Source organism: Phaethon aethereus (assembly GCF_964289735.1).
Source record: "Phaethon aethereus genome assembly, chromosome: 16".
Lineage (NCBI taxonomy): Eukaryota > Metazoa > Chordata > Aves > Phaethontiformes > Phaethontidae > Phaethon > Phaethon aethereus.
In genome coordinates this window covers 1,881,975-1,940,796 of record NC_138592.1, presented here as the reverse complement: position 1 = coordinate 1,940,796, position 58,822 = coordinate 1,881,975, and the positions used below count along the sequence as shown (strand labels likewise).

Below are 58,822 nucleotides of genomic sequence, written 5' to 3'. Positions count from 1 at the left end.
GAATAGAAAGCGGGTCTGGGCTGGGAGTGCCCGACCTAAAGGCGAAGGTTTTTGCAGCGCTTCCTAAAAGCAGGCAGCTGCCTGCTGCAGGCAGGAGAGAGGGGCCGGGATGGTGGCATCATCCCGGGGGAGCCGGGGTTGCGGCCAGCGCCCAGGGATCCACAGCTGGTCTTTGCTGGGGTCAGCCCCTCATTTGTTAATTGGTTGTGAAAATTAGGCAGGAGCCCCGCAGCGGGCAGCAGAGGCAGCCGGGGCACCCTGGGGTCAGCGCCGGGAGCGGCTCGAGATTCGGCATCGCCTTCGCGGAGTGCCCCCGCACCCGGCGGGGACCCGTCAGCCCAGGGCACCCAGCGTGGCGGCAGCAAGGAAGCACCTTTGGAGCCGGAGAGTGCTGGCGGTGCGGGCGATGCCCGCGGCCAGGACCCTCCGGGGAGGGCTGCCACGCCAGCGGAGCCGAATTTGGTGGCTGGGGGGGGGCAAGGGTGTGACGGGTCACCCTGGCAGAGGCTGAGACTCCTCCTCTGCGGGGAGGAGGACAAAGGATGGAAGCGGCTGCCCCGTTGCAACACATCCCCAGCGAGCACAATGGAAATGCCAACCTCCGTCTTGTGAAACAGGAACCTCATATGATCTCGCCGAAGGCTGGGGACACTCTTGTAGGTCTGAGCGTGACGCTCCCCGGGCTCCTTTCTCCACCCGTGGGGAACGGGGACAGCGGGGACTCCCCCGGCGCATCCCTGCCCCGGAGAGGACTGAGCTGCCACCGCCATCCCCGGCAGCACCAGGAGGAGGGGACCAGGGGTGACCCGGTGGTGGGAGGAAGGTGATGCCCTGCAACCCACCCTGGGGCCAAAATACGCCCTGGTCCGTCCCCCCCCACCGAAACACCGTCTCATGGAGTCACATGCACCCGCAGCCCCGGTGAGCATCCCCCTCCTGCCCCTCCGGCCCCTCTCGAGGGCTCCTAAATAAACTTTGTTCTCCCTTTATGCTCTTGACCCCAGATTTAATTAGACCCCCCGTTTCCTGCCTATATGAAAAATCACTTCCCCGAGCAGGTGGCTGCGATACCGCCGGGGCTGTTGTTGTTTTCTTCGGGGAGGGGGAAGGTGGTAAATGTGGGGAAGAGTTTGTTGTTTATTTTTATATTTACAAAGCACAGCTTTTTCCTGGTGCCGGGCATCGGAAGAGTGGCAGGATGTGACCTTCATCCATCTCCTCCTCGCTCACACAATACGGCCACGAGCACCACGGGCTGTCGCCGGCATTGTCCCCCCGCGGCCCACGGGCACCTCCCGTGCCGCCCCGCCGGCACCTGGCGCCCGCCGGCACCCGGCACCACGGCCGCTGCCCCCAGCTGGGCCCCGCCGCTCCACACATGCACAGGGAAAAAAGAAAAAAAAGAGGAAAAAAAAAAAATAGCAAGGTTGCCGGTTTCCTCTCTGGAAAACAAGCGGGAGCGCCGAGCGGGGCGGCAGCGTGGGAAGGAGGGAGCGGGGTCCTGTCGAGTCCCCCGGGAGCCTCCGCTTCTGCGGGGGGTGGCCCGGGCACGCTGCCCCCTCCTTCGCCCTGTGCGCGGGGCAAATGCCTCCGGCCCCGGGCGGCTGCAGCCCCGGCCGCAGCGGGCCGGCGGGCGAGGAGGGGCGCAGACCTCACCTGGCCCCTCCCGCCCGAGGTCCTGGGGAGCACCCGGCAGGCAAGAGCCCACCCAAACCCCGGCAGGGACCCGTCCCCGTCCCGCGCCGCTCCTCCGCAGCACCCCGGTCCCCGCGGGGGCTGCAGGGGCGCTTGGCCGGCACCGGTAGCCGGCCGGAGCAGCCGTTTGCCGGCCCCGGCTGCCGGGGTTGCCGTGCGGGGCGGCTCGGCAGAGCTGGCCTCGGCGCGGGGCTGGCACTGCCCGGCCGCCCCGCGCCCAGCGTGGGACGGATGGAGACGTGGTGAAGTGAAATACGCTTTCTTTCATTCTTCTCAAGAAGCACCACGCTACAGAGGGCTGTGCTGCTGCTTGATGCTCCGACCCCGACTCCATCTGTTTTTCCAAATTAGCGTCGAGGCGACGAAGTCGCGGGGACAAATATTTGATGTGACCCCCAAACCTAACACTGGCACTCGCATGCTACTCACTGCCCCGAGTAAATAAGAATTTGCTGCAGTGTTTTACACAACCAAAGGGTCTGTCACCCAACAGCATCTTCCCAGCCGGCCGAGCTCTGCTGCGGAGCGGCCCGAGACCCCGGGGCTAGCCCTGCCCGGGGACTCAAGCAGGGCTCGGCACAGCTGGCACGAGCCCCCGGTACTCTCCGGCACCGCAGCCCAGAGCCCAGCGGATCAAGCTGGCACAGGGCTGGCGTGTCCCAGCGCCCTGCTCAAAGCCCGGCCCCGCGGCAGCAAACTGCAGCTGCTTCTGGAGCAGAGGGTGGTGCCAGCGCAGGCACAGCACGCGGCACGGCACAGCACGGCACGGCATGACACAGCACAGCATGCACAGCATGGCTCAGCATGGCATGGCACAGCACGGCTCAGCATGGCACAGCATGGCATGGCAGGGCACGGCATGGCACAGCACGGCATGCACAGCGTGACACAGCACGGCATGGCACAGAACAGCACAGCATAGCATGGCACAGCACAGCGCAGCACAGCATGCACAGAATGGCTCAGCACGGCACAGCACAGCACAGCACAGCATGGCACAGCACGGCATAGCACAGCATGGCATGGCACAGCACGGCTCAGCATGGCACAGCACAGCACGGCACAGCATGCACAGCATGGCTCAGCATGGCTCAGCATGGCATGGCATGGCACAGCATGGCACAGCATGGCACAGCACGGCACAGCATGCCATGCACAGCATGGCTCAGCATCGCATGGCATGGCACAGCACAGCACAGCATGGCACAGCACGGCACGGCATGGCACGGCTTAGAGTGGCATGGCATGGTATGGCACAACACGGCAGGGCATGGTGTGGCACAGCAGGGCAGAGCATGGCATGGCATGGCATGGCAGAGCACAGCATGCACAGCGTGGCTCAACACGGCACGGTGTGGCACGGCACGGCACCAAGACAAGCCTCATGCTTGCAGAAATGCCACCCAGAGGCACCGGCACCCCGGGACTGCTTCGGCCTCGACCCAGCCGAGCGCTGGCGAGCAGCGCGGGGCGGCTCATTCCTTACTTACCCTTTAACTCCCCGCACCCCCATCCCGGGAGCCCGTCGGGCCCCATCCTGCCCGGGAGCGCACGTGGGAGCAGGTGCAGCCGCGCCGGGGTACGGCACCCGTCGCCCCAGCGCAGAGCCCCCCCGGCGCCCGCAGGACCCCCACCCCACGGGACCCCCACCCGCGTGTCCGGCGGGCCATGGGTGTCCACCTGGGCGCGGGGCGGGCGGCGCGCTCGCGCCCGCGCCGCTCGGCACAGTTGGTTATCGTTACATTTGGCATCAGTCGCTTCCATTGGGCTCCATAGGGGAGGGAGAGAGAAAAAGGAAAACTCAGCTCAGGGCGATTTAATAAGTTCAGCGTTACGAGCTGGGGAAAAGCTGTGGAACACACAAGTGGTAACGCAGGATTAATCTTTCCTTTAGTCTTGGGAATTATGTTTTCATTAATCCTAATTTTTCCAGATGTTTCACTCCTTATACCATGCTCTTCAAAGCCTCTGTGGCTGCAAATTCTAACGAAGCCATGAGAACATTTTAAAGCGAAAGATTCAAAGCTTACATTGCTTCCTTTTTTTTTTTTCTCTCTCTTCCCCCCCCCCCCCCCCCCTTTTCCCCCCGGTTGGGCTGTCGGGGAGTGCATGCGTGTGCGGTCCCAGCGCCTCCACATGTTGTGTTACACAATGTGCTAACAAGATGGAGAAGGCCACTCGGACCGCGTGATGCCGGTGTGACGTCTGTTCGCCTTTGTCCCCCCCTCCCGTAGGACCCGGCTGCGAGGGGCTGGGGGGGGGGGGGGGGGGGGGGCTGACCCCCCACTTGCCGCCTGACAGCCGGCACCGGGGCTCCTGGGGTCAGAGCTGGACGGGGGGCTTTTAAAATGCTCGTGGTGCTCGCTCCCGGCTCGCTTAGACACCAGGCGGGTGTTTATGTAGGACCTACAGAGGGGCCGGAGCAGGAGCCAGACGTAGCTCCGCGGCTTGCCGGCAGGATCTTTAGGGAACGGGGATTTTTGGGGCGCTCCGGGCTCGGGAGAGCAGCCCGAGGGGCCGGTGGGGAGAGGAACGGTGCTGGGGCCGGTGGTGCCGTCGCAGTCCCTTCCCACCGCGCGGTGCCTCGGCCGGGCATCTGCTCGCTGCCCCATGGGGATGAAGCCGGAGCTCCGTCTCCCTCCTGCCCGGCAGTGGGTCCCCAGCGCCCACCCCTGGGTGCCAGCGCATTGCCACGGGGTGGGGGCACCCAGCCGCCCCCGTGCCACCACGGCGTTCCCAAACCTCGCACCCCTTCGGGCTTCTCCAGCCAACCCCAGCCCGGCACGGCTGCAGGATCCGGCCGCCGCCGCCCGGCTGGGCTGAGCATCCCCTCCTCGCCGGGAGCCCTCGGCTGACGCAGGAGGTCAGACAAGCCGATCGGAACAATCCTCCCGGTCTCCAGCGCCCGGGATTCAGATCCATGTACTTATATGGCCTGCAAAACGCGGTGGGAGCATGACCAACGTCTGGAAATCCAGATATGACTAGATCCCTTCATTAGTAATTTCTTGTACATGACTTTCTAGACCATAGGGATTTGTTAAATTTGCAGGAGTGTTTTCTCACAGTGCCATGGACTGGCTGTTGCCAGCATATATTGGCTCGGATCTGTCAGATCCTGTTGCCTTATATGACCCTCGATTAATTCAGCTTTTCTTTGTATCCAGCCCTCAGCGGGGAACTCCTCTAGCAGTCTCAGCGTGGATCATGCTAAAATGGTTCCCCAGCCCTCCTGCCATAAAACAACTGCCCACACAGTGAAAGGGGGACGTGGGGGGTGGAATTCAATGGTCCCCTCCCCGCCGCCCCGGCCCTCGCCAGATGCTTCCTCCATCCCTGCTCCTTCGATGCCGAAAGAAAACTCTCCGTGCCTGGAAAATGTTACTGGAGGGACCGGACCTTCCCCCCACCGCCACGTCCCCGCCGCGAGGACCGTGGCATCCCGCCGGCGCACCCTGCACCGTGGGGTTAATCATTCGCTGCCCTCAGGGGTACTCCGGGGCCGGGGGGGGGGGGGGGACACGGGGACTTTCACCTTCCCTGCGACCTCTTGAAACTTCAACCTTCTTTTATGGGTACCATAAAGGTTATTTGTTAATCTGCGCCCCGGCGGGGTCTCCCCCCTCTCTGCAGCGGGGTCCTTGGCCCCGGGAGCGCTTGGGCATCACTGCTCTTTGCCCCTCACCTGGTTTGGGAAGCGGGGAGGCTAAACGGGATGGCCTTTTTCCCAAGGGAAGGGGATGGAGGTACCCGACGGCTCGGCAAAGGAGCGTGGTGGTGCTCAGCCCCGGTCCCCGCGTGTGCCGGTGTGGCTCAGCCCCGCGGTGGGCGCAGCGGTGCTGGTGGGAGGGATGCGAGGGGCTGCGGGTCGCAGGGGAGCCCATCCGTGGGCTTCTGCCTCCGGATAAGCACCCCCAGCCCCCAAGTGCTACCGGAGCAAGACTTCCAGGTGGAAAAAGAGTACGTGTCCAAGGACGTCCTGCTGAGCCTGCAACTGCCTGTCACCCGCCGGCCGAGATAAGGAGCGTGTCACCTCCTGAAGCCGCGCGTCGCCGAGCCCGCAGCCCGGCCCCGCGCTGCCGCTTCCCCGCGTGCCCCCCCACAGCAAGCCGAGTCCGGCGAGCGCTCCCCACCCTCCCGGTGTCCCTGCGCCTCCGCCCCTTGCCGAGGTGACGGCCGGATCCAGGAGGGCTTTTACATCCCAAACCTCCCAACATGAGGCTTGTCCTCTCCAGCAGATCTGGCAGCGCTGGGATGCTCCGGGAGGACGCGTCTCCTCCAGCATCTTCCTCCTCCTCCTCGCAGGAGGCACCGTGCCATAACCTTGAAATCTTTGAAGCACTCTGCTTTTTAAAAGACCTATTCAAAAGCTTTTTCTTCCAGCATTTTATTTAACCCTACCTTAAAAAAGCCCCGAACCGAAGCGGGAAGGGGAGGGCTGAGCCGCTGCGGGGCAGCAGGAGGGGAGCGAGCGTGCAGCTCCAAGCACGCAGCAGCGAGCACCCCGGTGTCCGGCACACCGAGGGGAGCCCTACCCCGGCTCGCATGCGGCTCCCTTGCTCAGCCAGGGCCAAAACACCTCCCCCGGCTCTTCAAGAGCAGCCCAGCTCCTCCACTTCAGGAGCACGACCTGCCCTGAGCAGCACCCTGGGGGTTTATCTCGCCCGCCGTCGGCCGAAGAGGTTTTACTGCGCCAGGCTGTCCCCTTGAAAATCCCTCTGGCATGCCGGCACGGCGTGTGGAGGGTCACGGGTGAGGGGTTGGGGGGCTGAAATGGCCTTTCTTTGCCTTTTTTGTACCAGCAGGGGCGGGGGGGAGGCTTCGCCTGCGTCCCCTCGTCCCTCGTCCCCGCTGCCGCGGTGGAGGTGGGAGCCGGCAGCAGCCGCGGGAGGTGGGTCGGGCTGCGCTGCCGGCGCGGGCACAGGACGAGCATCCTGCCCGCCCGTCCCATCCCTTCCCTGGCCACCCTGGGGACACCGGAGAGAGCCGTACGGCACCGTGGGGACCCCGGCCCCACGTTCCCTTGGGCGAGGGATCCCCGTGGGAGCATCCACTGCCGTTAGCATCACCAGCCCTGCAGCAGGGACAAGTTACGGATGGACAAAGCATCCCAGGTCCCATCCCGCAACCCCCCGTGGCTCTCACCACTCCTCCGCTGCCGTTGGCCGCGGCTTGGGCGCAACACAACCCCTCCTCGACCCCCAAAGGCGCTGCCTTCAAAGCACCTCCTCCTCCTATACGTTGCCCCCGTTTCCAGCATCTTTGGGTTGAAAAATGGCCGGGAAGGGTTTGGCAGAGGAGCCTCGCGCAGATTATTCAACAATTGTTTCCCATTTTGCGCCCTTGCCTGCCTCATCCTCCAGTAACAATGACGAAGAGCGGCGCGGAGCCAGCGCCCGCGGCAGGGGTGTTGAGATCAGGGACAGCACAAAAATATCTTCTCTCTGGAACAAATATTTACCAACCCTTCTGCCTTTTGTTCTTGTGGTTCTCATATATTTTTTTTTCTTATTTTTTTTTTCCAGACATTCACTGGCAAAATGTCACACTAAGCAGCAACCCAGAAACTTCGGGGTAGCTGCTTGGCTGCTCTGGGCTTTGTTTTTCTCGCGCGCTAATTGTTAATGAATTTCCAGCCATTCAAGCCAATGCAAACCTGTGAGAAAATGATCTTTTCAGCTCCGATTTCGGAGCTCTAAGGCGCTTCGCAAAATCCGGGCAGTTGCCGAGCAAACCGTGCATCATCCCGCAGCGTGCGGCCGCGGCAGTGCCGGAGCCGTCCCCGGCTGGGGTGCGGCAGAGCCAGACCGGGAGCTGGGGGTGGCCGAGCTCCCAGCATCGCGCCGGGGGCTTCAGCGGCGCGGTCGCCGCTCGCGGGGCGGGTTGAATGGGGGTGCGTGCCGTGGTACCCTCATCTCCGGCCGGCTCCTCGCAGGTCATCCTTCTCCCCGCTCTGCCCCACGGCAGGTTTTTCTTGTTTCCCTTCAAAATCATAACCCCCCTCACGTCCACTTTTTATGGCGGCCAAACAAGAGCACGTGGGTAATTTATGGGTGTTGAGTTTAAAGAAGGGAGGGGGAAAAACCTCCTCATCTGGCACGTAAACTTACACCTTTGGTTAAAAATTAACCGTGGCCATAAAACACTGATGCAGGAGCGAGCGGAGCTCACCCTGCGGGTGCTCCCAGGCTGCCGCCCCGCACCCAGCCGCCCCACCGGTCACTGTCCCTTCCTGTCCACCCCGCGATGGCCGCGCCACCCCCCGCCCACCCCCGCCGCCTCCTGCCCTTCTCCCTGGGGCTCTTCCAGGGCGCCCTGCTCCTCTTCTTTGCCCTCTTCGTCACCTACGACAAGCCCTCGGCGCAGGCGGAGGATGCCAGTTTGGTGGCCAACCAGCTCTATGGCATCTTCCCCCTTTTCCAGGACATCCAGGTGATGCTGGTGGTGGTGGGGCTGGGGCTCTTGCTGTCGTTCCTGCCCCTCTACGGGCTCAGCGCCATTGCCCACAACTTCCTCCTGCTCAACTTCTCCATGCAATGGGCGCTGGTGCTGCAGGGCTTGCTCCATCACTTCCACCACGGCCAGGTCCACCTGGACCTCCGCAGCCTCCTCATCGCCGAGTTTGCCGCCGTGACGGTGCTCATCTCCGTGGGGGCCGTCCTGGGGAGGACCAGCCCCTGCCAGCTCCTCGTGGCGGCCACCTGCGAAGTCTCCATCTACCTCACCAGCGAGTGGGCCATCGTCACTCCTCTGGGTGTCCTCGATGTGGGAGGCACCATCACGATCCACGTCTTCTCCTGCTATTTTGGCCTCGGCATGTCCAAGGCTCTGTTTGGGGCAGCGCGGTGGCCAGTGCACCCCAAGGAGACCCCAACACCCCGTTCCGACTTTCTGTCCCCTGTGGGGATGCTCATCCTCTGGGTTTTCTGGCCCAGCTTCGTGGCTGTCCTCTGACAACCGGGAGATGCCCAGCACCACGCCATCCTGAACACCCTCCTGGCCATGAGTGCCAGTGCCGTGACCACCGTGGTGGTCTCCAGCCTGCTGGAGGGAGATGGCAAGCTCAGCCCCAGCCACCTGCAGAACGGCAGCCTGGCCGGCGGGGTGGTCATCGGCGCGGTGGCCGACATGGCTGTGCCACCAGTGGCCGCCCTCAAACTGGGCAGCCTCTCGGCCGTGGCGTGCATCCTCGGCTTCAGGTTCCTCACCCCGCTCCTGGCGAGGAAGCTCGTGCTCCAGGACCAGTGCGGCATCCACAACCTCCACGGCTTGCCCGGCATCCTCGGTGCCGTGGCCAGCGCCGTGGCCATCCTGGTGGCATCTGAGGACTCCTCCGTGTCCCACTTCGCCCAGGTGTCCCCCGCCGGGGGCAATGCCAACGAGGCGGCCCGGGGACAGTGGGAGGACCGTGGGGCGGGCGGGCAGGCATTGTGCCAGGCGGCGGGGCTGGCGGTGGCCATCGGCAGCTCACTGCTTGCCGGGCTGCTCACCGGTGCCGCGCTCCGGCTGCCCTGCCTGGCCCGGCCGCCCGAGCGGCTCTGCTTCGACGACTTGCTGTATTTTAAGATCCAGGATCAGGCCGAGAGCCCGGGGCCGGGCGGCACTGCCGAGGAAGGAGCCTTGGCGCTGAAGGAGCGGGTTTAGGCATTGGCGTGTGTGCAGCCGCGGCGAGGTCAGGGCTCAGCCCTTCCTGCCTCCATCAGCCGCGGGGAGCCGCGGGCAGGAGACGCTGCCTGTGCCCGCTCCCTGCCCCACACGTGGCTCCGGCCACGAGGATGCTGGCAGGGCTGGGGCAGCACCGCAGTGCCAGTGCCTCCTCTGTCCTTCCACCATGTGGCTGCAAACCCTCTCCTCTTCCCCGGCCGCTCCCAGGATCCCTCCATCCCCGGCAGCGATGCGAGAAACAACCTGCTCAGGGCGTCTCCCCCGGGATGGCTAAAAACCCCCGGCTAAGCCGGACAGCCCCGCCACAGGGCTCCGGCACCGGCTGCTTCGCTCCTGGCGGGTGCCACCACCGTGCACGGTGCCCACCCCGACCCTTGGCTCCGGCACCCACTCGGGACTCCCCTGCCCACGACGGGCAGCACCCAGCGAGGGCTGCCGGCTGGCCGCCGGCTCCAGCCACGGCTCTGGCCCTGGCACCGGCCCGGGGACTCAGCATCTGCTGCCTGGAGGGTGGAAACGCAGCAGCGGGGTGAGGTGAGCGGAGCTGAGCTGGCGCCACGCGAGCGATTTTACGGGGATTCGGTCACCTGCACTGGGCAAGCCACTCTCCAGGACCGTTCGCAAAGGGAGGCGACAGCTTTTTTTGCCAGCGGTGCAGCAAGCGGCGATGAGGATGCAGCCCAAGCCCGGCGAGGAGCCTCGGAGAGAGCTGGGATGCGGGAGGCACCCACACCCCACAGCACCCTCAACCCACCCCGAAGCTGGGGCTGGGAAAGCTGTGCCGGCATCCCGGGATGCTGGGGGCCCCCGAGGAAGAGCAGCAGCCCCGTCTCCTCCCGCCCCGGGCAGCGAGCCGCTTCCACCCCGCGGAGGACAAAGCCTGCGGTCCATCGCTGGCATGCGGCAAGCTGCGAGTGCGGGGCCGCATCCTGCCCGGGGAGCGGGGGCTGTGATTCACAGCCCCCCCATCCATGAGTCACCCCTGCGCCGCCACGGATCCCGCTGCTGAGGAGACAATGTCGGCGACGCTCACAGGCTCCCGAGGGGGTCGAGGCAACCCAACCTCCCCCAGCGCCGGCCGCAGGAGCGGGGGGCTCTCGGCGCAGTTTGGGGTCCCCAACCCCAAGCCGGTGGGAGCGGGGCTGGATCCCCGCCGCCCGGCGCGGCCCCAGGCGGAGCCGACACCGGGAGGGAGCGAGGCTGGGGAATTTGCCCTCCAATAATCACAAACAGGCCGGGGAGCCCGGGCGTGTTTGGTTAATTGTTAGAATAAAATATCGCCGAGCTCTGACAAAGGAATCCTGCCCCGCAGCCCGACGCGGCCGAACAATGGGCCCCGGCGCAGGATGCCGCGGGCCGAGCAGCGGGGCCGGGGGCCACGGCGGCGGGGGGAAGCGCGGTCCCCCCCGGCCCCCAGCCGAGCCCCGGCAGCCCCCCGGCTTCTCGGTGGCTTGGCGTGGACGTGCCCCGTGCCGCTGTGGGAGCCACGGTGCATCCGCTCCCCACGCGGAGGGGGAGCGGGCTCCGGCCAGGCCCCTCGCCTCTGCCTGGCCCCCGCCGGGCGTCGAGAGCCGCCGGAGCCAGCGCCCGCCCGCAGAGCCACGACACCACTGGGGCCCGGATCGGCAGCATCCAGCCTCAGCACGGGCCGGCGCTCCCGCTGAGCCCGGCATGCCGGTCCCGCTGGCTTCCCGCCGTGCCGAGGCCGGCCGGCTCCAATGCCCGGCTCCGGCTCCGGCGGCGGGGAGGAAGGGTGCAGGGGGCCAGCGGCAGCGGGGGCCACAGCCACCCCCTCGGGAAGCAGCCGTGGAGAGGCATCACGTGCGCACACCCGCGCACGTGCAGGCACACGCACGTGCACGCGCGCGCACGCACACGCACGCAGCCCGGAGGCTGCAAACCTCCCGCTGGCGGAGGCGGCGGCGGAGCGGGACGGAGCCGCTTTCCAGCATCACCCAGCCCTTCCCAGCGAGGACGCAGCCCCCCGCCGAGCAGCCCGCGGCACCCGGCCGGGGAGCGGGCGATGGGCGTGCGGGGAGGGAGAGCACCCGCAGCTGGGCCTGGGCACACCCCGCCTCTCGGCTGGCATGTTCTGGCACGGGCATCCCGGCACACCGTGGCACAATCTGGTCGGCAGATGCCTCCAAAACCAGCAACGGGCCCAGGAAATAGGGGAGGTCAGCACTTTCCCGCTGCCCGGAGGGGCTCAGGCACCCGGCATCCCGCGGCCAGGGGTGCCAGAGCCCACCTGGGCCGCGGCACGGCTGCGTGCAGCCCCGCTCCCAGCCGGCTCCGGCCCCTGGGACCCGCCGTCCTGCAGCCGGAGCCGGGCAGCGATGCCGCCGGGTGTGCCGCCCTGCGCCCGGCTCTCCCCGCTCCTCCAAACCAGCCGCTCTCCAAAGGACGGAGCAGTAAAATATTCGGCAGAGCCCCCAGCGTTTATCACACCGTAAATCTGGGCTTTCAACAGCTTTACGATGCTGCAGGGAGATGCGAGAGAACAAAACGCTGCTCTGCTTCGTCAGACACAGCCTGCGTGCGCCAGTGCCCCCAGCCTGGCTTCTCAGGGGGACGAGGACCGAAGCAGGGGGCTCGTGGGGGTGAGGGCCCCCCCAGACACGGGCCAGGGGGGCTGCTGGCCCCCGGGGTGGTGACGGCTGTGCCGCAGCCCAGGGGCAGCCGCGTTTCGGTGGGTCGGTGACCGCGCAAAGGGGCGAAACGTGTCTCTGGCGTCGGCTCTGCAGAAATACGGCGGCCGCCGTCCCCCGGCACAGCGTCCCGGCACGCTGCCGCCTCCGAGCTCAGCCCGCAGCCGGGTTGGGGCGCAGGACTCTGGCCCTGGTAAGGAGCACCGGTCCCCATCCCCGCAGCCCCAGCAGCACTCGCCGCCGACCCCCAACTCCCGGCGGGCCCCCGCCACGATTGCAAAACGAGCGGCGAGGGGAGGAAGCCGTGACTGCGCTGTTTGCGCAGCGTTCGGACACATCTGGCAAGGCGATCAGCCCGCGGCACGTGGCACGGCGCGGAGGCGAGGGCACGGCCGGCGAGCCCCTCCGTTCCGCGCATCCCCTCGCGCTCTAAGGCGCGCGCGCCGGCGTCCTGCCCCGTAGAGTGCCCAAGTGCATGCGCCACAGCCCCGCAACCGCCTCGCCCACGGTCCGGGCGGGCTTGCGCAAGGCGCACATGCCTTGCGCAAGCCCGCCCGGACCGTGGGCGAGGTGGGGGCTGGCGAAACGCCGAACGGCTGCCAAGCGGCTGGCACGGCACGGGGAGGGGGCCCCGGCGGCAGCCGGCTGCTGGAGCCACATCAGAGTGGCCCCCCCGGAGCAGCCGGGAGCGTGCGGTGCTGCCCTCGAAGGAAATGCGCTCACTCCCATGTGCTGCACACTTGGGTTCGCCTCGCTGCTATTTTTATTTGACTTTTCAGGGCCCGTTTCCTTTTTCCGGCTGTTTTTGCTGTGATTCCACCGTCGCTTCGACCTCGCTTTTCCCCTCCCTCCCTTTTGCCTCTTCCTTCGCTCTTTCCTTCCTTTCCATGCACTCATTCCTGCCGCTGCACCGGGCTCCCTCTCCCCCCTCCCTGCAACCGGTGCTCACGGCGAGTTTGCGGCGAGCGTGCCAATGCCTGTAAACCCCCCCAAACACCAGCGCACGCCTCCCACCACCACTCAGATGCCGAACCGGCAGCACTGGGGAGCAACCTCCCCCGTTCCCTGCCTGCAGAGGCAGCCGGGACGGGATGCCGTGGGGTTGCGTAGGCAGCACGCGGTGATTTCCCGGCTCGGCGGCAGCAGCTGCCCTCCCCTGTTGCTGCCTGCGATGGAAGGGGAATGAACGAATGGTTATTGCTGTTTTATCTGGGAAGGTGCTGACGGGTTGGCGAAGGGCGGGGGGATGACTTTGCTCCAGCCTTGACGCAGAAAAAGGCAGTGAGTCACCCTGTCCCCAGCCACCGACCCGCTCTCGCCGGTGCACAAGCTGTTGGGTCCCACCGGGGCGTCACGATCATCCCGGCCGTGCCGTGGTTCCCGGTGGGACCCCCGGCCCCGTCCACAGAACACCAAACATCAACAGGGCTATTTTGGGATGCTGACAGGATGCAGGGGGAGGTGGTTGGGATGAGGAGGGGGGAATAAGAAAAAAAACCGCCAAATCCAAACCAGTGCAAAACCCCCCGTGGAGGCAGCAGAAAAGGGCAGGAGGAAAAGGCGGCAACGTGTGAGCCCGAGGAGGAGGATGGAGCTGGGAGGAAGGAGCCCAGGCATGGTGGAGCCAGCCGGGGAGGAACGCCGGCATTGGCCTGTGCCAAACTGGGGGTCCCAGGATGGGCCCCACCGCTGGCCCCGCCGGCCCCATGCCACGCAGATGGCGTATCCCAGGGCCCATGGGCCTGATCCTGCTAAACACCTGCGGGCCCTGGTGGGACCCCACAAAAGCAGCATCCCCAGCCTGCACCCCCCTGCTCTCATCCCCAAACCAGGGTCCCTGTCCTGCCCCATCAAAGCAAGGGGCCCATCCCACATCCTGCTAAACCCTGGGGGTACCAGTGTGTCCGGGGACGCCCCTCTCCTACCCACCCGTGGCAATGCAGCCCCCCCCCTCCCCGGCTCCTTCCAGCCCAGGTCCCAGAGGCAGGGGGTGGGCAAGGACCCCTGAGCATCCCCAGCCCCCCCCCCCCAGCTGGCTGCTTGAACCCCCAGAGAACCCCCCTAGGGAAAGGTGCCCCCCTCCCCACTCATCGGCAGCACCCATTAGCTCGCACCCGGCTGCAGCCCTGCCCGGACCGAGGATGGTGGCCTGGCTGCGGGGCCACACGCGTGGGCAGCCGTCCGGCGCCACAGCGTGCGCAGCCCACTGCTGCCATCTCGTGTCCTCGACAGACGTCCCCACAGCCGTACAGCCCGGGCTGGCCCCACTCACGTCCGAGACAGCATCCGCCCGGGTGGAGAGAAGGGCTGGGGAAACTGAGGCTCCCAGAAAAGCAGCTCTTGCAGCAGAGCCCCGTCCTCTACCACCCACGCACCAGCACGAAGAGGCAGGATGGGGCCCCGTGGGCCAGGGACGCAGGCACGGCGGGCAGAGACAAGATGCCACAGTGCCCACCGCCGCTGCCTGCTTGCTCCCGGGCTTGCGCAGCACCCGCGCCATGCCCGGACCCTGCGCCATGCCTGGACCCATCCACAGCACAGGAGCCCCTGGGTCACCAAAGGGCGTCCAGGGAAGGCAGGGGTTTATTTCTGGCTTCCCAGAGACTGTCTGCCACCCGACAGGGGAGCGGGGACCCCAGCCAGGATGCTGGCAGAGCGTGGTGACAAGGGAAGATGCTTCTCAGCTCACCGAGCCCCACGTCCCTTGGGGCTCGGCTCACCGGGGGGTGCCGGGGCACCCGCAGTGCCGAGCAGTCAGGTCCCCCCGCAGTGCTGCCCGTCCCGGAGGCCAAGCCTTGGCCTCGAGCACTCACAGCTGCCTGGGGGTTTGCTGTTTATCCGCAGGCACCGGCGCTCACCAGGCTTCCCCGGGCGCCCAGGGTTCCCGGCTGCTCTGCCTGTCCCAGAAGTGCAACAGGGACGCGTGTCCCTCTCCGCAGCCCGGCCACCCTCAGAGCCTTGCGGATGCACAACGGTCCCACTTCCAGCAGAGCCCTCTGAGCCACGGCCCCACACGTCCTCTTTCTGCCCCAAAAAGCAACCGTTGTCCCCAGGAAAGCAGCAGGTGATGCAGGGCCAGGAGCATGGCAGAAATCCAACGCCTCGCCTCCTTTTTTCAGCACTTCCCCTTCTTCTCCCCCACGTTTTTGATGTTCCAGCCTCCTGCCGCAGCCATCCCACGGCAAACCGACCTGCCAGCCCCCAGCACGAGCGAGCGGTCAGTCCCCGGGTACCGCTTGAAACAGGAGGACGAATTCAACTCGGGCACCCGCTGGTAGCAACTCCGCTGCCTTCAGGGTTGAATTTGCCCCAGCTTTCCAAATAAGACGCCAGCAGCCACGGTGCCGGAGCAGCGCATCGCGCCAGCACGTGGCGAGGGCGTCCCTACGAGTCCCAGGGAGCGCGGCGGGGCACGTGCAGGGCATAGAGCTTCTCCCAGCAGGTCGCCAGCCTCTCCGCCTTCCTCCCGATCTCCCGCAGCTGCTTCCTCCTGCGGCCGGGTCCCCCACGCTGGGGCTGTGCCGGGATGCGCGGCAGGCTCTGCGGCCGGCGTGCCGAGGGAGCAGAAACAGCCCCCCCACCACGCAGGCATTAGTCAAGGGGACAAAAGCCACCGCCCCAGCACCGAGGATGCGCCTGGGACATCACACCCCACGCGCATGGGGTTTGTGTGGGCAAAGCTGCAGGTTGAGGCGGCCAAACCACCCGTGGCCGCAGCAAGGACGTGCCCTCAGGTCCCCAGGGGTTCCCAGAGCTGGCCGCCCCCCCAGACCTGCAGCACGCACCCCACGGCCCATCCACGTGGCAGGGCAGCAGGTCAGGCTGGGTCTGCGGGACCTTTCCAGCCCAGAGGCACCTCCACCCCACGCAGGGTTAGCCCAGACCAGCCCTTTGAGGAGAAAGCCCAGTTCCTGCCTATGAGTACCCGGGTGCAAGGGCAGGACGGGGTGCACCCAACCCACCAGGCAAGCATCCCACTGGGTCGAGGCTCTGTATTCCCACCACCCATAGCATCGCAGCACGGGCAGACAAACCCGCTTGGGAGCTGGTGGTAAAACCCCAAGAGCTTGTCCCACATTGCCACAGCTGTTCTTCCCTCTGCCACCAGTTTAAAGCTCACTGGGATGTGCCGTCAGCATCCCCCAGCCACAAACCCAGACCTTCACGCCCCGGGGTGCTGCGGGCAGAGCCTGGAGACCCGCCATGGGCAGCCGGGAGAGCGCATAACAGGGCAGGCTCTGCCCACAGCCCGCGTGCTGGGAACTGGGAGCCACTGGGGGCACGGGAAAGGGGCAGGGCTCCCACCTTGCTGATTTTCCTGCAGTTCTCCCTGAGCACGAAGTCGGTGTTTCTGGCCACCTTCCACACCGCCAGCTCCTCGGGGCCACGCAGGGTGCCGGCCGCCACCTCCCGCAGGGACATGCTGATGTTGTAGATGGACAGCAGGATCTTCTGGTCCTGGAGAGGAGAGAAGCGCGTGGCCCCGGGCGGGGAGGGGGGCTCGGCGGCTCTGCCAGGGGCTTGGCCCGCACGACGCCCCAGCCCCGGCTCCCTTGGTGCTCACCTTGTCCGAACGACAAGCCGGCCCAGCCCTTCCGCTCCTGTCCACTGACCCACTCAGGTTTTTCTGGAGAAATAACACAAGGAGAAGGTCAGGCACACTGAAGTATCCGAGCCTCCCATGTGGGGCAGGAATCCCCCGTTTAAACACAGAAATGCCGGCAAAGCGGCCAACCCCATACGAAGCTTCCCAGGCTCATCCCTCCCCACCCACATCCCGCAGCGGAGCCGCGTCCAGCTCGGCAGCATCCCCCGGCTTGGGCAGCAGGGCCCCAGGCAGAGCCCCCCACTCACCAGGTTCTGGATCTCGTGGAAGATGACGGCACGGTACTGCCGGATGATTTTGGCGATGCTGCACCTCTTGCCTCTGCTCAGCACGGCGACGAGCAGGAGGAGCAGAACAGCACAGGAGAGCGCCCGGGGGAGAATCTGCGCAGGGAAGGGCTTGGTGTCAGCCAGGAACGAAGGCTCTGCCTTCAGCCCCTCGCCACAAGCCTCTATCAGACCTGTTCCCCGCTCTGCAGATGCGGCGTGTGCAGGAGCTGCCTCTCCCAGAGGACATCCCCCGGCCCGACTGCCTCTCCTCTTGGAGCAAAGCCCTTGAGAAACTGCTCCAGCTTCATCCCAATCCAGGCAGCGCTGCCTGCGGCACCCACTGAGCTCTCTCCGGTGCCGGCAGCCAGGGACCTTTGTAGGTCTACAGGATCTGTCCCCAACCTTTCTGCCCCAACAGAGTCCCCAGTAGCTTCCCAGCTTGTGGCATTTCAAGGCCAGATCCTCAACCACCAAAAATCACAGGGAGCAGAAAGGGACTTGCCCTGCTCTTTGGAGAGGAGCTGGAGGCAGGGAGCCGGCTGGTTCCCAGCCAGCAAACCTCCACACCTCGACACAAACGGCTTCGGGCACCCTCTGCCCCTCCCCGCAAAGCCCACGGCACGGACGCAGTTATGCGGCATTCTGCCAGCTCCCACGCAGCCCCTGCTCGTCCCCGGCTTGGATGCCCTCCCGCAAGAGCCAGATTGAAGCAGCACAAGCGCCTGCTCTCGCCAGCGCGTCCCGACTGCCTCTGAGCCTCCCCGCTCCAAGCCTTCCCGGCAGCCCCGAGCCGGCCCCGGCAGAGCGGGGAAACCCGAGCGCTGACATCTGAGCTGGCCGGGGAGCACGGGGAGGAGGCGGACGGACCCTCCAGGGGATGAGTCCCGGAGCTTTGAATAAAAGCCAGCGCAACCTCAGGTGACCGGGACTGGGGATATTTGAGCAGTCCCACAGCAGCGGGGTGAGGATGGGAAGCCCAGTACTCGCACAGCGTCTGCCAGGAAAGGAGCCCGACAGCTCTCCATGCATCGCTGCAGCCCCGTCCTGGCATCGGGTCATTTCTATCATCTCCCATTTGCAGGAAAAGCCCCCCAAGAATTCCCCCGTCCCCTCCTTTCTGGGTGTCAGGTCTGAGCAGGCAGAAAGCAGCTCAGCTCCAACCCCTGCGTGCAGCCAAAGCGCATGAGGAGGACGGGGCAGCCAGCTCGCGTCTCGGCAGGGTCATGGCAGTCCCAGCCGCAGCCACCTCTGCCTCTCGGGCTTGGCTTTTTGCTCGGAGAAGCCAGAAAGAAGCAGCTTCCTTTGCTGAAGTCCGAGCCTAGGCAGACGCCATCCATCCTGCCCTTTGGTGAGAACCTGGAGGGTTTGTCTGTAAAACCTGCATCCGCTCCGTGCTCCTTGCTCCACACAGAGCTGATCCTGGCTCCAAAAGGGCAAGGAAAACTTTCCCCACGCTCCCGCTCCTGCAGCTCAGCAACAGTGATGGGGGCTTAACACGAGAGCAAGACCCAACATGACGCAAGCCTGGGCACCCACGGACACAGGCATCACCTTGGAGCAAGAAACGCGTGCGAAGAGATGAGCAAATCCACGTGCAACCCGTACAGATCCCACCGGACTCTTCAGCTTCCTTAATCGCCGCGCGCCTTCCAGCAGAGCCGTGCTGGGCCCCATCCAGGGGCCGGGAAGAGCCTCCCCGTGCTGCTGGCTTTGCTCTCTGCAAACCCACAGGGAGATCTCGCCCCAGAGGTGGTTCAGCAGAGCGCCGAGGGTATAATCCTCAGGGACGCCGAAGGAGAGCGCTGCTTCCATGAGGACACCCTGTGCAAAGTCTAAGGGTTGCTCTCAGGAAGCCTCCTCCGCCGGGAAGACAAGGCCATGCGATTTTACCATTAAAAGTGGGAATGACTTCCCTGAAGTGGCTTATTAAACAACTGGGACCAAATTCCAGGAGAAAGCACACCATTTACAGCATTTCCAGGCAGCCGAGGCTGGCACTGGACTCTCAGCCCTTAGCGCGGGAGGAGGCGCAGCCTGCGGTCACAAGCGCTCAGCACGGAGCCAGGACAGGGGCTCGAGGGTGCTTCCCACTCCCCCCCCGCCCCGAGAGCAGGGAAGCAGCAGTGACAAGAGAGGGATGCGGGGGAAGAGGAGAAGCTGGCAAATCCTCGTCCTGGCCATTAGCTTCCCACCCTTTGCGATGGAGGAAGAGCGAGTTCGGCAGCTGGTTTGGGGTTGTTCCTTGTCCCCTGGCTCCCATCCCCACAGCTCTGGGGTTAGGGACGCCCCTTCCCACGGGAGGGCTGGCAGGGAAGGAGCAGCCAGGGTGCAGGACGGTCGCCGCCTGCCCCGCTGGCCGGGGAAGCTGTCTCCTCCTCGGCTCTAATCCTCCAGCAAATACGAGGAGATAAGGGAAATCACCATTATTGATAGAGCAGCTCCGGGAGGCACTCCTGCTGACCCCGGCGGCGAGCAGCACTGCCAGCCGGAGCCCCGCTGGGGTCCCCAGGCCCTGCCAGCCAGCCAGATCCGATCCCTGATACCCTCCTGCCCAAAGGGACCCTGCCAGCACCCAGAGCCCCAGCCCCGGGCAGGGACGGGCCCTCCGCTCTCCCCCTTGGGACCCGCCAGGTCCACGGCCCCTTCCCCACCGAGCCCCCAGTTCTATCCTGCCGCAACCCTCCCAGCCGGATCCAAGCCTCATCCTGGCGGGTCCAAGCCCCTTCCCGACCCCTCAGAGTGCCCGCCCCGGCGGCTCAAGCCCCCTCCCGGGAGAACCCCGCCGCCCCCCACCGTGGCCCCGGCCCACTCACCATGGAGCCCCGCGGGTGCGGACCCCGGCCCGGCCCCTCTGCCGCCTCCCGCTCCGCTGGGGCTCGCGGTTTGAACTTGGCTCCACGGTGGGAGGGGACGGGACACGGGCGGCCACGCCGCCGCCGGCCCACGCGGGGGAGCCCGCCCGGGGGCTTGGGGCGCCGCGTCTGCCGCTGCAAGGGCCGGATCCTGCTCCGGTGCGCAGCCGTGGCTGAAGGGTCAGGGCGGGAGAGGCTCCCTCCAGCCCCCGGGGGCCAGCAGACAGTCCCCCCGAGATCTGGGGAGGGTCCCTCTCGCCCACCTGGAGGTCCAAAGTGATGCACAGCCCCACGCTGCAGCGGGACTGGGGCAGCACCGGGTCTGGCCGGAGCCCAGGACCGCAGACCAGGCCGCGTCCCGGCTCCTGTTGGACCCTTACCACGCCAGCTTCGCAGCGGGCAGTGCGTATAGCTGCACGCCCCCCACAGCAGAAGTGACCCCCAAGGTCCCCACCTGCACGGTGGCCCCACGCGCTCAGCCGCAGCCCCCTGCCCCTCTCCCCTCCGAGTTTTCAACAGGCACGTTCAACACCAGTGTACCGGCCCAGAAAACTGCCCGGACTCCGGTTCCATGGCTTTTGTACAAGATGCAAGGCGGGGGGGGGAAAATGAAATGAGTGAAGGGCTTGTGTTGTAGTAAGAGATAGAAGAAAGGGTTGAACAATCCAGCTCATCTCAGCTTGGCAAGAGTGCTCCTCCCTGCGAAGTGGGAACCACAGCATACACGACAACATACTGCTGCTGACAGCATCCATGTAACTTGTTTATTGAGCTCTATATATACTGAAAATTTGTAGGTGCCATAATCTATTTAAAAAACACAAACATTAAAAGGTTCTAAGATGGACAACCCCTTTTATCTAAAAAAAAAAACAACCCCAAAAACAAGGAATGTACACCCTCCGGCCAGGGGAAAGGGAAGCTGGATACAAGGAGCAGGTAGCACAAGAAGCTTGGTGCTTGAGGACGTGGTGCAGCACCCACACAGGTCCCCCTGCCCAGGGCATCCACCACATTTCGGTGCGCAGCACTGGGCCACAATCTCTCTTCCCTCACCACCCACAAAGAGCAACTCCCCAGCAAGTCCTTCCCATGTGTTTTCTCAATCCCAGCGCTCTTGGGTAGCCTTTCCCAAAAAATCCTTAAGGATGAGGTGCTGCCACCCCAGCAAGGGGCAGGGGAAGCACACAGATCCTGACCAGCAGGCGCACACATAGTATCTGGCTCAAGGGAAATGCTCTGAACACTTGTTCCTCTCTCCTGAGAGAAAAGCCACACCACCGCGGTCCCAACCATCCTTCCCTTCCCCTTCGCAACTCTGCAGCCACCGAACAAGAGCACCACAGGGCAGAGGAATTGCACCACTGGCACCCAGCTTTCCCCAGCACACTCCTATGCTAGGAAACGCCGTACTCCCTTCCCAGAGAAGTGGTATACAGTCCCCATGGCCAAGCACTTACACAGATCACATTATGGAGGAAGAGTAAAAGCCATGTGAGAAGCAGGAGGGGCTGAAGGACAGCACACATTGAGAACTATTTTTTCAAACCTTTTTTTTTCTCCTGCAGTTTCTGGCTGTTTTGAAATCCTTGCCCAGCCATGTTCCCTTCCCACATGTCTACCCTCTCCTTTTCACAAGAGTGACACCTCCATTCTCCTCCCCAAACTCCTCTCCCTTCCCCTTTGCATAAGCCCACATACAGGAAGGATGCCTGTGATGGCATGAAACCCCTGAGCAAGAGTCTTCCCAACGCCTCTCACTCACCTTTGGGACACTACACTTTCGTGGGACATCCGTGATCTACACCCTCCTTAATGAAAATGCAGCTTCACACACTTTCACCAGCTATTCAAGAGAAAGCACAAGAGTTTCTGTTATAAATCCAGTGAAAAACAGGCTTTTGCTTCGAGACCAACCATTTTGATTTCAGTGTTAAAGGACGGGCTTCTCATCCTTTTTGGCCAAACGCTGTGGCACAACTTGGTGTAACCACCGCAGGCAGATACATTCCCAGAGCGGTGGGAGCCTGATAAGTTCAAAGGTTTCTGCTATCAGCCCCACTCTTCCCAGAGTCAAAGGGCAAGACCACATTCAAAGAGAACGTAAGGAAACAAAACAAACAAGCTGTATTTTATACATATTGTCCAAAGAAGTGGTAAGGGGTTTTCTCCTCCAAGTAAATACATTATATAATGCACATACACAGACCTGGATACTTTTTCTATATCCAAACACGTAACATTACAGCTTTTCATTCAATGATCACAATAAAGTCAGGTTTTTGGGGGTCAAAATAATACAGATCATGAGTGTAGAAAACTGAAGAGAGCTTATAAAGGGCCCCAAACACAAAGCTTTTCCTCTCATGAATTTGCTTTTTTCCATCTGCACTTGAAGAATCATCCCAAATATCCCAACTGAAAGCAGCTGCCACTGTAAAAGTGCCCAGTCTCTCAACAACTCAAGTAAAGGTTGCTCCTTCAAAAGGGCCTTCAAGGATTGCTGGGTTTTGCCTTGTTACTTTAAAATACCACTGTGCTTAATGAAATCAGACACCTAAAAGAATAACTATATACAATTTAAAAAGTGAGGAAAAGGTCTGTAAAAATACGCTCTTGGATTTCACAAAATGCTCCATCTGCTCTAGTTTGAGGAATACCTCTGAGTTGTGCTGCAGCTTGCCAGCAGAGGAGACCACACTAAACCAGGCTCGTGGCAAAAAACTAAAAGACAGGGGCCAGCCCAGCCATTCCCCTTGGCTGCTGGTCTTCTCCCAGCAGAATTCCCCTTGTCGCCTTCAAGGACATTCAGTGTATTCAAACAGCAACAAACCAGACCTGCTGACAAGGAACCAGCATCAGGTGGGCCAAACACAAAGAAAACTGAACAAAGAGGGACCACACAGGACAGGAATGCATGCTAGGGAAGAAACCAGAAGAACTGCTAAATGTCAGAACCCATACAAGCACCAACTAAAGCTTCTATTTACAGGGGGGATTCAGGCATCAAAATGAAAATGCCAACAGTGCTTGACAAGCCTGCTTGTCTCTCCTACGTGACACCAGCAACGGCGTTCAGATGCGCTGCAGAACCTGACGAGCATGTTGTGTGAGCCAAGAGCACTGTCACTGGGAAGGGAAGGAAGTAGCTTTTCTTTTGGGAAGAAAGATCTTTCATATCACCACCGATCTCCTGTTCTCCAAAATCCGTGTCATGCACTGAAAGCAGGTAAGCAGATAAGTCCTACAGAGATGACTAACGCAGCTGAAGCCAGCATACTCTAGAAAGTATTTTTAAGCTTGGCTGCCACAAGCACAAGAATCTCTCCGATCTTTTTCTGCCAATTTTCTATGTCCTTGGAAACATCACACCAGAGCTCTCCGTGGCGAGGTTCAGCATTCTCGCAGCGCTTCCTCACCTCTTCTTGTTGTTCCTACAGGGAAGAGAAATGACAGTTTGCAAGTCTCTTAATGCCCTGGTTTGTTCCAGCACAGAGCCAAAAATTTAACAACCCCACTCTTTCAAAGCTTATGGTGGGGTTTTGTTTTGTTTTGTTTTGTTTTTTTAAGGCAGTATCAAAACTCGAGTCAAAATTCAGTGGCAGCAACTCTCCTGCCTTGTTGAACAAACTGGCCCAAATACAGCCAAGCGAGTTTTGGCTACACCAGGGAAATTGCAGCAGAAACTTCCTTTGAATTACCACCTGCATGAGATCTGTCAAGTGAGAGGTCTCTCTGAAGTCAGAAGATAAACACTCCCATAATTTCAGTAATATCAGGCAGTAAAAACTGCCATAAGAGATTAAAACAGACCGTTCCTCTGGCTATGTTCACATGCAACCTGTACTTGACACTTGTGAAGAAATGGGACTAGTTACACAAACCCAGCATCGCAATTACAGGAAAATCTCCTAAGAGAAAGCTTGCATTTTACAGAAGAAAGATTGATTTCGTAGATTTTTGCACAAACTAGCATGACTGAGGACAACAGCAGCCTGACAGACAGCTCAGCTAATGACAGAGCCTTTTAAAAACCACCACACAGGTCTGTTCATGCTCATTCATGACCAGGCGTGACAGCCGCAGCCTCATCTGTGAGCCACACAGGCAGCAGCGTGCTCAGCCCCACGCTGCAGCAATCCCCGGGACTGGGTAACCAACATCGGCAAGGGATTCCCGCTGCCTTCCCCTGCTCCCTGTTCTCAGGCACACACTCACCTCCGTGCCATGCTGGAGCTCAAATTTGTAAAAGAAAGCCCAGGCATCTCCCAGGTCAGAGTCTATCTTCACTGTTCGGTGGAACCATTCTCGGGCCTTGGTTATTTTACGCTCACTCCAGAATAGCCTGTTGAGAAAACCAAAAGTGAGTCAACAAAGACCCTCTCTTTAGAGGAACGTGCCAACCCGCAAGCAGTCCAACTAAAGGCTCTACAGATATTTCAATTCTTTGCTCTTCCCAGAAGGAAAGAGCAGATTTTGTAGGCACCTGTTGACTGTCTTTCCCCTGGGAAGAGACAAGAGAAGACTGAAAAGAACAGTCACCGCTTCCTCTTCACTCTCCACCCAGGGAAGCTGGTTAAGTTAGCCCCACGAAGAGATCGACACTCTGAGAAGGGAAGTATTGCTCTCTGAGCTCAATCTTTGACTCTCTGAGCTCAATTTTTGCTAACACAATCACTTAATTTTGCTGTTCCGGATTTGGTATAGACAAGAGACAGGATTGCATGCCTACATCTATTTCCCCTCCTCCAATTTCTTAATATTTCACATTGATTTTAGCATCTAACAATTAAATAACTTCTAAGCAGCTGAAAATGGCATGCATGTTCCTGGAGCCATGGCTGCGTGCAGTCACACGTTCACATCCAAGAAAGCATGCTCTAGTGGAGCAGACCTATCTTGTCAGCTCCACTTTAGGAGGAAAGGCGAGCACATAAGCTTCTGCGTTCAAATCCCAGCCTGGCGCCCAGCCTGACTGCTGCCATTTCATAAAGGTACTTGTGAATTCTGAAATTTCTCCCCCCGTAGTTAACCAGCTGAGTCAATAGTCTCTTGGTTTCAGTCCTTTTGCATTAAAGAGTTCATTTGAGCTAGTAAGGTCCTTATCAAATCAGACAACTATCCCTCATAAAGAGCTTAGCCAGTCATAAAATTATACAGCTTATATGATTGTTTTTAAGCCCTTTAATACTCTTGATTGTTCCGTGTTAAATAAACTATGATTTAAAAGAACACGAACAATGATAGCAGAGGCTCAACACCTGCAGGTAGTGGCCATTTTCAGCAACACCTTTAACAAAAGTTTTTCACAGATGTGTGACACTATGCTATGACTGTACCTACATGCAAGTCATGAGGGGAGGTGGAAGCTGTTTGTGTTGGGATTAGCTGCTAAACTGAGGTTGCACCAGAAGGGGCCTGGAAGCAGCTTCCACAAAGGAAAAGTTAGCAGCAAGTGAGAAAAATGTTTAAAGCTGAACAAGTCAGCTGTCATTATCTGGCAGAACCCAGCACTGCAGTCACTGGAGTGTATCCTACAGGGTTTTTTTGTTTGGGTTTTTTTGGGTTGTTGGTTTTTTTTGTTTTTTTTTTTTTAATAAGCCAAAGAAAAGAGTTGTGAAAGAACTAGGCAACTCTTTGAGCAAAATACTTCCTGCATTAACCTCTTCTGATATTCACAAAGGAAGAAAAGTAAGTTTGTTCCAATCGTAACTGCTGTAGAGCCGTTCACACATCAGATAGGAAGAATATGGCACGAGTCACTTCCAATAGCGGTTTTTCATTACTGGACGTCTCACAACTCAATGTAGACAAGACAACAATTCTTAGTAGATTATCTTCCCATTTCAGAGAAGCAAACTACAGTATGACTGCTAGTCTGCATTCCAGGAAGGGCCACAACTAAAGAAAACTGACATAGCAAAAATTCAGGAGGGGAGAAGACTACAAAAGCACAGCACATAGCTCAGGATTAAAAAATTCTGACAGAATCTAGGGTAGAGCGAAAAGATGAAGAAGACAGAGTCAGCTGCATAAAAATTGAAAAACGACCAGAAAAAATTGTCCCTAGTTTCACAAATACTTAAAGCATATCCTATAAAACTTAATTAAGCCTAGTTCATCCGAAAGCACACTGAAATGCCTTTCAAGGGACAGAAAGACAGAAATTTTCAGAGTGCCAATACTCAGCACTGGAGAAGGACTCTGTGTGAACGTTTTGTTGTCTGTGCCACAATCCCAGAACCAGCAGAACAGCTTGAGGGCAGGTTGACATCCCCTGCTTTGAATCAAGGGAGAGATTTGCACAGTTACTAGGAGACAGCTTGAGAGCGGTTACTTGCTTTGAGGCTTATTAGAGCTGCTGCAGCCAGAATCACATGGTCATGCTTGAGTGCAATGTTTCATCATGGATGCAGCCACACAAAAACGGATATTTTAACTACATCAAGCGGAGGAACTCACTTGGCCACAGCCAACAGGACATGTGGGTCATGTTCACACTTCTTGAGAGCATCCACACTCTTGGTCTTCCGTTGCGGTCGCACTTCAAGGAAAATTGCCTCTGACCACAGGATTCCTTAATCAAGTCAAGTAGGAAGATTGTTTAGTCTTATTTCCAAGATTAACCCACGCCATCCTGCCATCAGGCCAGTGCTCTCTAACATGAGCAGCACTACTGCCCCCACCCGGGTGGTTACCCATGCCCCAGCCTCAGCCCAGATCACTCTTTCTGCATGGATACTTCCTTCAGCACTCTGAGTTTTTAGCTACTGCTTGCACCATGCTGGACCTTTGAGTTCTGAATGACTCTGTACCACAACCCTGCTGCAGCTTCAGCACTCCCTAAACAGGTCTGCGCCAACGCAGAGCTCATGCCTGTCAGATGAGACAGTGCAAGCAGTGGAACAGGGGAGGGTAACTCAGCATTTCAAAAGGGAAAGACATCCGTTTGTCTGAATGGGAAACTGCAGTGGCAGAGAAGTCCCAGAAGGTGCAAAGTACACCGTTTGGAAGCAGTTTCAAGGGTGCCAGGGAGCACCACGGTCTTATTGATGCTGGCTCTCCACACACACGATGAAGGACAGAGTAGGTCCGGGTTTAATCCCTAGTTCCTTTCACTGCCAAAAGCAAGAAAGGAAATACGCTCAGAGGAGCATGAAATTTTCAGCTTCTCATGTCAGCCAACCATACCTGCTGATCACTTCAAAGCAAAGCCTGAAAGCTTATGTCTGCCAGGACTCTATCAAAGTGCTCTCGCTTCCCATAAACTGCACCACAGGAACATACACAAGCTTTGATGACTGCAGTGACAGACTGGAGCAGAACTCTCCTCTTCTTGCTCTTTATACACATAGGGTCAAAGCATATTTTTCAGGCCTCTATTTTCAGGCCTGCTGAGGACACAAACACCATTATATTTCAATTTTACTCTTTGTGCAGCCTGCCTACATCAGCCATAAGCACACAGGAATCAATTCAGCAATCGATGGATGCAAGTCTCTGGTTTACATGACTGTAGGTGTCCAACGAGCTAATTCCTGCAGGCTTTTATTCTGGTTTGCAGAGTTTTAAGATAAGAGCTGGAAGTGATTTTATTTAAACAAAAACTGAGATCCTGCCACTCATTCCCATAGCAACAGGCAGATTCTGTAAAAAAGCCTGTGGTGGCAAACACTCACTAAGCATTAGGTCATTCACAAAACAAAGCAGGACTTGGGTGGTATTGCTTTGTTGACCCACTCACATGGTGAGCAGCTTGCAATGAGTTTATCATGTCATAAAAGTCACTTAATTCTCAATTATTTCACTGGGACTTTAGCAGCTGCCAATTAAACACCTTTCAAAACCTAGCCTGAAGGCGAGCTAAAAAGGCTTGCCCTGCAGTAGACTACTACACTTTGTAGTTATGTGACATCTTCTCTCCAAAGATGTCAACACGTTTAAATAATTAAGTCTTCCCACAATTCTGCCAAAAAAATAGGGAAGCATTACGCACTTTCTCCTCCCATCCCAAGAGGCAAATGTTTCCACTGCTGGTTAGCACCAATTGACTTGCATTACATGGACCTATTTGCCTTTTCTTAAATGAGTTAAAATAATCAAAACCCAGGACTAAATATTTATGGTACATGATCCCCTATCATGACTGCAGCTGAAATCTGCTGCCAGCACAAGTTATTAAGCACAGTTAGTAGAGCAACCAGTGCAGGCAAACCAACAACGGGAAGTCTCCTGCGGCCAGCTGAACTCCAACGAGACAGGGAAAAACCCATTCTTTTTCCACTGAACTCCCTAACTACAAACACTCAAGAGTTTTTCTTCAATTTTACACCTTGGCAAACTTCTACCAGCTTCAGAGAAAAGCCACCTGTATCCAAGACGCCTTCCCAGGAAAGCTGGGTGCAAACTGTGGACCACAGGAAAAATAATACACTCGATACTGCAGCAAAATGGAACGAGCACCAACCCGTGACCTCTCTGGTGTGAGATAGCACAAAGCCACTGGGATTATTCACAAAGACCCTCAACATTTCATTTGCAGAAGGATGACTGACACCTCTCCAAAACATAGCATCTTGAGACCTGGGCAGAAAGGATGCCTTGGAAAAAGAGGTATCTTTATCAACTGGTCAAAACAACTGCATTTAAGATAGAAATGAGATCCAGCTCACCTGAATTGGGGCATTCTTGCAATGCCTTGGCCATCAGAGTATTTGCAATATTCTTTAGCCCAGCTCTGTACTCTAATCGCACAGATTCTAACCTGGTAAGGAAGAGAGTCAGTGCTAATATTTATGACAACATATTCATCATGCGGAAACAAACAGGGAGTCACATGAAGGTCACTGGAAATTGCAAACATCTGCCCATATTCTGAATATGTGTAGGTGACTGACATCTTCCCATCCCTCTCTGTCTAAAAATAAACATGACCTTTATTCTATAATCACCTAGATCAAAAACAATCTGAACAAGGGACTATCACAGAAATGACAGATCTCTGGGGTTTCATGCTCTGTGCACTACAACTACCAGTAAAGAAATAACTAGTCCTCATCTCCTTAGAGTAGCTACACACTAGCCAGGATCACCAAAGCATTTCTGGCATTCAGAAAAAGCTGTTAGTCCCGAAGAAACTCTAGGATGGGCATGGTCATAAGTTCCAGGCTCAAATGACTGAGATGATGTAAGAGAGCTGGCCTGAAGGATGATTGGCTTTGTTGCCCAAATTCAGCTCACCTCCACACAACTCACCAGAGATCTGGATTCTTTGGATTCTTTAGGCGAGACTTTTCCAAGATGGCTCTTGCTCTAGTCAACTGCCCAACTTTCTCCTCCAGCCTGGACAGCAAAAGCCAGAGGGGTATGGAATGGGGACACTTTTTCAACTGTTTAGAAAAAAAAAGGTATGGTAACATGTAGATTTGGAAAAAAAGAAATCTTATAACCCTATAGAAAAGAATTTCCCCCGAGACGAGAGACAAAGTTGATTACATTGCTCAAATTTCTCCTAGTCTTACAGAACAGAACAATATAGAAGTCAAGTTTCTCCTATACTCAAAACAGTCAGGGACATGAACTGTGACTGAGCTATCCCAGTAGCAGGAGAAAGAATATACCTCCATTAATAACACATCTATAATTTGTGCGCCGGCTGGCAGTGGAGGGCTCTTACAAAACCAAACCACAGCAACAGAATGCGCAGGAAACAGATTGCCTTTGAAGCCTGGGAAGTCATTAGGGTATCGACACTGGCAGAAACCTGCTTCCCTATTACTTTCACAGCTGATGAGTTTCAGAAGCATTCATACCCAAGGACATCGATTACCATTTGAGAGACACGAGTGTTCTGTAGCCCACCTCCTTTTACTGTGTGTATCTAAGAAATCGTTAGGAGGCTTTTAAGAGTTCTGCTTTTAGCCTTTACCAGTCTTAGAGAATTACTCTGCAATTACTTTTTTCCTACCAGTGAGGAGTCAAGCATACAGCAAACTCTCAAGCAAGAAAGTGAACTTTGCACATGGATACTGGGTAAGAGAAATTCTTGCTGCTTACTTCAAGGTCCTAATTTTGGGGGTTTTGTTATTGTTTCAACCAATGCCAGAGAGAACAGAAATCTCATCGGTTAGTCTGGGACACAGCCCTCTCCACTTTGATTCGAAGACAGACATCTCTCCACACCAGAATTGCAAAGCGAACTTGCAATAACATACATCTTACCCCTTGATTATAAGCCTCTCGTGCTTTCTCTACCAGCTCCTTTTGTTCCTCAATTTGTCCCTTCATCATCCACAGTTTGGGGAAGTCCTCATAGTGCTTCAGGGCTTCCTCACAAAGCTCCTGGGCTGCAGCGATGTTCCCAAGCACCCATTCTAACTTCACAGACTTCATGAAGACCTGAGAACAAACCAGAGCTGTTTATTACTAGCAGCCATTGAAAAACCATTAGTCCATCAATGCAGTGGGTTCCCACTTCCATACATTCATTACAATGTTATTGATTAGCTACAGTTTAAAGTACAAATACAAATACCAACGTTAAATAGTAGTGGGAACAGGTAACAATGAGAAAGGTAAATGTAAATATTAAAGGAGTTGAAACAGCACGATCAACCTGTATCTATCCTATTAGCACAGAGCTGACATTTGTAACATATTTGTACAAAGAGCATAGCTTTAAGACCACAACCAATTAAAAAATTTGAGCCTGCTTCATCAGCACAATCTGACCTCTTTATGTCCAAGCTAGCAGGACCACCTACTCTCCTTCATGGCTTCAAGTTGCAGCTTTGTCCTGCTAATTACAGACTGGTACATATACTTTTCGGCTCCCAAATGCCTTTCTTTTGGCTACACAAGAAGTTACAGCTGCGAGAAATACATTATAGACCAAAGGCTGTTTCACTACTCTTTGATCCCCGTCCTCCCCATTCCCAAACTCCCCCATCATGACTTCGCAAGAGAGGCATCAAGTCTGAGCCCAGAGCTTTGGTGCCAGCTGGAGAGAAGCTCCCTGACTGACAAAAGAGGAAGAGGACAGTTTAAAAGATCTAAGATGAAGCACAAACTGGGGGGAGACACAGGGGATGGACACCAAACTGATTTTTCTTTTACTTGGAAACGTTAAAACGGTTCTATATGAACAGATGAAAATAGACCAAGTTTATCATACCAGAAGTAACTCTAGAGATAAACACAACAGTGTAATTTTAAACAACAAACTCTACCAGAGCTGTCTTTAGCACAGCAAGCATGAGTCTTTTGTGAAAGTATTCTCTCTCTCTTTTTTCCAAGACGTGCTTTTATGCAACATGAACATTATACAAACAGCTGTAAACTGGGAATTTCCTGACTTTTGCCATTTGTGTAAAAAAACCTGAAACCCTTCACTTGATCCTAGCCCTTTTTTCCCATCATGCCATGATTTTGTGTTGCAATTCGCTGGAGAAGCACTGCAGCAAAGTGGCCACATGCTTGCAAAAGGCAATGGCAGGGAGCCATCTGGTCAATCACTAAGGCCACAGAACTGAAGGAACTCCTCCTTCCGCCTCAACTCCCCCGTGGCCAAGAGAGGTCTCAGCCTCTCCACTCTTCACACGTCCTTACCCTTGCAGTGGGGGCACTGCTGCGAGCTTTTGCCAGCAGCCTCCTTGCTCTTTCATATTCATTGTTTTCTGACTCGAGCTTCACGGCAGCCAGCCAGATCTCCTCGCTGTTGGGGTTGGCCTGCAAGAACATAAAATGACAGACAAATGCATACAGTGAATCAACAGCAGATTTAATCCTCCGTTTGATCCAGATTAAAATTGAAATCAGAGCTTTGTCAATCCACAGTAGGATTTTTTTTTTCAGTTCAAGCTCCTCCCAATCTTCTTTGACCTTTGAAGTTTACAGAAATTCTCCAAAACAGATGCACAACACAAAGATATATGTCAGTTTAGAAGTTGGATGCTTCTCAATTGTTGAAAAGCATTAATGCTTGATCTTCCGAACTTCCAGTTTAAATACGGAAAAGATCATAGGATCTGCCACAATGAGACCCTCATTTTATTATCGCCGAGCAAAAAAACCCTGAAGCTTGAATTCCCAGCTGAGGTCTGTGAAACCTCCCCCAGTAAAAGTCATTTCAGTGGCAACCATGTCAAGAAGCCTTCAGGATAGTAACAAAAACCACCAAGAACAAATTTAGGAAGTAAATATCTTTTACCTTCCATCTCAGGACCTGTCATTTGGTTTTGCTATCACTTAGCTCTTAAGCCTCATTCCCAGAGTTAGAAATGTACCACTCTGCCCATCCTTCTTTCTCAGCACCCAGCAGACAATTCCCTTCATTTTGCTATGGATTACTGGGTTTGGTCCCAAGCCATAAGTAATGCAGCAACCTCATTAATTAGGGCAGACCACTACCCCTTTTTAGCAAGGAGACAGGTGACCTAAGACAAGGGGATTCTGATCCATGACTAGGGTTGGTGGGAGCCACAGTAGCAAAATTAATGGTTTGCAAACTCAGAACCTAGGGTGGAACTACTAAAAGAGTGGTAATACACTCTTGCTTCCAGTTTGTTGCTATTTTACAGGAGAACATTTTGCCACATAAAACAATCAAAGAACAGCGGAAGCCCCTGTCGTTTTGAAAGGCAGCAGGAGCCAAGTGTTGACAGAAAAAGCCTGCTCTCTATTCTTTACTAGTCATACTTAACACCATCACGCAATTCTAACATACCCACCTGGAAAGCCAGGGCCAAAATGCTTCTGGCTGCTGGCACATCTCCCGCCAGCCACTTTGATTTGGCTCCCATGAGCCAGAGCACTTCTGCTTTGGGACAGTGAGCAACAGCCCTCTGCAAAAGAGCCTCCAAGGATTCTCTGAGACAAGAAAGAGCAAGTTACAATCACTCGAAATACTGCCAAAGGTGAGCTCTCACACACCATTTTGACTATCACTCAATGTTATAAATATTGTTGCAAAGTCCAACGTTGTAAACCTCGATAAGTTGTTTCATAACAAGGAAAGGGTGAGGTCTTTTTTTCACAAGGGTTCTGAAATCAGCACTCCACAAACAGCTCATTGTTCAGACACCTTTGTTTGACAGCCTCTGCGGAAAGACCCTGCACACAAACAGCTCATTTGTCTTGGAAAGAGCCATTCTTCTGAACAAACCTTAGGAGAAACTGTGACGGGAAGTTTTTCAGAATTATTAGATGAAGCTGGCTTGATCTTATGTAAATTTTTTTTCTCCTCTGGAAAATACACTTTTCAGGTACAACAAGGGGCTTAAAAGCCAGCCACCGGTGGGAAACATGACAGAACATCAAAAGCAAAGACATATTTGCTTCAAAAAAAAAAAAAAAAAAAAGCTTGAATTGAGGCAGAACTCGGCATCTGCAGTCACTTCCACACTACAGCCTTGCTGGATTTAATAAGGATGATTCCACGTGTATAAAAGGTCTATTGCAGACATTGTTTGCTTTATTCTAAACCTTGGGCAGAAAGTTTCAGATGTATAAAGCTTTATGAATAAACTTCAAAAAGGAGGTCTGAGTTGTGACAGTATAAACACCAATCTTTAAACAGACTGTGAATGTGTACATTCTGTATTATCAGAAAATGCAAGAGATGCTTGGACAACTTCAGTGATGAAGTAGTTTATGAAAATTAAACACATGCTGTATTTCTAGTTGATTTGTATTCCAAATTTTTTCTAGAAATGCCTTCTCAAAGATGACTGTCCCTGCCTTGCCTATTCATAACTATTTTTACCAAGTAATCTCTATTGCCAAAGAACTTTTTATAACTTCATAAAACCCAAAGATGTTCTGACCACAACCATAACAAAGAAGGTCAGACCTGCAAACAATGCCAGCAAGTTTCCACCAGCTGAACTAACTCTGCATGTGCAATACACCACTTCAGGGCTGATCTTGTAGCTTTTCCTCATGCCCAGTCCACCACCCTGTAACAAGGATGAATCCCTCCACTTAAGGATTATGCAGCACACGTACCTCGTTCCATGGTTCTTTTCAAAGTACGCTGCTCGCAGCCACACACTCTTCTTGCTCGGGAAAACTTGCAAGGCATAGGCATAAATTGCTCGGGCACACTCCAGAGCATTATGAGCAACACACTAAGGAAAAAACAGGTCAGAACTAAGCCAGTTTAGGGTTGCACTGAAATCAAGTGCAAGAATTAATGCGTGTGTCATTCCTTTAACACAGAACTCAATAACCCATGAACTCAATACATGAATTGGGGCATTATATATAATGGAACAGTTATTATCAGCTTTTTAAAAGGAAGCAGGGAGGAAATTTCCAAGCGTCCCTCTATCAGAGCACAAGTATCACTGGCCTTTCTCTGGGACTGACACACACAAGCCAGCTTGAAACAGTAGTAAAGCATTGTAAATGCTCTTGTGTTTGCACTTTTTTTTTTACATGCAAAACTTTAAGCGCTCCAACATTTGCTCCCCTACTGCTGTAAGCCAAACTTCAAGGCCAGTGAAGCAGACACTTCTCATGCTGAAGTAGAATTTAGTTTTTAGAGCATGTTCAAACTACTCCCCTAAAGCAAAGTAAGCCTGGTAAAACTCTTACCCACTCCCCTGTCCAGTCTTACATTAACTCTTGAGCTACAATGTCTATGTCTCAAAACTCGAGTCCCAGTTACTTTAACCAGACATCAATCTCTGTTGATGTCACACACACACACACAAAAATCCACACCAAAACCAGCAAACAATCTATCACAATACCAACTTTTTGCTAAGTAAAAATTCAAAGCTGAAAAAAGCTCTACAATACAATAACCTCCCGAGAGGCAGACTGGCCAAATGCAGGCAGATGTTGTGGGAATCACATCCACTTTCACAGATAAAAAAATGTGTCGTTTCCCAGGCTCCAGTTCAATTTCCCCCAATTAAAAAAACAACAAAACAAAACCACCACCCAGCATCACAGCTGGACATACACTGTCTGCATCTTCCATCCAGGTATGTTTCCGATCTTCTTCCTCAATTCCAATCCCAATCACAGCTCGCATGATTGCTTGGCATGTGGCCACGCTTCCAGCTTTATCACATTCCTCAGCATCCTAGAAACAGGAGTAAAGCCCTACTCATTCTGAGAAATCAGCACAAGAAGTTGGATTCCGCAACAGCAACTCCTCATGTGCAAACACAGAGACATTGTGAGTCACTGCCACATTAAAAATACCTTTTTACTCAAACATATCTTGACACTAACTAGTGAGCTGACACCCACAAGGAAGGTGCTATAGTTGTACACAGAATCAATCAGAAGTTGGTTAAACTGAGCACATCAACTGTATCCACTGAAAAGGAGTAAGTGTGATAGTGCGTGACCTTTCCAGCCTGAAAAGTCTCCTCTTACAACTCCATTGACCTGCCCTGGGCTGGGCCGGGAGCTGGCCAATAAAAAACTGCAAGAATTTGAGAAGGAAGAATTGTATCATCAAAATTACTGATCTTCTTTCAGCTTTGGGTTGATTCTAAGGTCTCAATAAGGGCTAAGCAATAACTGAATTCAAATGAATACACCCTCAACCGGTGTTAAATTAAAGGTGCAAAGGCTCTCTCACCAGACTATATATGGAAAAGTAGAGTTTTGTGACATACAAAGCTTTTGGAAAGCCAAGCGTGTCATGCTTAAACTTGTTAAAAAGGCCTCTGATCAGGTAACAGGAATGGAACAGTTTTAGTACTGAAAAGGAACTCAAGAAGACAATGATGCAGAGGCTCTCGTGCTGTTTTTTTCAACAGAAGTTTAAATTAACCTTTAATTGTTTTACTACTGTAAAGAAAGTTATAATTCTTTTATATGTTAACAAGGATATCTGTTTAATATTAAATACTTTGTTCATTATCACCACTCTTAAGCACTGTGCCAAGAACATTTTACTGCCTTGACCCACTGTAAGTCACTTCAGTAGTAAACTGGTTTAAAGACTTGGGTTTAAACAAAGCACAGTACAAAATCAGGAGGAAAGAGGCTCTTTTAACCAAACATCAAGCCATTTAGATGGCAATAGTCTTTGAAGTGTCTTACTAACTCGAGAAACTCAAGCACCACTGCTTTTGGATGTGACCAAAACACAGGAAACACCTACAGTTTTTTGCTACTTTTTTAGCACAAAACATTTGAAAATACAGCGACCTGGGATGAACCTGCGGAGAGGTCATGTTTTGTAAACGTCACTGTACAACAGCGTTCCACGACCGCTCTGCACAGCCTTGGGACTAGAAGCCAATAAAGGACCAAGAATATTTCCTGCCTGCTGCATGTGCAGTATTTGTATTGACTTCTTACAACACTACCTAACAAAGACTTTTTTGGCAAACAGATATCTTTTAAGCCAAAAGAGACATATGCAAAAGACACAGAAATCCTTCACTGGAGGCTCAAAGCCTCTGTCCTACTTAAGGCAGCAGCTGCTTCAACTTGAAGCTGGTTATCTTCCAAGACAGAAGTAAACCAGACATTCCTCAGCTCAACGCACGCAATGTTACCCCAGAGTATCACCTAACTATGGCCTTGGCTCTCCTCAGTTTTTTAGTCTCGCCTCTTGTATTTTCACGGGGATCTCCACCGATAAGCCTAGGCAAAATTACTCTATCCTACAATATCTTCCATCGATAGCCTTCAAAACAGAACTTGAAGAGTTCATCTGGGTCTCTAACCAAGACCAAGCAAATACCTGTATCCATTGCTCTCTGTTGATTTCCACACCGTTAGCCCTAAGAGATGTGATGGCTCTGTCAATGATTTTCTCCACCATCTGGGTGTTTCCATTGGCTTCCTCCAGTTTGGCAGCAGTAATCCAGATGTGACGATCCGTCGGAATATTCTCACGGGCTTTGTTAAGGACTTTACGAGCATTCTCATATGTCTCCAGCCTTGCCAGCGCAAGCCACAGCTGTGGAGCAACGAAAGATGTATTTTAGATTAGAACAAGGAGATGACAACACCGCTGCACGGCGTTGTCGGCCCATAGAGATAAGCAGCTTTATGCTGTTTGCTACTAGTTGGCAATTGTCCTCAAGCAGTAGAAGCAGGCTGCAGAGTACCAATGGAAAAATAATAGAAACAGAGTTCACTACTGTCCTTAAAGCCCAATCCTAATCACCTCAAGATATCATCTCCATTTGCTTGGCTGCTGCACTCGTATTTTCTGTTCACATCACCTCTTGAACAGCTCAATATTACATTCTGGTTCAGTGTTTCAATCTAAAACAAGCAACTTCGGTTTAGATTCCCCAGGCTGTACGTATGCTTGTTTTCACAATTGTCGAGACACTAAACACGAATGCGAATATGGCTAATTGGCTACAGCAGGCACAGCAGTACACTGGCATAACTAACGTAACAATTACACAGGAAAATGAGGCATATAATGACCACCAATTAACTCTGGAGGAAAAAAAAAGCACAGTCCACTACTCATCACATCCTTCTCATTGTGGCATAAAGTACATGGTAGAAAACTCACACTGCACTCACTCTGCATTTTGTTTTTAAAGCTCTACTGCTACCCTAGGAGGTGTGTAAGGGGCTGCTTTATTTTACTTTTTAAAAACTTACTTCAACGCTAGTTGGACAGCACTCCACAGCCCGACTCAGCATGATCCTGGCATCCTCAGGTTCTTCTAACTCCACGGCTGCCTTCCACAAACGCACTGAATTTGGAACATGCTCAAGGGCTAGAGAGGCAAAACAATTAATAAACTACATTGTCACAATTGAAAGAGAGAACTGTATTTTTTGAAGATGATATATTAAAGGCTTTGTCCTATTACAGATAAGGTTTCCTGAAAGAGAGAAAGGAAGGAACTATACTTATATTAGCTCTTGCTTCAACAATGAGAACTTAAAATCAGAAAATAAAAAAATTAATTGGAAACAGGTTTTGAAGAGCCAAGGGCTTTTCCCCTGTACAAGCTGTAATTCCATCCTCTTCAGTAAAACACCTAGCTGAACAAAGCCTCCAGTCTCAGCAAATGAGCATATGCAGGATCTTCAAAACTGGGTACCCTAATCAGGCTGGGTCTCCCTGTACAAGAAAGGGAGCACCTTCAATACTAACTAATAACACAACCTTGCTCCTTAGATGTTCGAACTGTCCCTTCATGGTTTAGTTTTCCTATAGGCATCTCCTGACAACTTAATGGATCCCAGTTTATCTTCCCAAAAAGTTATTGGCCCGCTATGCAAAAATAAAACAGGAGGATGCATAAAAGCTTAAAGGTATCGCTGACACTATCACTCTAAGCCACTGAATCTGGTGTGTTCTTTCAGCAATCCATCATGGGCTCCATCTAATTAAGTGTCTTTAAGGTCTCCTTAATCTTGTCCAAGGGATAGCTGGTAGAAACTGCATTCTCTGCAGACTGCCCTACATTGTGCTGTCTGAAACACTGGAGTCTAAACAACAGCTTTTCTCAGTCTGTATCTTCATTATCTTGTATCTTAAAAGTGACACTGAGAAACAAGGGGGTTCTTTTAGCCTTTTGTCACTACAACTTACACCACAGATTACTAGTATTAGCTGCACTGCAGCAGTAGTTGCATTGCTTCCATGGCAATTGTACACAAATGTGCTATAGTAACAAAGGCCTGAGCACATCCTTATTCAATAAAAGCAAGCATAATTGCAGGACCACAGAAACGGGTGGGGAGAGGCATCTAAGCCTACTTTGAAACTAGCTATGCTTCTAGGCAAGGCTGTTCCTTTAAGCATTCCTGCAAAGGCAGAGGCACACTGCTGAGCCTCAACTTCAGAGCACATCCCAGCTCTACAAAAATACACAGAGCATTTACAAGTAGTGTGCACTGAGGATTCAGACATTAACTATTTCTTCTCAAGTCTGCAGCAGCAGGAGATTTTTCTGAAAAGTTTAAGTGAATAAAATCAGCCTGCAAGAGCTGAAAGCACCACTCAGCAGGACAGAACATGCTTTCATAGATAGAGCATTCAATTTTTACATCCCAAGATGCATTTTAAACACTCAGCTCACTGGCTCTCCAGTCAGAGAGGCTTTAAAAACTCCAGCGGTTTTGCTGGATGGTAGGAATGCACACAGCCAAGAGACGAGAGAAACACGGTATGAAAGATCACACTTCAGTGAGATTACCTGGCAGTCAGTCTTTTTTATTTTAGGAGAAATAATGGGTTAAACTGCCACTTATCTTAAGGCTGTACATACAAACAGCTCCAAGCATCATATTACTGATGTTCCCTAGGTAGCAGAGAAGCACCGTGAAGCTGTTAACAGGCAGAAATTGGAAAGAGACTGATAAATCATATTCCATTGCACTAACAGCTTTGTATCAGAGATTAAGTAGGTGGTTCCAAAAAATGAAGCAAGATGTTTTTCTTTGCAAATACAGTATTTAAAGCAAAATTCAGTACTTAACACGTAAGTCACTGCTTTCACACAAGATGCTCTCCTACCTGAGCTAGACTCAGAAATCTATTTCTGCTCATGTAAAAGTGTTTTTCTGTTCAGCACCTATTATTGTTCTTGAAAAAGACACACAGCGTCACAGGAGCAACACTTCACAGCATACTGCTCTGCTTAGTCCACAAAAATTAAAAAAAGCTACTGAATAGTTAATATCTGAACTCTTACAACTTCAAACCCAGGAACCTTTAAGTGCCTTTCATCCACATGCAGTAAGAGGTCATTTCACCAGAGATGCGCAATTTTACATGCAGTAGTAAGAGGTAGGAGGCAATTCACTTCCTTTGAAGCCAGGCCATTCAATACTGTAGGCTGCTTCACAATGATTTAGTAAATGTATTAAAACCAGACCCTCTTACCTGTCTAGATTAAAGTCAGGAGATTAACTGATACAATTCAATAGTCATGACAGATCTAATCTCTACCAATACAGGCACAGTAACTTAAAGTAATCAAAGAATTAATACCATGAACCTGCGAGGAAGACCTGGGTTCAGGACAACACAACAAACTGCTGTTAAAGAGATCATTATCTGGAAAAGACAGCAATTCCACAAAAGGGGGAAACCTCCAAGTGCAATACAACAGAAGATGTAGGGTTTTAGGTAAGGACCATAGAGAAAAGCTGTTTGTCAAGAACACAGAACTTGCTACAGTAAAGCAAACCTCAACGATATGAGAACCCCAAGGCCTCCAAACTCCTCCACCAGGAATCGCTGTGGTATCTAGCAGGTTACAGGGAAGTTGGAACTCAAACAAGAATTCCGGTATCTTTTCCCAAATGCATCACAAGGTGACAGTTAAAACATCCTTTTCTCCTTAGAGCATGGGGTTTTTTTCATTGCTTTCATCTACCCATCTAACTTTGATCAAGTTGGAATTAGTTTTAGTTAAGTGAAATGTCATTTTGCAGTTGCTCAGTAGCAGCAGCTTTCCACTGAAGGACATCTTACAAATACTTCAACAACTCTACTCTTTGACTCAACAGCAGCAAGTTCCACCGTTAAGACACACATTATTAACAACCGTTATTTTCACCAAGGATGCAAAAAACCCCTTAAACTTATGGGCACATCTTGAACAACTTACAATGCAATACAGAGGGAGACTCAGACTTTGTTCCCTGACCCTGCAGAAGCTCTCACCTTTCCTAAGGACGCGTTTCTTTGCACGGATATCTGTCTCCAGCTCTGCTGCTCTTATATAGATTCGGACAGACTGTGGAAGGTGGCGGACAGCTTGGGCCACAACAGCCTTGGCTGTATCCCCAGGCTGAAGCCGAGCAGCTTCTAACCAAACATCTTCACTCTGTCAGGAAAAAGAAAGAATATTCCTTTACATCAAAACAAGAATTTAAAATTAGAGCTTCTAACTAAATATGTGTTCTTTTAATATTGCAGATAGTGAAGCTGTATCAGGCATAGCCTGATACAAGCTTAATAGAGAGATGCTGCTGCTTGTAAACACAACCTTTTCCCACTGTCCTGCAAGGATCAGCAGGGAAGCAAAGCAATTCTGACCTTGGGGCACATCTCCGTTCCTTTCATGATGAGGTTTCGAGCCACTTGGAGTTTGCCAGTGACCTCCTCCAGTCGGGCTGATGCTATCCAGGCTGGCGGATGATGAGGATTGGTCTCTCGTACAGATTTCAGGAGCAAACGGGCTTTCTTGATATCACTAAAGGAGGAGGAAAGACAGACAGGAAAATTCTCAGCACACTAGCAAACAATTCTCCTGAATCAGTAAGTGCTTTACAGTCAGTTCTTCACAGCCACACTCAGATGCACAATAACTGTGATCTCAAATGTTTCCATACTGGTGATACACACAACATACTACCAAAATAAGTTTACGAATATACACTAACACAATGAGATCACAGTGAAAACCAGTTAAGTATTTAAGTAAGATTTTTAGGAATTACAGCTGGGCACTGCCAGTTGGAAGCTGATAAGCAAAAGCATTGATTTAAGTCAAATATTAGCATCAACATTTGCACATAATCTCTTTGCCTTAAATGGCAATTCTTTACAAAACAGGTGTGAAACTTCAGGTTTTCAGAGGTTGTCAATCAAGCCTAAATTAGCAGTACACAGATACAATTAACCAGGTTATTTCCTGGCTGGCAGGCAGCCACACACTGCCATCACTCTGGCATGTTAGTCCAGGGATAGAATGGAAACAACCCCTCCAAACTGATGCATCCAGGTCAGATGCTAAATACATCAGTTGAAAGACTACACCAGATCTCATGTTAAAAGGATTCATCCTCAAAAACTCACCTAGCATCTTTTACAAATTCAATGCTATCTGAAAGCCACCAGCTCAGACATATTTCCCATCCCTGGAAACATTCAAGGTCAGCTTGGACAGGGCTCTGAGCAACCTGGTCTAGTTGAAGATGTCCCTGCTCATGGCAGGGGGGTTGGACTAGATGACCTACCTTTAAAAGTCCCTTCCAACCCAAACTATTCTATGATTCTATGACTTCCATTTATATGCAGGATCACAGCCATTACTAAGAGAATAAATCAGTTAATCCTTCTTAAACTTACTTGATATCTCCTCCATGTGTGGGAATCATCGAATTCAAGTCTGTCAAATATCCTTTGGGGTCCACTACAGTCTGGCCACTCACAGAGTCCGACACCTGGGAAAGTCAAGTCAGCGCTACTGAAATGACCACTCATAGCCCCCCAGTCTGCCTGCACACACTAAAGACTGGAAAAGACACTGAAGCTGTACAAGAAACCTAGACATTCATCTGCTACCAAGAGCAAGGAAGAAGGAAAACACAAAGCCTTGCTTATTAGCTTTTTTCCACTTCTAAAATATACAACTTGAACATTAAAAACCTAGTACCACTGAAAATCCAGAAAACAAGCATCTTGGCTTTCAGTCACCAAAAGATCTTGCAGTCCTGCCAGCTAAAGCCCATTTTTTTAGTTTAAACCAGATTTAGATGGGAAAAATCAATGGAAAAGAAGTCAACAACAATGTAAGAGTAGTACTTTTCAGCATTTTGCCCTGCGCCCCTACACAGGGTGGCCTGAAGTCCACCTCTGCTGTAACAGGGCAGTCCGTTCTCCCATAACGACCAAGTCTTCCAGGGACAAACTGCTATTTCTCAGGAAATTCTACTAGTGTAAGGGGCATCAGATTTGGGGAGGAGGAGTACAGAATTGTTTCACAGCTGAGCTGTTTCTTGTAACACCCAAGAGAATTAAAGACTTTACCAAACCCGGGTCTTAAATAGCAGCTCAACACCAACCCCAAGTATACCTGTGACAGATCCTGCCTTCCAACATCCTCACCTGGCTTAGCCTCATATCCATCAAGGTGTTTCTGGCTTGGCCAATCTTCCTCATATCCAATTCGCCTGTCCCAGGTGTCATTAAGCCTGGTGTCATTCCTCCTGGGTATGGAGTATTCAAGCCCCCTGGATATGGAGTATTCAACCCGCCAAATTGCTAAAAACAAGAGTGAGAGAAATGCATTCCTAAAATCTCTTCTGAGATTTCAAAAATAATTCAGGCTGTTGGCTGATCTGCTCTTCTCCAGTGGCTACAGGACAGAGTTGTCAAAGCCCCATAGGTACTTCTGAAACAGTGGCTTCCCTGAATCACAAGACATTTCTCATACAGATTTTGCAAATCTGTAGGTCATTACTCAAGTTTAGTCAAGTCAGTGAAATAAGTAACAAGAAAGTGAAAAATTCAAGCACAAGCATCTAAACCTAGCACATTTAAACAAGAATATCTATAAAGTCATCCCATGGACATGGTGCCAGTTTAGGGCCAGTCAGATGCTTCTATGACCATAGTAGCCTGGAGCCAAGTAGCAACAAGCTAAATGACTTAATTTTCAGTTGATTGTAAGGCAAATAATTTTTAACACAATTGCTCCAGGGTTGAGCAAACCATTAGGTGAAACTGAACTTTATTTTCTGTTCCATTTTTGCAAATTGCTGTTACAACAGAAATGGATGTTGGTTACGCTCACCAAAACTCATTATCACAATTCTATAGTCAGAGAAAAGGAAAAGAAACACTTTCTTCCCTCTTTAACACAAGAACCAAGCCCTCCCTGCCTATCCTCAAGTTTTCTCTGGCAATGAGTGTGCACTGAAAGACTCCAGCAAGCACAGGAGTTTAGCATCCAGCAAGTCCTTTGACAGACTCAAACTACATCAAGTTTTTTGGTCAAGTACCTTCTCCCCCCGCTCCAAATGCCACTAATGAATGCAAGGTTTAACCCTTGTCTCTAATTATAAAGTAGGGATCACATCTTCATCAGGTTTGCTTTCAAACTCACCGTTTGGCGTGGGTCCACAGAAGTGTGATTCTCCCCCGACTGTAAATGCTTTGCGAAGAAGCTATCGGGTACAGGAGTCAGCTTCTCGTAACGAGGATTCCTCTGACGCTTGTTCCTGGCATCACCAACTTCTGGAATACTCAACCACTCTTCTTCTGTGACCTCTGCTAGCTTCCGCTATTCAAACAGGAGTTATCACCATTACTTGTTGTAGAACTTTTTTCCTTTTAACTGCTCTTATTCCTTAATAGATTGGTTTTTTTCTTTGAAAGAATTCAGATTCTTTCAAAGGTCAAAGATCAGATTTTTTTGCTAATCCAATGTACAAAAGAATTACATGCATTTAATTAGAATTTGGTTTTAGTCCAGACTGAGATTCCAAATCAATTTTGTTATTAAATTCAGTGCTACAAATATTCAGATTAATCTCAGTGCCTGTATCATTGAGTGTTTTATTACTAATCATTAAACAATAGCTTAAACAATACATTTTATTTAAAAGAATCTTTAGAGTCAGGAGATCCTGCTCAACTACTATTTCAATGCCAACAAGCTATCAGTCCCTCAAGGACAGAAGCGTAGCACCTTCTCAAGAACTGATGTGAAGTCCAAATAAAGCACAAAACAAAAGCCTAGCATCAAAATTTGCATAAATTTCACTACCTCGTGTATCCACAAGGAAAGTGCTCAACAGGCAGAATCACTGTATCCTGCCGTATCTCTAAAAAGTAGCTTGTAAACACTCACTTCCATCAACTGAGTGTAGCTCTGAATGCTGTTGTCAGTACAGATGATATTGCTTTATCACTTACTGAAGATTGCATCACCACTCTGATTTAAATCAGCACTATCAATTATACTGCCTGTAACTGCATAACTGCAACTGAAAATTATACTGCAGCACTTGAGAGATTCAAAGCAAGAAGAGGTTGCATGCCACTACCTGCCAGCTTCATATTAGTTTAGTTATTTTTCCAACAGAAAGGAATTCTAATCTGGAGGATAACAAAGTACTTGTTTGCTAACACACAAAATCAGAGCAAAGAAATGCAGAACAGACATACATTGCCCATATGTCATAAAGATAAAAGTCACATTTCAGGCAATATGTTCTTCCTTACTTTCAAGTCCGAGAATTGCTGCTGAATTTTGGGTCGTTCCATACGGTATTTTTCTATTTCCTCTTTTTCTCGTTGTTCCCTTAGGAAAAGGAATACTGAGGTTATGCTCAAAGGAACACTGGGCAAGTCTTTAAACAAAGCATTGATATTACAGAAAAATGTGTTTGATCAGAGCTAAGGAATTAAAAAAGCAGGATTTTTTCCAAGCTTAGATTATCTACATCTACGACAGAGGTGTCTTTATCAAGTAAGACAATATTATAGTGTAAAAACAGACATCTCCAACCAAGTGAACTTCAGTCTTTAACGTCCTCTTACTTGTAAACCAGGTGGTGAGTTTAACAGGCTAAGTAACACCGGTTTATAAGACACCTGCATTACATGACTTTTCTAACAATTTCCACTGTGATGTATCAAAATCAGTCACTCAGCATCTCTCCACATCATCTTAATAAACTACAGTGAAGCAATTCAACTCTCAGAGAAAGCTGTGCAAAATACCCACCATCCTTAAAACTTGAAGCCACAGGGTCAAAAGTACGGTGTTAAAACAAATAAAAACTGCGTACGCTTCTGAAAACGTACCCAGCAGACAAGGACAAAACCTGAACTGGAAAAATGGAAGCGGTAGAGGAAAACTCTAAAGCACACACTAACTAGAAAACACCCCATGCCAGTGCTGCAATTTATCCTACCTTCTTTCTTTTCTGCGTTCATCCATCCTCTTATCCAAAGCTGCATAAATAGCATCTGCTTCCTCATCATCTTTTTCATAGGGACCGCTTGAGAACAGGCTCCCAGCATACCCATTGAACTAAGAATTTGGAGAGAGAAAAAAAAGGGGGGGGGGGGAGAAGAGAAAAACAAATGCAGTATCCTCAGTTTAAAGCTCCTGTTATGTTCCTACTACAGCCAACAGTCACCCAGAACAAGGAAAATGCATGAGCAGGCTATTCCTAACAACATTGCATCAGACTAATAAAACCCTAAATAAAAGCAGCTTTCTTCTGTGTTTATCCTCCCACACCATTTCAAAAGCAAAACTGCTTCAAAATTGTTTCTCTTTCAAAACTGCTTCTATTAAGCAATAAATGAGATCCCAGTATAGAAAGGCCATTTTCTTCCATCAACCACTTTTTTTTTTTTAAACTGTCGAAAGCAAACAAAAAGAATAACACAACATTTAACTAACCAAAGAGGGATTTAAACACAGAGACTACACAGGCCACATAAAGACAAATATGTCAAAGCACAAGAGCTTAGACTTCATTTGTGCAGAATAAAACACATATATACCCCAAAGTACTTAAACTAATATTTTATTTATGGATATTTTCCCAAGACTCCCAGGGCTCCGTATACATAGATACCACGATACATGGACTGAGACCACCACAAAAATCTGCAAGCACTTGCCATTATGTATAACAAGGTCTCAATTAAAAAAAAATAAAAAATAAAGGAAGTGCTGCTAGCAAACGACAAGAAATTTTGGTCTTGAAACCTCAGCTAATGTGGGATTTCATAGCAAGAGAGCAGGGAGCTAAGGGACTCTTCTTCCACTTGGGGAAAGGAAGATGATGATGAAAATCTCATCACCTCATCATAATTGGTGTCATTCAAGTCTTCATCATCATCATCAGCCGTCTGATTCTTTTTCATTTGATCCCCAACAGTTCTCTTCCCTGGCGGCGCATGACGGTCATCCACGGGGTCATTGGCATCACGTGCAGGGCCAATATCAGAGCGGGTGGTGAAACCTGTGGCTCTGTGTTGATAAACCAGCAGCAGCTATTTAGCACACTGCAACCCCACCGTTTGTTAAACAGGCACTCTGTCAAAACTATTACTTAGAGCAGACAATAACAATATCATTCTTTTACAAGAACAGCATCAACCAGTCCCCATCCCTATCATTCATAAAGCCTGGGGGAAAAAACTTGTCCTTTTATAGGGAGGAATTGATCTACGAAGACACTGCAATCAAATAGCTCACTGCTCTACCATCTGTCTTGTACTGAGAGATGCTCTCTCTTCTAATGGTCTGTCTCTCAGTGGGACACATTAGAAAAGCTGATCCTGCAGGTTGTAGGGCACTATGGGGTGTGGGACTGGGTACAGAGATGGGGCGATGGGCTCACCAGAAACCCCACATTCAACTGGCCAGTATTTCCCAGGGCACCGTCAATAGAATCACCTCAGCGTAAGCGCAGCAACAGATCAGCGGAGAACAAACATAATGCACACCCAGCAAAGGGCAACTCCTGGTACACCTGCCACCACAACCTGCCTCTCACTGTGCCCAGCACAAACACCCCCAGATCTGATGATTTTTTAACAGGCCCCATGTACATCCGCAGCTACAAAACCCGGAGAGACACCATCTCCTCCCAGCCAGCAGCGTCTAAAGCACCCAGGAACTTATCCCCGGTACCAGATCCGCATTTAAATACATAAACCACCTATTTGAACAGTAACGCGAACCAACTCGTAGGAATAACGCCTAAAAAGCCGCGCAGGCCACGCGGGGCCTCCGGCCTGCCCCGAGGGGATGGGGATGGACGGGGCATGGGCACCAAGCCAGGCACGAAACGGGGCCCAGGGGCGTCCTGCGACCCGGCGAGGAGGGCGGGCGGGCCGTGAGGGGGAGCCGAGGCGGGGAAGGCCTCGGCCAGGCCCACGGGGGCCCGGGGGAGCCCGGGCGGCGCCTCACCCGCGGCCCAGCCCCGGCACGTAGCCCAGGGGCGCAGGCATGCCCAGGAACGGCTTCTTCTTCTTGTTCATGGTGCCGGTGACGGCGGCAGCGAAGCGAGACCGAGACCGGGGCCGCTGGGCCCGACCGGGAGCGCAGCAGCAGCAACGGCGGCGACGACAGCAAGCAGCGCCACGGGGCGGGGCCACCTAGGGGGGCAGTGCGGCACTTCCGCTCCCGCGGGAGAGCAGAGCGCCCCCTGGCAGAGCGGAGGTCCAAGGGGGGGGGGCGTGTGTGAACCGGGCACGCATGCGCGCAGCTGCCGGCAACCCGCCCGCGCCCACGCGCGTGCGCACATCTGCATGTACACGCGTGGACACACCTGCACACGTGTTCGCACACGCCGCTGCCCGTGCACACGGGCGCCCCATCGCGCACGCGCGCACAGTCTCCGCACACGACACACGCCTTTTCCCCCCGCACCTCCTGCCGCCACCCGGTCCCGGCGGGGGGGACCCCTGCCCCCCCACACCTCCCTTCGTGCGTTTACGCAGCCCTCACCCACGCAAACACGCGCACACGGGGCTGCACGCGCGTCGTCACGCACACGGACACGCTCCCATGCCGTATCGGACATCCATGCCGCGCGGGCGGACACGCGTGTGGACGCCTTCGGGTGCAGCAGCCCCTGCACCACGCGTTTCCCTCCTCACTTCCCTCTAATACCTCGGGAGAAAACCCGCGCCGCGCCCACCAGAAACCCTGCGTGGGCATTAAACAACCGGGATCTTTTTGCTGCTTAATTAGAAACGCCATCCCTCTCCTTCCGCTTTGGCAATTAAGGGAGCAGATGGTCCGCCATTCATTTACAGCCCACGGGGCCTCGGCCCGACGGGGCTCAGCCTGCGGCGGGGTCTGCTGCGCGTGGGGATGGTGGGGACGGGGATGCTGGGGATGCTGAAGCTGTGCTCTCACGGCATTTAAGATGTATGGCTATTATTATCGTGAGGAAACGAGCAGCTCCTGAGGATGGCTCGGAACAGCCCCGGGAGGTGAGCGTCTCTGCTGGGGGGCGAAGCCGACAGCCCGTGTTTAGCAACCCCCAGCCTGACGGGGGAAAAAAGGGATGAAAGGGGCTGGGAACGTCCCAGCAGGGCCCGGGGCTGGATGAAGCCCCTGGTGCTGGTCGCCCTTGTCCCTCCCCAGCCCTCATTTGCAGGGCTGCGACACACAAGCCTTGTTTTCCCCCCGCTCCCCTCCCGCTAACGATTTCCAAGACAAATTATCTCTGTGAGCACAAGCCAGTTTTTGTGCTCATCCCTTGCTAGCCCGGGGGTCTCTCGCCCCCAGCTTTGACGCATGGCGGCAGCAGGGACGGCCATGCCGAGGGGCCAAGGCATCCCGCGGGGATGGGGGGCACAGGTCCAACCCCTCGGAGTGCAGGGATCGGGCCCCTCAGGGCTGGGCAGAGCAGCAGCCCCTCTGCCTGCACCATCCATCCTCCCAGGGGACCCGAGGGTGTCCCGCCTCAGTTTCCCCAGCCGGCAGTGCTGGGCAGGTTTCTCGCGCCCACCCACACCGGGGGGTCTCAGGATTAATTAGCTGCCGTTTTGCAAAGTCTCCAGGCGACCCCGAGCTGCGTGCCCAGCTGTAACCGAGAACCGAAGGGTCCTTGTCCTTCGGGAGAGGCTCAGGGTCACAGATCACGAGGGCAAGGGGGAGCGAGAGGGATGCGAAGGGCCTGGGGCTGGTTTGGGGGCTGTCCCCATCCCACAGCCCCCTCCCAGCACCCAGTCCTGCCTCCCGCTGCCAGCCCTTGCCAGGTTTCCATGCTCCAAACCTTAGAGCAGAAACCAGCTGCAGGGAAGACAAATAGCCCCATTTTGCATGCTAATGGCAGCCCAGCCCCCAGCCGCTTCCCATCAATCTATTTTTGGGTTTCACTGGAGAAAAAAAATAAAAATAAAATCACTTTTGCCAAACACTTGGGGTGATGGAGCGGGGAGGGAGGCTGCAGCGTCCCAGCTCTCCTGGCTGGGAACCCGAGCACAAGGGCGGAGCCCACGGGAGCATCCCCAGTGCCAGGGAGGGGTGCAGGACCGCCTGACCCCCAGCCCCGTGGGGGCTGCGTGCTGCTGCTCTGCAAACACTTCCCATTGCAGGAAACTCAGCATTGCCGGCGTTGCAATCCCCTCCATGCAGCCACGCAGCCAGGGACCGTTTCCCTGCTGGGACACTATTTGGCCCCGCGAGAGATGGGCTTGTGGCTTTCATGGTGGGGCAACTTAAAGATATTGCTGTCCCTGCAAGTCTGGCTTCCTTTTATACCCGCTGAGCGTTTCCACGCTGCGTCCGTGCTCCAGCGCATCCCGTGCCACCAAGCGCCGGGTGAAATCAATCCCTGTCCCTGCCGGGGGATGGGGGCAAAGGGAGCCCGTCCCGCCTGGCAGCGGCCACCAGGGACCCCGACCTGAGGAGAGGAGCTGCGGCAGGGGTGGGGGGAGCAGGGAAGTGCCCGGTCTCTGCTGACGCTGTGGAAGCTGCAGGAATTTCACTTTTGGGGAGATTTCCTGAGAACCAGAGCTGAGGGGCAGTGGTTGGGTGACCCCAGCACGGGGCTGGTGTCAGGGCTGCGAATCTTCTCTCTTTAGACAATGCCGGCACAAATCCAGCCTTTCCAAACAGGGGAAAGTTTCCCCTTTCCCACGGCTGGACGGCGTTCGCAGCACGTGCCAACCAAGGAGAAAACTCCAAATAATTTATGGGTTGAGTAAAATCAATCGTAAATGATTTTCAATCATGTCTCTGCACGGACCCGGGGTTTGTCACATACTGGCAAGTGCAGGGGAGAGCCAGCGGCCGGGCACCGGCTGACCCTGCATCCCGGAGGCACCGGGAGCTCTGGTTTGATCTCCAACGGCGCTGGAGCGTGGCAGGGACGAGTGGTTCAGGATCTGGCCCTGGGGCATCCTCGGCAGCCTAGCTCTTGCTCTTTGGCATCGCCCTGCCCCGCAAAACCACCGTGAAACGGGGCGAGAAGCGGGGAGGAGGTGCTTTCTCCCTGGTGCAACGAAATCCGAAGGGGTGAAGGGGTAACGGCACCTGCTGCTGGGTCTGCGTGCCGGCACAGTGCATCTTGTCTCCCTCGACGGTGTTTTTGTGGATGGCGAATAGAACGCCGGAGCAACGGAGCCACCGACGGCAGCCGCCGCCAGTCGCTCCTCCCTCCTGGAGGCACAGAGTCACTCACTTCTGGATTAGGGCTTTTCGAGCTCAGTGTCTGCACGCCCCGTTAAGAAAAGCCAAGGTGGGCAGGGGATGCTGGGCACGTCGGCACATAATCGCTCACAAAGGCTTGAAAGTGAAAAATAATCACGGAGGTGGGAGTGCGAGGCTGAGCTCGTTTACTGTGGATCCCGCTGGGGGCCGGGCAGCTCCGGATCCGTCCCGAAGCCAAGCTAGGGGATGTCCAGCCCGCGGCCGGGGCTGCCGTGGAGGGGTCGCCGCCAGCCCCCTTGCTCGCACAAAGCCGCCTCTGTGTCCCCGGGGAGAGCGGAGGCGGCAGCGGCTTCTCCCGGGACAACGGGAAAACAAACCCCAGGGCTCTCCCGAAGCTGGAAACTCATGTTTTTAAATATCACATAAAGCAGCAAGAATGCGGCCACGGGGCCGGATCAACGGTGGGGCTCATTCCCAAGGGCTGTTTCTCAGTGCCTGCCTGCAAATCTCCTGCCTGCAAATCTCCTGCCTGTAAAACTCCTGCCTGCAAAACTCCTGCCTGCAAGCCCAGAGCAGAAACCCAGCCCCACGTCAGCGTCACCCGCCCGTGTGCCGGTGCCAGCACGGGGACAGGGCATCCCGGGGGCACCGGGGGTACCCAGAGCAGCGCAAGCTCCTCAGCTGAGCCCCAGGAGGTAAAAGAGACCGAATTTGGCCACTGCAGCCCCGGGCACGTTTGCACCCGCAGCCAGCAAGGTGCTTTGCGCTCCCAAATGGGGTGATTACTTGGATTTCAGACATGGAAGTGAAAAAAAAGACTAAAACAGGGGCTTGTTTTTAATCCCTGTTGGCTCAGCTACTAAATTAACACTTTTGGAGCCTGTTCTCACTTGATTATCACCCCGTGCCATGAAATCCTCTGAAGACAGGATGTCCTACTTAGTGAAATCAACTCCGCATCAAGTAAATACACTTCCTGAAATTTTAATTAGTCCCATGCAACGATGTGGAGGGGCCCCGAGGACGCGTCTGCGGCAGCTGCTCCCCTCCACGTGCCGAGCTGAGCACCAACGCGCGGCGGGGAGCTTCGCCGGCGCCGGCAGCGGGCAGGTGCCGAGCTCCCACCGCAGCTGGGAGGGATCGAGGTGCCTTTGAATGTGTCCCCCGAAGCCATCTTAGATCTCGGAGACAATTAGGAGAGGCTGCTAAAGGGTCTTCAACACGGAGCTCGCACCCCCAGCAATCGAGAGCGCGGAGCTGGCATCAACCGGAGGTTTGCTGGGAATAATCCCCATGTGGGAGAAAGCTGAAGGGCGCGGGCTGCGTGACAGCAGCACGCTAATGATGCTACCCAGATGGCATTCGTTAAAATCGCCTTTTAATCCAGGGACGTCTGAAGGCAAGAGCTCTTGGAGATGGACCAACGTTTCCCAAAGCGCTGGGTGAGGCAGGTGAGGAGGGTCCCCGTGCTGAGGGCAGCGTGAGGTCCTGTGCACCAGCCCACTGGTCCGGGTCCACCTCCAGCGGATCTGCCGTCAGTAAAGCTGCCCGAGCCCCTGCTGCCTCTGGTCTCCAGTGCCCCGGAGCAACGGGCTCGGGTTTGTGGGGTTTTAACTCGTTCCTCCCACCCAAAGCATTGCAAGCTCTGACCATGGGCAGGGTAAGGAGTGAAGGTGAAGGTGAAGGTGAAGGCAAAGTTGATGATGAAGGTGAAGGTGAAAGCAAAGGTGATGGTGATGATAAAGGTGAAGGTAATGATGAAGGTGAAGGTGATCACAGAATCACTAAGGCTGGAAAGGACCTTCAAGATCATCAAGTCCAACCGCTAACCCAACACCACTGTGCCCCCTAAACCATGTCCCAAAGTGCCACATCCACACGGTTTTTTAACACTTCCAGCGATGGTGACTCCACCACCTCCCTGGGCAGCCTGTTCCAATGCCTGACCACTCTCTCGGTGAAGAAATTTTCCCTAATATCCAATCTAAACCTCCCCTGGCGCAACTTGAGGCTGTTTCCTTTTGTCCTATCACCGGTTACTTGGGAGAAGAGGCCAACACCCACCTCACCACAACCCCCTTTCAGGTAGTTGTAGAGAGCGATAAGGTCTCCCCTCAGCCTCCTCTTCTCCAGACTGAATGATGAAGGCCTGCTAAGCATCCCTCAAAACACCAGGACTCCCAGTTGCTTCCCAGTTCTGTTATTTCCCATTGCTTCTGCTCGCCCCGTCTGCTCTGCGCTCCCACCCAGGCTCCTTCCTAAAAACCGGTGTCGCTTTGCCCCTTCCCGTCCCCCAGACCCGGGCTGCTTAAACGAGGGGTGACACATGGCAACCGCCTGATCTTCTCCATAGCACCAGGGTGACAACGCTTGGGGGGACACCAGCTAATGCATCCCGCTGTCCTCCACCAGGGCCAGCTCTCCCCGCATCCCGGGAGACGCGGCCGGAGGCGGCAGCAGAACATGGAGCACTGGGATGCGCGGGCAGTTTTAAGCCCGGCATTCCCTAAGTTCTGAATCCCAGATTTTGCAGCTTGGCTGCATAAGCAACCAGTTTCCAGATCCCCCACCAGCGTGCAGCGGCAAACCAGAGCACGGCAAATCGATTCAAACCAGGCTGTACCTTGCAACGTAAATAAGAAATCGGATTCGGTAAGCAATTGAATACAGCTAGCCAGCCCTGAAATCGGGCTTGAAATAAAATAAGAACTTCAGGCTGCTAAGATGTAACATGGTCATTAACTTGCTCACTCTGGTTAGCTGCTGGATGCTGGAAAACTTTGCTCAGATGATGATTTTCATTTGTGCCCTTTCTGGGCACTGAAATAATAACGGCAGTGCTGGGGTGATGGCGGTGCCCGTCCTGTGGGGTATCCCTGGTGAGGACGGCAGGATCTGACCTGCTCCAGCTTCAATTATCTAATGGAGAGCAGATGGAGCTGGATGAAATTATTTTGGCCAAAAAAAAATTGCAACACGTTAAAAAAAAAACAACAACTACAAAAAAAAAAAACCCAAAATCTAATGGCAATTTCATCAAGTTTCAGTTGGGAGAGAAAACACCTGAGAACAGCATCCGACCGCCCTCCTCTGCCGCTGCCCCGGGTTTGCCGGCAGCTAAGGGGATGCACAGGCTGCCCCGCGTCCGGCTGCGTCGCCGCGGTGCTCGGCAGCTCTGCACGGGGTGGGCTGAGATACAGCTGGACCAGCAAAACCTCCCCAGCTCATCAAAATGCCATGAGCGTAGAGCAGCTGCTTAAAATATATATTATTATCTTTTTTTCTTACTGGAAAGAATTCAAATATTGCTTTTACTTTTTTGTTCTTGCTGGGAATTGATTACGAAGCTGGGAAACGTGCGCCGCGCTGCCTCGCTGCGCCCTTGCGGATGATGGCATCGTGCGTGCTGGGTTAAGTTGCAAATTCACAATTTCATTTTGGGAAACAAAACTGAAAAAACCCTCTGTGCTGAGAGAAAGGAGGCGGTCTGGGCTACGCTCTCAAATAATTACAGGCTGCCTCGAAAATAACCGTGACACGCCAAAATCCAATTAGAAATATATCTGTATGAACCTCCAAATGAAAGAGCTGCCGTAGCCTCAAGCCTCCCCCTGAGTCCCAGGGAAGAGAAAACAGGGAGAGACGCCTCGGACATCCTCCGCCAGTAAATCACCGTCCTTGGGAGGGTGCAGATCTCGTGCTGCGAGCGGCGAGAGGGTGCTCCGCACGGCCAGGCACGAAAGGAGACCGCAGGCACCGCCCGGGCTGTACAAGCCGGAGCTTCGGTACCACCTGAAGCAACCCCCGCCCTACAGCAATGAGGTTTAGTGCTTTATTATCAGCGTGAAAATAAATTATTTTCAGGGAGACATTTTCATAACACTAAATATTTCCATGCCCAGTCGAGCTAAACGCCATCCATCACCCTGTGCCAGGCAGAGGGCTTCAGGCACGGGGCTGTTTTCTATTCCGTCTCCCTGCAAGTGCCTTAACAATCCCATTTTAAACTCTTTGCACGAAAATTTGGCGGGGGGGGAATTGGGAAAACCCCTCCGTGGCGCTTGGCTTGCAAGCGCGGCTCCCCAGCCCCTGGGGCTGCGGTGACGGGGGGTCCCCAACAGCCCGCTGCATCCGCAGCCCCCAGCTCGGTGTCCGGGGGGCTTGGCGAAGGCGACATCCCGCTGGGGATGGGATGTCCCGAGGCCACCGACGGCCACCTGCCCGGCCACCGAGGGATGGTGCAGTTCCTCCCCCCTCGCTGGGTGCTCCCTTTTCCTGCTGACGAGCGGTTTTCGTTAACGAGCAGACAAGCCAAGCAACAGAGAAATTAGCCGCTTTTCTCCTTAGACAAATAACTTCCATCGGAAGGCTTTTTATCTTCTCCCTCCCTCCTCGCAGGGCTGCGGCGGGAGGAAAGCTGATGTTTAATTACTTCCTTTATTCTCTGAAAAAGGAACGTGCTGAATCATCCCGTCCTTGCCCCCTCTCTGGAGGCTGGCGGAGGGGAGGGACGGGGCCCGCGGTGACATTGGTGCTCTCCCTACCCAAATCCCGACGCCTGTGGAGGGGAAGACTCTATGTCCAGGGCTCTCCGGAGCCGGTGTCCCTGGCGCGGCCCCTTCCCACCCTGCATGGGAAAAGGGGGCCTGGCCGGTGCTTTGAGCTTCCCGAGCTATATTCTCGCTTGGGGTTCAATGCACAGGCTTTTCCCCTCTGTTATTTAACTCCTGTTTAACTGCAGAAAACCCTCGATCAGCCATTAAAGGACCCCAAGACAGAGTTGCTGGGGCTGGGTAAGAGATGCTCTGGCTTGGGAGGGATTGAGTCGATAACCCAAGAATGATGCCGGATGCCGTAACAGCCAAGGGCAGCTGGAGCGTGGAGCAGGCGCGGGGATGCGTGGGACCACACCATCTCCCCAGCCCTCCCCGGGCAGTCCCAAGGCACGGGGTTTTCCTGAAAATCCTTTAGAACTACAGACGGGTGAGTGGTCCGGACTTCCCCCCACACCCAGACCCCACCGGGCATCATCAGGCTGCCAGGCTGGCGCTGGACCTGCTTCAAAATGATGATGAGGAAACAAATTCCTTCCCCCAGACACACAAAAGCTTTCATGGAGAAGTGCAATTACGACCAGAAAAATCAGGGAAAGCAAAGGCAGGAAACATTGCAGCACTTATTTTTAATAACAGCTTGGCGTAATCTACACACATTTTTCAAGCGACTTTAGCCTTTTCCTGCCAAGGCCTGTCTTTAACCATATTTCTCTTGGAAGATTTCTACCATGGCTTGAAAGTTCCGTGTGTAGACAGAGTCTGAGGGAGAACTGGGAATTTCAGGGTAATGGAAAATAGGTTCTTTCTTTATTTGCTGGAATCAGATGCCTGCAGTGAGCAATATTGCCCTGACCGCTCTCTTGCAGCGGTAGGAGGAGGAATGCCAACACCAGGGCTGAGGAGTAGTATTTTAGTAGTAGACTGTTTGCAGGCTATGTGCACGGTTTGTGGCCCGATGTCCCCGCTCCTTGCACGGCAGCGTGGTTGGCTTGCCGAGCGCAGCAGCCCTGGCTGGCTCACAGCGCAGAGCTGAGCCCGGTGTCCTCAGCACTGAGCCTGGTCCAGGGCTTGAGTCCCAACTGGAGCAGCTCTGGAGTGAGCACCCAAAATTTTGGAAAGCTCGTATTGATTTGGGGAGCTGCATTTCGTTTTTACAAGTGCTGCACACACACACCCCGGGCTGCCTAGCCTGGATCCCAATGGGTTTTACAGAATTTTCTTGCACCATTTTACACCAGCACCACAAACAGCCGCTCAACCGCCAGCACGAGTTACCCTGTAGGGTCTGTACCACCGACTGCACCTTTACAGCCCGAGTCCACGGTGGCTGATCACCGCACGACGTGCCCAACCCTGCCACAGCCATCCGCTGAGAAGGCGAGCATGGGTTTGGATGCTGCATCCCACCAGGCTGAGTTTTTCTCATCTTAAAACAAGAGTGAGGGTCTGCCCGGTGCTGCAGCAGCTCTTGCAAAGGTGAAGTATCATGGCACAGGCATCCCCTCGTCCTGGGCACCCAGCAGTGGGATACCCACAGGGTGCACGGCCGGACCCCGGCCCCTCCGCGGCTGCACGGGCTGGCAGTGACGGTCCCTGGCTGGGAGTCAGGTGCGATAGCTGAAGGCAGGCGCCTCCAAAAATACTCGTGGGGTTGCCACCACGGGGGAGTGACGGGTGCTGATGACGCCGTTCTGCTCCATGCCGGCGTGCCGTGCTCCGGTGGGGTTTGGTGGGCACCCACTCACACTGAGGCTGCCCACCAGAGCCCATGTTGCACACGTGGGGATGAGCACCCTCCTTCACCTGCCCCGCTGGCACCCGTCCAGGGAGCTGCAGGTCAGAGGGAGAAGGGAAATTTGGGGAGGAGGAAACAACCAGGCATTGTTTTCCACTCTGTGCCCACCACAAACATGACCAAAAACCTGTGCACGGTGCCCACTGCACCCTGGTGTCCCCAGGACCTATCCCCCAGCTGGGCGGGGGTCCAGGGGAGGATGCTCGGTGGTCCCCGGGCAGAGGTCCGGGGGGAGGATACCCGATGGTCCCCGGGGGGAGGATGCCCGGTGGTCCCTGGGCGGGGATCCGGGGAGAGGGTGCCCGGTGGTCCCCGGGCGGGGGTCCGGGGGGATGCTCGGGGCAGCGCGGGGCGGGCTGGCGGCGCGGCGGGCGGAGCGCCCGGGGGTGGCGGAGCGCGGTGCCGCCCCCGGCGCGGGCACCGGGCGGGGCGGGCCGGGAGCGCCCGGTGCCGGCGGCGGCGCTGGGGGGGTGTCGCGGGGCTCCGTCCCCGCCCGAGCGCGGCCCCGCGGCGCGGAGGATGAGCTGCGGCCAGCCCAAGGACATGGAAGGTACCGGGCAGGGGCGGGGGCGGCTCAGAGGCACGGTGGGACGCGGCTCTCCCAGCCCCAAACGCGGCGGGCACATTCCTGGGGGGCTGCCCCCTCTATCCCGGGGGTCTGCCCTCCATCCCCTCCCCGGTGCTGCCCCCTCGATCCCCGGGATCTGCCCTTCACCTCCCTGGTGCTTCCCCCTCCACTTCGGGGGTCTGTCCTTCACCTCCCCTGGTGCTGCTCCCTCCATCCCGGGGGTTTGCCCCTCCACATCCCCCTTTGCTGCCCTCAACATCCCGAGGAGGGTCTGTCCCCATTCCCTACCCCCAGTGTTATGGGGTACCAGTGAAATGAACTGGGAAATGTGGCTGAAGCGAGGGGGTGTGGGTGGGGCAGGGCAGGGCAGGCCTGGGGATGCTGGGCAGGGCAGGACCCCCGGGAAGTGTGTCTCAAGGTGGAAGGGGGCGTGCTGCAGGGAGGGGTGGGCTCCCACGCCTGCCTCCTGCTAGGAGACCCTGCCCTGCCCAGAGCCGCCCTGAGGTCCTGCCTACTGCCCTCACCCCATGCTCTCTTGGGTGCCCAACCCTACAGAGATCCCTTGTCCTGGGGTGCTCAGGAACCTCCTGGCAGTGCCCATGAGGGGCTCAGGAGCACAGGCACCCCCAAAGACAGAGGCTGTGCCCCAGGGCCCTCTGTTGCACCCATGCACAGTCCCCCAGTCTGCACCCCGCGATGGAAGGGGCATCTGCCTTTTGTTCTCTTCCTCCTCCTTCCTCGGGAGGCACCAGCCGTGAGCAGCCGCCGGCCTGAGCTCCATCCCTGCGCAGGGCTCCCATCTCACCTCCGTGAGCGGAGAATTCAGAGGGGATCGCTGGGGCCATGCTCCTCGCAGCCAGGGCCTGCGCCAAGTACTCCCCAGGGCAACCTAGAGAGGCTCGAGGGGGTGTCAGTCCTCTCTGAATGTGGTCTTGTCCTCCTTGGGGCCAGCAGGTCTTAGGGAATGGCTCAGGGCAGGATCTGGTCCATAAGGACATCCTATGGGTACGGCTTCAAAGATTACCTGGGGGGGGGGTCCCAGGGAGCATCGCTGCCTCCCCAGGGGCTCCGCCAGCGCAAGCCCTGCACCAGGGTGAAGCCGCGTGGAAGGGACGGAGGGGACCAGGGCAACGGCAATGCCAGCCAGGCTCGTGGCTCATGCAGATGCCGTGGAAAGCGAGATGAGTCCCTCACAAAGCTGCTCCAGGAGCAGAGTGAATTCCCCGTCCTAGGAGTCCCTGGAGAGCTCTGGTCTCACCCACCCTTCACCTGCCTGGAGGAGCACAAGAGGGACAACCAGCTCCCCACAAATCCTTCTCCGGCTGTAGGCAAATCTCTCGCCCC

General features: G+C 54.1%; 3 protein-coding genes across 3 annotated transcripts; 1 reads left to right on the top strand and 2 right to left on the bottom strand.

The window, feature by feature from the left end:
• The first annotated feature begins 6,772 nt into the window (after nt 1–6,772).
• On the top strand, nt 6,773–9,608 carry LOC309410898 (ammonium transporter Rh type B-like). Its single transcript, XM_082007390.1, is given in 2 exon segments — nt 6,773–8,646; nt 8,650–9,608. Coding segments are annotated over 2 exon segments (1,395 nt in total). The 5' UTR covers nt 6,773–7,941; the 3' UTR covers nt 9,340–9,608.
• Nucleotides 9,609–15,313: 5,705 nt separating this feature from the next.
• On the bottom strand, nt 15,314–18,695 carry LOC309410701 (uncharacterized protein C20orf204 homolog; the record flags this gene model as incomplete). Its single annotated transcript, XM_082007146.1, has 5 exons — nt 15,314–15,548; nt 16,314–16,466; nt 16,573–16,635; nt 16,863–17,345; nt 18,498–18,695. 5 exons carry the CDS (start codon nt 18,693–18,695, stop codon nt 15,393–15,395), a joined length of 1,053 nt encoding a protein of 350 aa, XP_081863272.1. The 3' UTR covers nt 15,314–15,392.
• Nucleotides 18,696–23,016: 4,321 nt separating this feature from the next.
• Nucleotides 23,017–47,447, bottom strand: PRPF6 (pre-mRNA processing factor 6; the record flags this gene model as incomplete). Its single annotated transcript, XM_082007431.1, has 21 exons — nt 47,362–47,447; nt 46,248–46,416; nt 45,344–45,462; nt 44,649–44,727; nt 43,528–43,704; nt 42,528–42,683; nt 41,769–41,863; nt 40,734–40,890; nt 40,359–40,521; nt 37,334–37,452; nt 36,450–36,668; nt 34,704–34,826; nt 33,740–33,861; nt 32,464–32,602; nt 31,343–31,462; nt 29,957–30,133; nt 28,991–29,124; nt 28,408–28,499; nt 26,198–26,312; nt 23,954–24,080; nt 23,017–23,169 (listed from the first exon to the last, which is right to left on the bottom strand). The coding sequence occupies exons 1-21, from the start codon at nt 47,430–47,432 to the stop codon at nt 23,017–23,019; spliced, it is 2,826 nt and encodes a 941-aa protein (XP_081863557.1). The 5' UTR covers nt 47,433–47,447.
• Between the last annotated feature and the right edge of the window lie 11,375 nt (nt 47,448–58,822).